A 72,089-nucleotide genomic window follows, 5' to 3' on the forward strand; every position below is an offset into this window, starting at 1 on the left:
TGTAGACATTTTTAAGGCATTACTATCAACATTCATAATTATTAAAAAAAAAATTCCAAAAAAAAAAAATTTTTTTTTTTTTAAAGTTATTGATTATGTCACCTGATCAATATTTATGATTGGCATATGTAAGAAATCAATAATTATCTCACTAGGGCCTCCATTATATGTAAGAATATTTAATAATAAATATCTTGCGCTCGTACTTATGTCAGAATATTTATACTGCTCTGAATATAGCAGTGTATTTATTTATGGTTAATAAGCAAAGATCTGTGAAAAAGGAGAGTCTTCACCTATTGCCATAAATCAATGTCGTGAATTCTTTTTAATTGATTAATTTCTTTTTAAAAGCATATACCAATCTTAGTGAGTACAGTCTACAGTATGGAATATATATAAAAATATTTATTCTCAAGACATGCAAACACAATATATGATCAAACAAGAAGTGACACAAAAATAACTCTACATAAAAATACTAACTTCAAATAATCAATGCAATGTGATGTTTAGCTCAATAATGAAAGTGAAACTAAAACAAAGTGAAAGTAAAATCAAAACAAAATGAAAGCAAGATTACCATTTCTTCCCAGGTATAGCATAAGCCATAAATTAATATTCTATATAAACAGACTACAATGGTCTGCGCAATGCATAGCCCAAAAGTCATTCCACTGCAGATGAAATGAGAATAAGCCATGCAAAACGGAAGACTTAAAATTGCAAATAATGCACTGAATCTGATATTAATAAAAATGTATAAAGACAAAAATCAGCCTTTTAGAGAAAAATATACCATGGCTTATACGGCTGGGATTGTAATCTCATTACCCTTAAATATGCAATATAAAACATATAAGGAAAGAATAAACAATTGTTGAATAAAATCAAATAACATAGCAAGGCATAATTACCACACTTAAGATAGCCGCTAGCTTCAAATCATTACCAGAGTCCTAAGATGGATGCCTTTCTTAAGATGGTGGATTCCCTTCAAGTTTCAGATGAATGATGGACCAGGGAGTATGTCTGGATGAGTCTTTCAAAAAATGTAATAGCGTGTGTGGTGTAAGTGTGAGGTGTGTTGTCAGTAGTGTAATGTGATGTGTCCTCTCTCATCTGGGTTGGTCTTTTATATGGTAAGAACAAAGAGCTATAAAAATTACCATAAGTAAAACCCAGAGGGATGAAACATTATCCCAATTGGTTGGGATATTCTATACCTAAACTAGTGAGGTCAGAGACACACCCCTTTTGATAATTAACCCCATACTTGGATAATAAAGTTAAATGATGATTTCTCTATATGCAAGATTAATCATATAACACATATAAAACTTTGTCTAGACTCCCAGCACATACATAAATGTCCACCTGTATCTCCATAATTCACCTGGGCAAGTAATGCCATTCCAATAATTATATTATTTAACACAATATCATATTTTTATATGGAAATCTGAAATTATCTCAAGACTGCACCTGGTATTTTGTCTCCAGAGGGCAGTGTTGTACCGTTCATTAGATTTTGTATTCAACTTAATTACCACCATGTCCTTATCTGATGACCTCTCTGACCTCTGGCTAGTGAATAGCCATTACTTCTTTGAATTGTGACATAGGGCTGTCAGACATAGTCTAGGTTTGGGAATATTTACGACACAAACTTCTCTGAAATGAGGTAATTAGTGGCGAGATACATCTGTCCTACACTTAAAACATAATGTATTCTAAGAAAGATTACTATTGTAAGAATATAAACCCAAAATGTGATATAACATTCCTAAATATATATGTATATGCCTTACATAATATAATGACATAATTATGGCTAATATCTTCTCACATATGATAATGTATCTATAAAAACTTATATGGTTCATCTTTAAATGTCTGCTAGAATATACTGGGGTATTGTTCATTGTTATATACTTATAGACAAACTGAGATATCCCCCCTTAACATAGCGTCAGACTGACTAAGTTTTATCTGATCGAGATGTCAAAAGAAATCTTATTTATGACAAAAGAAAATAGAAATGTCTGCTGAAAGTATAGGACCCTATTGTTGAAATTCTATGCTCTCTTGTAAGCTTGTACGAGACATTTTGTTTAACAAATATATATGAACTTTGTTTGACCTTAGAAACAACGTGGAAGCCTTTCAGAATCTCTTATGCATTATATGAATACATGGCTTTTAAAATCACTTTTCTTTTTACCTATTATTATTTTAATCAACCCCCAATAACCCTGACAGCTTCTTTGACACCCGACACTCACTGCCTGTTGGGTGAGGTGTTTCGGGTCTCGGACAAGAAGGGTATGATCTCACAGGTTTATGTCCTTCTGTTGGAATCCGTGCAGGACCCCTCTTCCCTCCCTGCTCATGCGGGGTGGGAGGGGGGATCTTGGACCCATAGATGGGCAGACGTGGGATCTTTGCCTCTCATCGATTTTGGATCACCTCCAGGGTGCCGAGCAGGGGCCAGTGGATAACACAGGTCAATGCCTCTTTAATCAGGGAAAAGCCATACCAGCATCGAAATGCTCACAAGAAATTTGCCTCGTTATGGCAACCTTGGTTGGATGACCCGGCCTTGGCTCCCCCCAGTTGGTTATGGATCGGCTGCTCATTGGATAGGGTAGCATTTCTTGAGAAGGTCTAGCGTGCAGAGTCCTCCCATCCTTTCCCTTCCTTTCCCCCCTCCCCCCTCCCTTTAAGTTTTCTGCCACTGTTTTCCTTTTTTCCCTTCCCTTCTCCTTTGCACTTAGTACTTCAGGTGGGTTTTTGCTTCTTTACGGAGGTGTGTGCTATATTGCTAGATGTTCATGGTCCTATTACTATTGGGAGGGAATAACTGTATGTTTTTTTTTATCCTTCTCTTATGCACATGGGCACATGCTCAGGTTTGTTTACTTGGCTGTAATTTTCACCTGAATGCAATGGTTTATGGATGACGTTTTCCTGTACTGTTGCTGTTATATCTTTTATATATTTGTATTTTTCCAAACACTGGTTCTGTAACTGATTATGTCTACCGTTCATGTTATTTATTCAATGTACTGTTTATACTCAATAAATATTAAAAAAAATTTCAGACCTTTGGTGATTAAATGCAAAAAAATAAATGCTTTTTAGACACTTGGAGACCAAAATAGAGTCATTTTGACCCAAACAAATGTTTCAGGCGGTTGGTTACCAAATGCAATTATCTTGTCCAAAACCGGCTTTTTAAGACTCTAATAGACGAAAATACAGTCATTTTGACTAAATTTTTATTTCAGACCTTTGGTGACCAAATGCAGTTATTTTGACTAAAAAGGGCCTTTTAGACACATGGAGACCAAAATAGAGTCATTTTGACCAAAAAATATTTTCAGATCACTGGTAACGAAATGCAATTATCTTGTCTAAAACCGGCTTTTTAAGACTCTAAAAGACAAAAATACAGTCATTTTGGCTAAAAAAGTTTTTCAGACCTTTGGTGACCAAACGTAGTTATTTTGACTAAAAAGGGCTTTTTAGACACTTGGAGACCTAAATAGAGTCATTTTTACCAAAAACATTTTTTCAGGCCATTGGTTACCAAATGTAGTTTATCTTGTCTAAAAGCAGTGTTTTAAGACTCTAAAAGACAAAAATAGTAATTTTGGCTAAAAAAAGGTTTTCAGACCTTTGGTGACCAAATGTATTTATTTTGACTAAAATAGGCTTTTTAGACACTTGGAGACCAAAATAGAGTCATTTTGACCCAAACAAATGTTTCAGGCGTTTGGTTACCAAATGCAATTATCTTGTCCAAAACCGGCTTTTTAAGACTCTAATAGACGAAAATACAGTCATTTTGACTAAATTTTTATTTCAGACCTTTGGTGACCAAATGCATTTTTTTGACTAAAAAGGGCTTTTTAGACACTTGGAGACCAAAATAGAGTCATTTTGACCAAAAAAATGTTTTCAGATCACTGGTTACGAAATGCAATTATCTTGTCTAAAACCGGCTACTTAAGACTCTAAAAGACAAAAATACAGTCATTTTGGCTAAAAAAGTTTTTCAGACCTTTGGTGACCAAATGCAGTTATTTTGACTAAAAAAGGCTTTTAAGACACTTGGAGACCAAAATAGAGTCATTTTGACCCAAACAAATGTTTCAGGCGATTGGTTAACAAATGCAATTATCTTGTCCAAAACCGGCTTTTTAAGACTCTAATAGACGAAAATACAATCATTTTGACTAAATTTTTTTTTCAGACCTTTGGTGACCAAATGCAGTTATTTTGACTAAAAGGGTCTTTTTAGACACTTGGAGACCAAAATAGAGTCATTTTGACCAAAAAAATGTTTTCAGATCACTGGTAACGAAATTCAATTATCTTGTCTAAAACCGGCTTTTTTTCTTTTAGAGTCTTTTTGTCTTTTAGAGTCTTAAAAAGCCGGTTTTAGACAAGATAATTGCATTTCGTTACCAGTGATCTGAAAACATTTTTTTGGGTCAAAATGACTCTATTTTTGTCTCCAAGTGTCTAAAAAGCCTTTTTTAGTCAGAATAACTGCATTTGATCACCAAAGATCTGGAAAAAATGTTTTAGTCAAAATGACTGTATTTTCGGCTTTTAGAGTCTTAAAACGCCGGTTTTAGACCAGATAACTGCATTTGGTAGGGAAATCCGCACAGGCCGGCCTGATCCAAGATGGCGGTGCCTCGCAGCGTGCAGCACAGAAGGCAACATATCTGGAGGCTGCTCAAAAGCTTTTTGCTAAGCCTGCTGCCCGGGACCCCCATACTCTATCTGAGGACCATCGATCCAGCTCACCGGGGTCGCATGCAGACACGGATGACACTGTTCCCTTTGGGGATCTCTCCCGCCAGATTGCTGATTGGGAGGCAGCAGATGCAGACCAGGCCCCGAGGCAATCATCTCCTACCCCGGACACAGAACCCTCGTTGCGGGACATTATGGCTGCGGTTACCACCGGTACCACCTCAATTACGGCCCTGACAGTGGAGTTAAAGGGGGTCAAGGCTGAGATATCGTTCATGAGACATGATATGCAGAAATTGAGGGAGAGGACAGCGGCAGTGGAAGGCAGGGTCAGCTCCCTGGAGGATGACATGGCGCCTTTGCAAAGGAAAGTGAAACATACTGCCCTGCTCTCAGCCCAGCAAGCTGCTCGTCTGGATGACTTGGAGAATAGGATGAGACGGAGTAATATCAGAGAAATTGGGATCCCTGAGCGGGCGGAAGGTAAAGATCCTGTGGCTTTCATTGAACAATGGCTGCTCTCTACTTTTGGGCAAGAATCCTTTACTTCCATGTTTTCGGTGGAATGTGCTCATAGGGTGCCTATGCGACCTCTTCCTCCTGGAGCCCCCCCCCCCCCGCGCACTTTCATCTTCAAATTCCTCAATTACTAAAGCTAGGGGAATGTAGGGGAGGCTAAAGATTGACAACTCAAGGATCTCCCTGTTCCCCGATTACTCTGTGGTGGTGCAGAAACAGCGTGCGAAATTCGTAGAGGTCAAGAGGAGATTGCGGGACATGAATGTTCAATACGCTATGCTGTACCCTTCCAGGCTCTGGGTGGTGGCCCGGGATGAGGTGTTGTTCTTTGACAAGCCTTCTGCTGCTGTTCAATGGCTGGATGCTAATGGTGGGGCCCTGCGGGCGGCCACTTCCCCCAGGCAAGAAGACCTTTGAGGATCGTTTCTACTTTTTGGAACTTTTGTACTCTTTTCGGCCGGTCATGGATCCTTTCGGTTCTCCTGCCTATACCTGGCACTTGATGTTACACACACTTTTCCTGTTATGATGGGAGCTCTTCTGCTGCACTAATGGTTGCTACCTCTCACATGGTTGCTAATTTTGAGGAGACTACACTGGCATCGGTGGTCCCTCTTCGGTTTCCCCCCCTTGGTCGTGACTGGACATGCCCTATTGACTCGTCCCTTCCCCCACACGTGGCAGACGTGTATTGCCTTTTTGTTCCCCCCTTTTTGCCTTTTTTCTGGTCCTGGACTTTGGTTCGATTTTTGCTTTTCCTGCATGTACTTTGTCGCTCTACTGCTATTATTTTACCCTATGCTGTGGATGTTCCTATCGACTGTTCTCTATGCTGGGGCTGCACCGGTACTGTGTGGGCTGGGCGACTACTCCTGTTGCTCTCTCTATATAGCTGGGCTGTGCTGATGGGGTGTAGTGGGTTCACCCTTTCTGGGTGCCCTCTTTCACCTCCCTGGCCGGGTTGCCTGATGCTCCGTGTATGGCTACATTTTGACTATGGCTGATAATATTTGTGTGATGTCCTGGAATGTGCGGGGCCTCAGCAACCCGGTAAAGAGGACGGCGGTGCTCCGCACCATCAAACGCCTGCAGGCAGATGTGGTTTGCCTGCAGGAGACCCATATGTCTCCTTCCACTTCCCCGTGTCTAGCTCCTAGCATATTTAGTCACCAGTTCCACTCTGTTTACTCCACTTATTCGAGAGGGGTGTGTATTTTGATTAAGAAGGGGGTACGGTTTCTATGCTCAAAGTCTGTGATTGACCCTGAGGGCCGGTTTGTTTTATCCTGCCAACTAGCAAGCCTTAGGTGTGTACTTGTGCCCCCCCCCCGTATTCTGCAGGGGTACTTAAACTTATCGTGCCACATATTGCTCAACTTCCTGATGTGCCCCTGCTGATGTTGGGGGACTTTACTGCCTGGGATAGGTTTTCCTCTCACTCCGGTGGACCTATGCTGGCCGGGGGGGCTACGCCCCTTGCTCGGTTGGTGGGTGAACTCGGACTGACAGATGTCTGGAGGATGGGCCACCCTAAGGTACGAAAGTTTTCGTGCTTCTCGGCGTCACACTCGGGATTGTCTAGGATAGATCTGCCTCTGGTGGTCGTGGCGGGGAAATCCCTTTGGAAACTCAATGCATTCTGGCTGACGCTCTTTCCTAGTTCTGATCCCCTGCCACCCAAACTAACGTCCTTTTTTGCTGACAATTTGGAATCCGCAGAGGTGGGGGTGGTGTGGGATGGGGCTAAGGCATTCATGGGAGGTCAGTTTATACGTACGGTTAATGCCATTAAAACGGACACCAGGCAATGGGAGAATACTGTGTTGGACGCAGTGACTAGAGCGGAGGAAACTTATGTTAGGGACCCGTCAGATGATACTCAGAGGTCGTGGCTGGCTGCCCAATCTATGGCCAAGTCGGTCTCGATTCAAAAGGCTGCAAACAAGCGCTTATTCTTGCAGCAGAGGTATTTTGAGAAGGGAGAAAACACGGGTCATATGTTGGCCATGCTGGTTCGCTCGCAGCAGTAGGTGTCCCCAATGCCTTGGAAGATTTGATTTCCCAGGCCATTCAAATCGACCGGTGGCTACGGGAGCGCAGAGCAGAACGATCTCTGCAGCCGTTCAGACCAGCCTGGACGCTACCACGAGTTGCTCATCTGACTCGCCTCACCCTGTCCTTGTACACCTTGAAGCGGGGTTCTCCAATATGGGGACTCGGTTACCCACACTCGCCTTGATTCGCATGGTGTGGCGCTGTGTCAAGGGGATGTTGCAGATCACGGGTTACCTTCCTCAGACTCCGATTTGGCATAATCGCAACTTTTCGGAACTGTTTCGTCTAGAGGGCGCGGAGATGTGGGAGGTAAGTATGTAGTATTTGGAGGCTGAAGGTACATTAGGCATTCACAGGATACAGAAGTAAGTGTCGGCCTGTATAGTCCCCAAAAACTAGCCCACATGGGTTTAACTGACAGCTAAGATCGTAGTATTCTGTGGCTGAAGGTATATTAGGCATTCACAGGATACAGAAGTAAGTGTCAGCCTGTATAGGCCCCAAAAATTAGCTCACATGGGTTTAACTGACAGCAAAGAACGTACTGTATTTGATGGCTGGAGGTACATTAGGCATTCACAGTATACAGAAGTGTTGGCCTGTATAGGCCCCAAAAATTAGCTCACATGGGTTTAACTGACAGCAGAGAACGTAGTATTTGATGGCTGGAGGTACATTAGGCATTCACACAGTATACAGAAGTAAGTGTCGGCCTGTATAGGCCCCAAAAATTAGCTCACATGGGTTTACCTGACTGGTAAGAACGTAATATTCTGTGGCTAAAGGTACATTAGGCATTCACAGGATACAGAAGTAAGTGTCGGCCATAAAAGGCACCAGAAATTAGCCCACATGGGTATACCTGACACTTACCTTCAGCCACAGAATACTTCATTCTTAGCTGTCAGTTAAACCCTTGTGGGCTAATTTTTGGGGCCTATACAGGCCAACACTTACTTCTGGATGGGAGACCGCCTGGGATTACCAGGTGCTGTAGGATTTTGGCTTTTCCTTTATTCGTTGGCATTATTTTTGTTTCTCCTGAGGTACCATCTTGCCATTACCAAGTTCAAAGGGGTCAAGGATGGCAGTGGTGATAGCCTACGACCACATCACCCTGAACGTGTCTGATCTCAGAAACTAAGCAGTGTCGGGCCTGGTTAGTACCTGGATGGGAGACCGCCTGGGAAAACCAGGTGCTGTAGGCTTTTGGCTTTTCCTTTATTCGTTGGCTTTCTTTTTGTTTCTCATGAGGTGCCATCTTGCCATCTTGCCATGGCCAAGTTCAAAGGGGTCGAGGGTGGCCGTTGTGTGATCGCCTATGGCCACATCACCCTGAACGAGCCCGATCGCGTCTGATCTTGGAAGCTAAGCAGGGTCGGGCCTGTTTAGTACCTGGATGGGAGACTGCCTGTGAATACCAGGTGCTGAAGGCTTTTGGCTTTTCCTTTATTCGTTGGCTTTATTTTTGTTTCTCCTGAGGTGCCATCTTGCCATGGCCAAGTTCAAAGGAGTCGAGGGTGGCAGTGGTAATCGCCTATGGCCACATCACCCTTAACACGCCCGATCTCATCTGATCTCAGAAGCTAAGCAGGGTCGGGCCTGGTTTGTACCTGGATGCGAGACCGCCTGGGAATACAGGGTGCTGTAGCATTTTGGCTTTTCCTTTATTCGTTGGCTTTCTTTTTGTTTCTCCTGAGGTGCCATCTTGCCATGAGCAAGTTCAAAGGGGTCGAGGGTGGCAGCGACAATCGCCTATGGCCACATCACCCTGAACGCGCCCGATCTCGTCTGATTTTGGAAGCTAAGCATTGTCGGGCCTGGTTAGTACCTGGATGGGAGACCGCCTGGGAATATCAGGTGCTCTAGGCTTTTGGCTTTTGGCTTTTCCTTTATTCGTTGGCTTTCTTTTTGTTTCTCCTGAGTTGCCATCTTGCCATGTGCAAGTTCAAAGGGGTCGAGGGTGGCAGTGATAATCGCCTATGGCCACATCACCCTGAACGCGCCTGATCTCGGAAGATAAGCAGGGTCGGGCCTGGTTAGTAGGGATGATCGAACTTTTGAAAAGTTTGGTTCGACCAGAAGACCCGAATTTCCCGAAAGTTCGGTTCAGATTCCAGAACCCCATTGAAATCAATGGGACCCGAACTTCGGTAATTAAAAAACACAATTTTGAAGCCCTAAAACCCAATAAATGCCCCTAAAAAGTGCCTAGGGTTCTGGGTCATGCCCCAGGGACTATTAATCACACAAAAAAAGTTCTTAAAAATTGTCGTTTTTGATAGAGAGCCAATTATTGAAAAAATTATTGGGAAAAAAAAAAGATTTCTTTGGATTTTGTGTCTGTGGGGTCTAAAAGGTGTACCTGTGATGTTTCAGCTCTGTAGCATGTTCAGAACCACAATTATAGCATGCCAAACCTTCAAAAATGACTTTTTTGCTCAACCGTTCCTTTCTTTTGCTCCTAATCAACTGCCCAGCCAATGTGTATGATGGGGACATAATGCAGTGCACTGGAAACAAGATTAGAGTTTTTTTTTTAAAAAGGTGCTGTCTCTTTAAATGTGCATATAATTAACGGGTGTATTTTCACAATGTCAGGACCCAGACTTGAACCTGGGACCTCCAGTGTGTCTGCCAATGACTCTACTTGCTGAGCCACCTGGAATGCTGGTCAGCTCCTTGGACAAATCCTTGAATGACCCTGCTGTGAAACTTTATTGCCTTGAACTTTGAACCCTTTGCTCCTCCCATGAACTTCCTGTTTTAAGCCATGTCTTTGCACTTCCTGGTTGGCAGAATATTGAGCCTTCAACAGCCGATATTTCGCTTGTCTCTCCTGCTACCATCCGTATCTTTGCTACCATCCATTATCGACACTTGGCTTGTTCCTCGACTATGCTTTTGCCTAATCCCGACCTGCAACTACTTGTTACCGACCTTTGGCTATTCCTAGACTACGCTTCTGCTTGATCCTGACCTGCTGTATCTGCTACTGGACCCTGGCTTGCTCACCTCCTGGTGGGGCAATCCTGAGGACCGCGACCTGGTACTAACACGCAGCAAAATCAATCTCCACCATCGAGGGAGTCAAACTAGGCCTTGCAGATTGCCGCATGTCTTCCTCCTCCTCCTCCACCTCAAAGCCTGCAAAAGTTCCCGAAGAATCGTCCTCCTCCTCTTCCACCCCTGGATCCTGCTCGGGCCTCTGGGAGCTAGGCATAATGGGGTCAGGATTCTCAGGATAAAGGGGGCCTTGAGAGGCAAGGAAGTCCTCCTCTTCCTCCTGCTGCTCTGCCTCCAGTGCCCTGTCCATAATGCCACGCAGAGTGTGCTCCAACAAAAACAGTACCGGTAGGGTGTCACTGATGCATGCGCTGTCCCGGCTGACCATCCTTGTGGACTCCTCAAATGCCGAGAGGACAGCACATGCATCCTTAATCAAAAGCCACTGCCGTGGTGAAAAGAAGCCCAGGCGCGCTGAGCCAGTGCTGGTGCTGTACGCGCAGAGATATTCATTGAGGGCCCTCTGCTGCATGTACAGGTGCTGCAGCATAGCCAAGGTGGAGTTCCAGCGGGTGGGCATGTCACAGACGAGGCGGTGTACCGGCAGGTGAAACTCGCGCTGCACTTCGGCCAAACGTGCAGTGGCACTGTACAACTGCCTGAAGTGATTGCACACCCTTCTTGCCATCCTTAGCACATCCTGCATTCCCGGTTATGAGTTCAAAAACCACTGTACCACGAGATTCAGGACATGCGCCAGGCATAGCACATGGGTCAACTTTCCCTGACGAAGGGCGGCCAGGAGTTTTGACCCATTATCGGTAACCACCATCCCTGGCTGCAGCTGGCGTGGTGTCAACCACCTCTGGGCCTGTGCCTGCAGAGCCCCAAGAATCTCAGGGGCAGTATGCTGCCTGTCCCCTAGACACACAAGCTGCAGCACTGCGTGACACCTTTTGGCCTGAGACATACAATAGCCCTTTGAACGCTTACGTTGTACCTCATCATATTCAAAGGACCGTTCTGCAGAGGAGGGCATGGAGGAGGATGAGTAGGAGGAGGAGCAGAAGGGGGTAGAAGTGATCGATCTACCCGGATCAGCGACCCCACCAGCTGTTTGCAGACGTGGGGGCAACCTGGCTGCAGCACCGAGCTCTGGCTACAATCCCTTCCGCTGGCAAGCAGTGTCACCCAATGAGCAGTGACAGAAATGTACCGTCCCTGCCCATGTTTGCTTGACCAAGTGTCAGCCGTCAGGTGTATCTTACGGCTGACTGACGTGGCCAGAGACGACACTACATTGCCTTCCACATGTTGGTATAGGGATGGCAGGGCCTTACGGGCAAAGTAATGCCGACTTGGCACCTGCCACTGTGGAACTGCACATTTTGCAAAGTCACGGAAGGGAGCAGACTCTACCAGGTTAAATGGTAACAGTTGCAGAGCCAGTAGTTTTGCCAAATTACTGTTTAGATGCTGGGTATGTGGGTGGCGGGGAGTATACATTTGTTTTCGTTCCAGCATGCGTGGAATCGAAATTTGGCGTCTAGATGTTACAGCTGGTGGTGTGCTGGAGGTAGATGCGACACTGCCTGCTATATCATCATCCCTGTCAATGGAGGCTGCCAACAGGTGACGAGTGACTATAGCAGGGCCAGGAACAGACTGATGTGCAGGTGGAGCACGAGGAGCAGCGCGAGGAGGACTAGGAGGCCGACTGACCGATCTTTGGCCCTTTTGTGGGTTCTTCAAATGCTCCTGCCAACAGGCCAAGTGGTGGGTTGTCAAATGCCTGTTTAGGCAGCTTGTACCCAGGTGGTTGACATTTTTGCCACGTTTTATACCCTTCTGACAAATCTTGCAGATCGCAACTGTTCGGTCTGCATGGGATGTCTCAAAAAAGGCCCATCAAGAAGAGGTGTGTATAGTGGCCCGGGAGACAACAGGTGCGGCCTTAGATGAAGCGGGCTGTCTGCTCTCCCCTCTTGCTTGCTCTGCCTCCTTCTCAACCTCAGACCCAACATCAGACTCCATAAATTACTGAGCATCAGGCTGGAGTAGATGGCCGACACTGTGGTCAAACAGCTCAGCTGACTCCTCTGCCATGTCTGAAGTTGGGTCTAAGGGAGGACGTGAGGTGGACATGGATTCATCTCTATTTGTTCTGCCAACTGCAGAAGACTGACCACTTTTCTCTGCCTGGGTCACTGTAGTTGCAGATGATGCCGATGATGAGGGTTTGGTAATATAGTCCACCACCTCCTGTACGTACTGTGGACGTATAGCTTGGCCACTGCCGGAGAACAATGCAAATGGTGGCCTGGCTGAGGACTGACCACCACGTCCACCCCTGCCTCTAGACACCCTAGAAGCTGTGCCCCTTTCCGCAGCAGGGCCACGTATGCCTTTTCTTGGTCTACCTGGCATATTTGTCACTGAGGCGTTGGCAACTCTGTGCGGTTAAAAACGCACACTGCTATGCGACCCACAGTTGTCGCTGAATACAGCACAGCAGATGCGTGTCACGCACAGTTGCAAAGCCTTTTGCACAGTGGACCTAACGCTTTCAAGAACAGGCGTTAAGTTGTCACTGAGGCAATGTATTTTGCTGACTAGCAAGCACGTATACCTGCTGTAGATATATCAGCACTGTGGAACGTGCTCACTACACAGAACCCTCACACTTTCACTTTCACTTTCCCTACAGAAACTAGATTATTACATCTAACTACTGTGGTACAAAGTTCCCTAACTACACTAGATATCCCTTTCCTCATTTCTAACTCAAAAAACCAGCACAATCGCTGTATTTCTAACTACACTGACTGGCTGTAAGCTGAATGCAATTCTGCTATATGGAGCTTTAGAAGCAATCGCCTATGCAGAAAACATAGTGTAGCAAAGCAGGAGTAAGAGAAATGCTTCCACTCTCTTCAACAGACTCTGTATCACTGTGCTAGGGGTTAGGCGGGGCTATCTTATATACTGTGGGGCGTATTCACTTCTGATTGGAACCTGGTCTCCGTAGTCACTCCAATCACGTTCCCAGAAGACTCCTGCCCCCTCGTTGGCTTTTGCTGATGTTTCTGGGCCAATCACGTTCTTTTAAAGCCCAGTTCCTGTACCAGTGCATTTTGGGCGGTTCTGGTGGCCGAATTCCGAACTTTTACCGCAAAAAGTTTGGAATTCGGCCGAATTTCGAACACCCAATGTTCGGGTCGAACCGATGGTCGACCCGAACCGTTCGATCATCCCTACGGGTTAGTACCTGGATGGGAGACCACCTGGGAATACCAGGTGCTGTAGGCTTTTGGCTTTTCCTTTATTCGTTGGCCTTTTTTTTGTTTCTCCTGAGGTGCCATCTTGCCATGGCCAAGTTCAAAGGGGTCGATGGTGGCAGTGGTGATTGCCTATGGCCACATCACCCTGAACATGCCCAATCCTGTCTGATCTCGGAAGCTAAGCAGGGTCGGGCCTGGTTAGTACCTGGATGGGAGACCAGCTGGGAATACCAGGTGCTGTAGGCTTTTGGCTTTTCCTTTATTCGTTGGCTTTCAAGATAACAGCATGTGGTAACCAATAGCCTGAAAAAATGTTTTTGGTCAAAATGACTATTTTCGTCTTTTAGAGTCTTAAAACGCTTGTTTTAGACAAGATAACTGCATTTAGTAAACCAATGGCCTGAAAAAAATTTTTGGGGGTCAAAATGACTCTATTTTTGTCTCCAAGTGTCTTAAAAGCCTTTTTTAGTCAGAATAACTGCATTTGATCACCAAAGATCTGGAAAAAATGTTTTAGCCAAAATGACAGTATTTTCGGCTTTTAGAGTCTTAAAACGCCGGTTTTAGACCAGATTTGGTAAACCAATGGCCTGAAAAAAATTTTTGGGTCAAAGTTAAATTATTTTGGTCTCCAAGTGTCTAAAAAGCATTTTTTTAGTCAAAATAACTACATTTGGTCACCAAAGGTCTGACTTTTTTTTGTCAAAATTTTCATCTTTTCGTCTTTTAGAGTCTTAAACAGCCGCTTTTTAGACAAGATAACTGCATGTGGTAACCAATAGCCTGACAAAAATTTTTTTGGGTCAAAATGACTCTATTTTGGTTTTCAAGTGTCTAAAAAGCCTACAAGCCTTTTAAGACTCTAAAAGACAAAAATACAGTCATTTTGACTAAATTTTTTTTCAGGGGGGCGTGGCCGAGCTGCGGGTGTGAGCGGACGTGCATGCTGTGAGCTCCGCTGTTGATCCTGGTAGTTATCCTGTGTAACTCCTTATCCTGCTCCGATTTCTACCGTCACTCGGTGCCCTGTGTTCCCTAGAGTGCGGTGATCACCCGGTGAGTCCTCCATCTTCTCTCCGTGATGTCTAAGAAGGGTAAAGAGGGAAATCCGCACAGGCCGGCCCGATCCAAGATGGCGGCGCCTCGCAGCGTGCAGCACAGAAGGCAACATATCTGGAGGCTGCTCAAAAGCTTTTTGCTAAGCCTGCTGCCCGGGACCCCCAAACTCTATCTGAGGACCATCGATCCGGCTCACCGGGGTCGCATGCAGACACGGATGACACTGTTCCCTTTGGGGATCTCTCCCGCCAGATTGCTGATTGGGAGGCAGCAGATGCAGACCAGGCCCCGAGGCAATCATCTCCTACCCCGGACACAGAACCCACGTTGCGGGACATTATGGCTGCGGTTACCACCTGTACCACATCAATTACGGCCCTGACAGCCTGAGTTAAAGGGGGTCAAGGCTGAGATATCGTTCATGAGACATGATATGCAGAAATTGAGGGAGAGGACAGCGGCAGTGGAAGGCAGGGTCAGCTCCCTGGAGGATGACATGGCGCCTTTGCAAAGGAAAGTGAAACATACTGCCCTGCTCTCAGCCCAGCAAGCTGCTCGTCTGGATGACTTGGAGAATAGGATGAGACGGAGTAATATCAGAGCAATTGGGATCCCTGAGCGGGCGGAAGGTAAAGATCCTGTGGCTTTCATTGAACAATGGCTGCTCTCTACTTTTGGGCAAGAATCCTTTACTTCCATGTTTTCGGTGGAACGTGCTCATAGGGTGCCTATGCGACCTCTTCCTCCTGGAGCCCCCCCCCCCGCGCACTTTCATCTTCAAATTCCTCAATTACTAAAGCCAGGGGAATGCAGGGGAGGCTCAAGATTGACAACTCAAGGATCTCCCTGTTCCCCGATTACTCTGTGGTGGTGCAGAAACAGCGTACGAAATTCGTAGAGGTCAAGAGGAGATTGCGGGACTTGAATGTTCAATACGCTATGCTGTACCCTTCCAGGCTCTGGGTGGTGGCCCGGGATGAGGTGTTGTTCTTTGACAAGCCTTCTGCTGCTGTTCAATGGCTGGATGCTAATAGTGGGGCCCTGCGGGCGGCCACTTCCCCCAGGCGAGAAGACCTTTGAGGATCGTTTCTACTTTTTGGAACTTTTGTACTCTTTTCGGCCGGTCATGGATCCTTTCGGTTCTCCTGCCTATACCTGGCACTTGATGTTACACACACTTTTCCTGTTATGATGGGAGCTCTTCTGCTGCACTAATGGTTGCTACCTCTCACATGGTTGCTAATTTTGAGGAGACTACACTGGCATCGGTGGTCCCTCTTCGGTTTCCCCCCCTTGGTCGTGACTGGACATGCCCTATTGACTCGTCCCTTCCCCCACACGTGGCAGACGTGTATTGCCTTTTTGTTCCCCCCTTTTTGCCTTTTTTCTGGTCCTGGACTCGATTTTTGCTTTTCCTGCATGTACTTTGTCGCTCTACTGCTATTATTTTACCCTATGCTGTGGATGTTCCTATTGACTGTTCTCTATGCTGGGGCTGCACCGGTACTGTGTGGGCTGGGCGACTACTCCTGTTGCTCTCTCTATATAGCTGGGCTGTGCTGGTGGGGTGTAGTGGGTTCACCCTTTCTGGGTGCCCTCTTTCACCTCCCTGGCTGGGTTGCCTGACGCTCCGTGTATGGCTACATTTTGACTATGGCTGATAATATTTGTGTGATGTCCTGGAATGTGCGGGGCCTCAGCAACCCGGTAAAGAGGACGGCGGTGCTCCGCACCATCAAACGCCTGCAGGCAGATGTGGTTTGCCTGCAGGAGACCCATATGTCTCCTTCCACTTCCCCGTGTCTAGCTCCTAGCGTATTTAGTCACCAGTTCCACTCTGTTTACTCCACTTATTCGAGAGGGGTGTGTATTTTGATTAAGAAGGGGGTACGGTTTCTATGCTCAAAGTCTGTGATTGACCCTGAGGGCCGGTTTGTTTTATCCTGCCAACTAGCAAGCCTTAGGTGTGTACTTGTGCCCCCCCCCGTATTCTGCAGGGGTACTTAAACTTATCGTGCCACATATTGCTCAACTTCCTGATGTGCCCCTGCTGATGTTGGGGGACTTTACTGCCAGGGATAGGTTTTCCTCTCACTCCGGTGGACCTATGCTGGCCGGGGGGGCTACGCGCCTTGCTCGGTTGGTGGGTGAACTCGGACTGACAGATGTCTGGTGGATGGGCCACCGTAAGGTACGAAAGTTTTCGTGCTTCTCGGCGTCACACTCGGGATTGTCTAGGATAGATCTGCCTCTGGTGGTCGTGGCGGGGAAATCCCTTTGGAAACTCAATGCATTCTGGCTGACGCTCTTTCCTAGTTCTGATCCCCTGCCACCCAAACTAACGTCCTTTTTTGCTGACAATTTGGAATCCGCAGAGGTGGGGGTGGTGTGGGATGGGGCTAAGGCATTCATGGGAGGTCAGTTTATACGTACGGTTAATGCCATTAAAACGGACACCAGGCAATGGGAGAATACTGTGTTGGACGCAGTGACTAGAGCGGAGGAAACTTATGTTAGGGACCCGTCAGATGATACTCAGAGGTCGTGGCTGGCTGCCCAATCTATGGCCAAGTCGGTCTCGATTCAAAAGGCTGCAAACAAGCGCTTATTCTTGCAGCAGAGGTATTTTGAGAAGGGAGAAAACACGGGTCATATGTTGGCCATGCTGGTTCGCTCGCAGCAGTAGGTGTCCCCAATGCCTTGGAAGATTTGATTTCCCAGGCCATTCAAATCGACCGGTGGCTACGGGAGCGCAGAGCAGAACGATCTCTGCAGCCGTTCAGACCAGCCTGGACGCTACCACGAGTTGCTCATCTGACTCGCCTCACCCTGTCCTTGTACACCTTGAAGCGGGGTTCTCCAATATGGGGACTCGGTTACCCACACTCGCCTTGATTCGCATGGTGTGGCGCTGTGTCAAGGGGATGTTGCAGATCACGGGTTACCTTCCTCAGACTCCGATTTGGCATAATCGCAACTTTTCGGAACTGTTTCGTCTAGAGGGCGCGGAGATGTGGGAGGTAAGTATGTAGTATTTGGAGGCTGAAGGTACATTAGGCATTCACAGGATACAGAAGTAAGTGTCGGCCTGTATAGTCCCCAAAAACTAGCCCACATGGGTTTAACTGACAGCTAAGATCGTAGTATTCTGTGGCTGAAGGTATATTAGGCATTCACAGGATACAGAAGTAAGTGTCAGCCTGTATAGGCCCCAAAAATTAGCTCACATGGGTTTAACTGACAGCAAAGAACGTACTGTATTTGATGGCTGGAGGTACATTAGGCATTCACAGTATACAGAAGTGTTGGCCTGTATAGGCCCCAAAAATTAGCTCACATGGGTTTAACTGACAGCAGAGAACGTAGTATTTGATGGCTGGAGGTACATTAGGCATTCACACAGTATACAGAAGTAAGTGTCGGCCTGTATAGGCCCCAAAAATTAGCTCACATGGGTTTACCTGACTGGTAAGAACGTAATATTCTGTGGCTAAAGGTACATTAGGCATTCACAGGATACAGAAGTAAGTGTCGGCCATAAAAGGCACCAGAAATTAGCCCACATGGGTATACCTGACACTTACCTTCAGCCACAGAATACTTCATTCTTAGCTGTCAGTTAAACCCATGTGGGCTAATTTTTGGGGCCTATACAGGCCAACACTTACTTCTGGATGGGAGACCGCCTGGGATTACCAGGTGCTGTAGGATTTTGGCTTTTCCTTTATTCGTTGGCATTATTTTTGTTTCTCCTGAGGTACCATCTTGCCATTACCAAGTTCAAAGGGGTCAAGGATGGCAGTGGTGATAGCCTACGACCACATCACCCTGAACGTGTCTGATCTCAGAAACTAAGCAGTGTCGGGCCTGGTTAGTACCTGGATGGGAGACCGCCTGGGAAAACCAGGTGCTGTAGGCTTTTGGCTTTTCCTTTATTCGTTGGCTTTCTTTTTGTTTCTCATGAGGTGCCATCTTGCCATCTTGCCATGGCCAAGTTCAAAGGGGTCGAGGGTGGCCGTTGTGTGATCGCCTATGGCCACATCACCCTGAACGAGCCCGATCGCGTCTGATCTTGGAAGCTAAGCAGGGTCGGGCCTGTTTAGTACCTGGATGGGAGACTGCCTGTGAATACCAGGTGCTGAAGGCTTTTGGCTTTTCCTTTATTCGTTGGCTTTATTTTTGTTTCTCCTGAGGTGCCATCTTGCCATGGCCAAGTTCAAAGGAGTCGAGGGTGGCAGTGGTAATCGCCTATGGCCACATCACCCTTAACACGCCCGATCTCATCTGATCTCAGAAGCTAAGCAGGGTCGGGCCTGGTTTGTACCTGGATGCGAGACCGCCTGGGAATACAGGGTGCTGTAGCATTTTGGCTTTTCCTTTATTCGTTGGCTTTCTTTTTGTTTCTCCTGAGGTGCCATCTTGCCATGAGCAAGTTCAAAGGGGTCGAGGGTGGCAGCGACAATCGCCTATGGCCACATCACCCTGAACGCGCCCGATCTCGTCTGATTTTGGAAGCTAAGCATTGTCGGGCCTGGTTAGTACCTGGATGGGAGACCGCCTGGGAATATCAGGTGCTCTAGGCTTTTGGCTTTTCCTTTATTCGTTGGCTTTCTTTTTGTTTCTCCTGAGTTGCCATCTTGCCATGTGCAAGTTCAAAGGGGTCGAGGGTGGCAGTGATAATCGCCTATGGCCACATCACCCTGAACGCGCCTGATCTCGGAAGATAAGCAGGGTCGGGCCTGGTTAGTAGGGATGATCGAACTTTTGAAAAGTTTGGTTCGACCAGAAGACCCGAATTTCCCGAAAGTTCGGTTCAGATTCCAGAACCCCATTGAAATCAATGGGACCCGAACTTCGGTAATTAAAAAACACAATTTTGAAGCCCTAAAACCCAATAAATGCCCCTAAAAAGTGCCTAGGGTTCTGGGTCATGCCCCAGGGACTATTAATCACACAAAAAAAGTTCTTAAAAATTGTCGTTTTTGATAGAGAGCCAATTATTGAAAAAATTATTGGGAAAAAAAAAAGATTTCTTTGGATTTTGTGTCTGTGGGGTCTAAAAGGTGTACCTGTGATGTTTCAGCTCTGTAGCATGTTCAGAACCACAATTATAGCATGCCAAACCTTCAAAAATGACTTTTTTGCTCAACCGTTCCTTTCTTTTGCTCCTAATCAACTGCCCAGCCAATGTGTATGATGGGGACATAATGCAGTGCACTGGAAACAAGATTAGAGTTTTTTTTTTAAAAAGGTGCTGTCTCTTTAAATGTGCATATAATTAACGGGTGTATTTTCACAATGTCAGGACCCAGACTTGAACCTGGGACCTCCAGTGTGTCTGCCAATGACTCTACTTGCTGAGCCACCTGGAATGCTGGACAGCTCCTTGGACAAATCCTTGAATGACCCTGCTGTGAAACTTTATTGCCTTGAACTTTGAACCCTTTGCTCCTCCCATGAACTTCCTGTTTTAAGCCATGTCTTTGCACTTCCTGGTTGGCAGAATATTGAGCCTTCAACAGCCGATATTTCGCTTGTCTCTCCTGCTACCATCCGTATCTTTGCTACCATCCATTATCGACACTTGGCTTGTTCCTCGACTATGCTTTTGCCTAATCCCGACCTGCAACTACTTGTTACCGACCTTTGGCTATTCCTAGACTACGCTTCTGCTTGATCCTGACCTGCTGTATCTGCTACTGGACCCTGGCTTGCTCACCTCCTGGTGGGGCAATCCTGAGGACCGCGACCTGGTACTAACACGCAGCAAAATCAATCTCCACCATCGAGGGAGTCAAACTAGGCCTTGCAGATTGCCGCATGTCTTCCTCCTCCTCCTCCACCTCAAAGCCTGCAAAAGTTCCCGAAGAATCGTCCTCCTCCTCTTCCACCCCTGGATCCTGCTCGGGCCTCTGGGAGCTAGGCATAATGGGGTCAGGATTCTCAGGATAAAGGGGGCCTTGAGAGGCAAGGAAGTCCTCCTCTTCCTCCTGCTGCTCTGCCTCCAGTGCCCTGTCCATAATGCCACGCAGAGTGTGCTCCAACAAAAACAGTACCGGTAGGGTGTCACTGATGCATGCGCTGTCCCGGCTGACCATCCTTGTGGACTCCTCAAATGCCGAGAGGACAGCACATGCATCCTTAATCAAAAGCCACTGCCGTGGTGAAAAGAAGCCCAGGCGCGCTGAGCCAGTGCTGGTGCTGTACGCGCAGAGATATTCATTGAGGGCCCTCTGCTGCATGTACAGGTGCTGCAGCATAGCCAAGGTGGAGTTCCAGCGGGTGGGCATGTCACAGACGAGGCGGTGTACCGGCAGGTGAAACTCGCGCTGCACTTCGGCCAAACGTGCAGTGGCACTGTACAACTGCCTGAAGTGATTGCACACCCTTCTTGCCATCCTTAGCACATCCTGCATTCCCGGTTATGAGTTCAAAAACCGCTGTACCACGAGATTCAGGACATGCGCCAGGCATAGCACATGGGTCAACTTTCCCTGACGAAGGGCGGCCAGGAGTTTTGACCCATTATCGGTAACCACCATCCCTGGCTGCAGCTGGCGTGGTGTCAACCACCTCTGGGCCTGTGCCTGCAGAGCCCCAAGAATCTCAGGGGCAGTATGCTGCCTGTCCCCTAGACACACAAGCTGCAGCACTGCGTGACACCTTTTGGCCTGAGACATACAATAGCCCTTTGAACGCTTACGTTGTACCTCATCATATTCAAAGGACCGTTCTGCAGAGGAGGGCATGGAGGAGGATGAGTAGGAGGAGGAGCAGAAGGGGGTAGAAGTGATCGATCTACCCGGATCAGCGACCCCACCAGCTGTTTGCAGACGTGGGGGCAACCTGGCTGCAGCACCGAGCTCTGGCTACAATCCCTTCCGCTGGCAAGCAGTGTCACCCAATGAGCAGTGACAGAAATGTACCGTCCCTGCCCATGTTTGCTTGACCAAGTGTCAGCCGTCAGGTGTATCTTACGGCTGACTGACGTGGCCAGGGACGACACTACATTGCCTTCCACATGTTGGTATAGGGATGGCAGGGCCTTACGGGCAAAGTAATGCCGACTTGGCACCTGCCACTGTGGAACTGCACATTTTGCAAAGTCACGGAAGGGAGCAGACTCTACCAGGTTAAATGGTAACAGTTGCAGAGCCAGTAGTTTTGCCAAATTACTGTTTAGATGCTGGGTATGTGGGTGGCGGGGAGTATACATTTGTTTTCGTTCCAGCATGCGTGGAATCGAAATTTGGCGTCTAGATGTTACAGCTGGTGGTGTGCTGGAGGTAGATGCGACACTGCCTGCTATATCATCATCCCTGTCAATGGAGGCTGCCAACAGGTGACGAGTGACTATAGCAGGGCCAGGAACAGACTGATGTGCAGGTGGAGCACGAGGAGCAGCGCGAGGAGGACTAGGAGGCCGACTGACCGATCTTTGGCCCTTTTGTGGGTTCTTCAAATGCTCCTGCCAACAGGCCAAGTGGTGGGTTGTCAAATGCCTGTTTAGGCAGCTTGTACCCAGGTGGTTGACATTTTTGCCACGTTTTATACCCTTCTGACAAATCTTGCAGATCGCAACTGTTCGGTCTGCATGGGATGTCTCAAAAAAGGCCCATCAAGAAGAGGTGTGTATAGTGGCCCGGGAGACAACAGGTGCGGCCTTAGATGGAGCGGGCTGTCTGCTCTCCCCTCTTGCTTGCTCTGCCTCCTTCTCAACCTCAGACCCAACATCAGACTCCATAAATTACTGAGCATCAGGTTGGAGTAGATGGCCGACACTGTGGTCAAACAGCTCAGCTGACTCCTCTGCCATGTCTGAAGTTGGGTCTAAGGGAGGACGTGAGGTGGACATGGATTCATCTCTATTTGTTCTGCCAACTGCAGAAGACTGACCACTTTTCTCTGCCTGGGTCACTGTAGTTGCAGATGATGCCGATGATGAGGGTTTGGTAATATAGTCCACCACCTCCTGTACGTACTGTGGACGTATAGCTTGGCCACTGCCGGAGAACAATGCAAATGGTGGCCTGGCTGAGGACTGACCACCACGTCCACCCCTGCCTCTAGACACCCTAGAAGCTGTGCCCCTTTCCGCAGCAGGGCCACGTATGCCTTTTCTTGGTCTACCTGGCATATTTGTCACTGAGGCGTTGGCAACTCTGTGCGGTTAAAAACGCACACTGCTATGCGACCCACAGTTGTCGCTGAATACAGCACAGCAGATGCGTGTCACGCACAGTTGCAAAGCCTTTTGCACAGTGGACCTAACGCTTTCAAGAACAGGCGTTAAGTTGTCACTGAGGCAATGTATTTTGCTGACTAGCAAGCACGTATACCTGCTGTAGATATATCAGCACTGTGGAACGTGCTCACTACACAGAACCCTCACACTTTCACTTTCACTTTCCCTACAGAAACTAGATTATTACATCTAACTACTGTGGTACAAAGTTCCCTAACTACACTAGATATCCCTTTCCTCATTTCTAACTCAAAAAACCAGCACAATCGCTGTATTTCTAACTACACTGACTGGCTGTAAGCTGAATGCAATTCTGCTATATGGAGCTTTAGAAGCAATCGCCTATGCAGAAAACATAGTGTAGCAAAGCAGGAGTAAGAGAAATGCTTCCACTCTCTTCAACAGACTCTGTATCACTGTGCTAGGGGTTAGGCGGGGCTATCTTATATACTGTGGGGCGTATTCACTTCTGATTGGAACCTGGTCTCCGTAGTCACTCCAATCACGTTCCCAGAAGACTCCTGCCCCCTCGTTGGCTTTTGCTGATGTTTCTGGGCCAATCACGTTCTTTTAAAGCCCAGTTCCTGTACCAGTGCATTTTGGGCGGTTCTGGTGGCCGAATTCCGAACTTTTACCGCAAAAAGTTCGGAATTCGGCCGAATTTCGAACACCCAATGTTCGGGTCGAACCGATGGTCGACCCGAACCGTTCGATCATCCCTACGGGTTAGTACCTGGATGGGAGACCACCTGGGAATACCAGGTGCTGTAGGCTTTTGGCTTTTCCTTTATTCGTTGGCCTTTTTTTTGTTTCTCCTGAGGTGCCATCTTGCCATGGCCAAGTTCAAAGGGGTCGATGGTGGCAGTGGTGATTGCCTATGGCCACATCACCCTGAACATGCCCAATCCTGTCTGATCTCGGAAGCTAAGCAGGGTCGGGCCTGGTTAGTACCTGGATGGGAGACCAGCTGGGAATACCAGGTGCTGTAGGCTTTTGGCTTTTCCTTTATTCGTTGGCTTTCAAGATAACAGCATGTGGTAACCAATAGCCTGAAAAAATGTTTTTGGTCAAAATGACTATTTTCGTCTTTTAGAGTCTTAAAACGCTTGTTTTAGACAAGATAACTGCATTTAGTAAACCAATGGCCTGAAAAAATTTTTTGGGGGTCAAAATGACTCTATTTTTGTCTCCAAGTGTCTTAAAAGCCTTTTTTAGTCAGAATAACTGCATTTGATCACCAAAGATCTGGAAAAAATGTTTTAGCCAAAATGACAGTATTTTCGGCTTTTAGAGTCTTAAAACGCCGGTTTTAGACCAGATTTGGTAAACCAATGGCCTGAAAAAAATTTTTGGGTCAAAGTTAAATTATTTTGGTCTCCAAGTGTCTAAAAATCATTTTTTTAGTCAAAATAACTACATTTGGTCACCAAAGGTCTGACTTTTTTTTGTCAAAATTTTCATCTTTTCGTCTTTTAGAGTCTTAAACAGCCGCTTTTTAGACAAGATAACTGCATGTGGTAACCAATAGCCTGACAAAAATTTTTTTGGGTCAAAATGACTCTATTTTGGTTTTCAAGTGTCTAAAAAGCCTACAAGCCTTTTAAGACTCTAAAAGACAAAAATACAGTCATTTTGACTAAATTTTTTTTCAGGGGGGCGTGGCCGAGCTGCGGGTGTGAGCGGACGTGCATGCTGTGAGCTCCGCTGTTGATCCTGGTAGTTATCCTGTGTAACTCCTTATCCTGCTCCGATTTCTACCGTCACTCGGTGCCCTGTGTTCCCTAGAGTGCGGTGATCACCCGGTGAGTCCTCCATCTTCTCTCCGTGATGTCTAAGAAGGGTAAAGAGGGAAATCCGCACAGGCCGGCCCGATCCAAGATGGCGGCGCCTCGCAGCGTGCAGCACAGAAGGCAACATATCTGGAGGCTGCTCAAAAGCTTTTTGCTAAGCCTGCTGCCCGGGACCCCCAAACTCTATCTGAGGACCATCGATCCGGCTCACCAGGGTCGCATGCAGACACGGATGACACTGTTCCCTTTGGGGATCTCTCCCGCCAGATTGCTGATTGGGAGGCAGCAGATGCAGACCAGGCCCCGAGGCAATCATCTCCTACCCCGGACACAGAACCCACGTTGCGGGACATTATGGCTGCGGTTACCACCTGTACCACATCAATTACGGCCCTGACAGCCTGAGTTAAAGGGGGTCAAGGCTGAGATATCGTTCATGAGACATGATATGCAGAAATTGAGGGAGAGGACAGCGGCAGTGGAAGGCAGGGTCAGCTCCCTGGAGGATGACATGGCGCCTTTGCAAAGGAAAGTGAAACATACTGCCCTGCTCTCAGCCCAGCAAGCTGCTCGTCTGGATGACTTGGAGAATAGGATGAGACGGAGTAATATCAGAGCAATTGGGATCCCTGAGCGGGCGGAAGGTAAAGATCCTGTGGCTTTCATTGAACAATGGCTGCTCTCTACTTTTGGGCAAGAATCCTTTACTTCCATGTTTTCGGTGGAACGTGCTCATAGGGTGCCTATGCGACCTCTTCCTCCTGGAGCCCCCCCCCCCGCGCACTTTCATCTTCAAATTCCTCAATTACTAAAGCCAGGGGAATGCAGGGGAGGCTCAAGATTGACAACTCAAGGATCTCCCTGTTCCCCGATTACTCTGTGGTGGTGCAGAAACAGCGTACGAAATTCGTAGAGGTCAAGAGGAGATTGCGGGACTTGAATGTTCAATACGCTATGCTGTACCCTTCCAGGCTCTGGGTGGTGGCCCGGGATGAGGTGTTGTTCTTTGACAAGCCTTCTGCTGCTGTTCAATGGCTGGATGCTAATAGTGGGGCCCTGCGGGCGGCCACTTCCCCCAGGCGAGAAGACCTTTGAGGATCGTTTCTACTTTTTGGAACTTTTGTACTCTTTTCGGCCGGTCATGGATCCTTTCGGTTCTCCTGCCTATACCTGGCACTTGATGTTACACACACTTTTCCTGTTATGATGGGAGCTCTTCTGCTGCACTAATGGTTGCTACCTCTCACATGGTTGCTAATTTTGAGGAGACTACACTGGCATCGGTGGTCCCTCTTCGGTTTCCCCCCCTTGGTCGTGACTGGACATGCCCTATTGACTCGTCCCTTCCCCCACACGTGGCAGACGTGTATTGCCTTTTTGTTCCCCCCTTTTTGCCTTTTTTCTGGTCCTGGACTCGATTTTTGCTTTTCCTGCATGTACTTTGTCGCTCTACTGCTATTATTTTACCCTATGCTGTGGATGTTCCTATTGACTGTTCTCTATGCTGGGGCTGCACCGGTACTGTGTGGGCTGGGCGACTACTCCTGTTGCTCTCTCTATATAGCTGGGCTGTGCTGGTGGGGTGTAGTGGGTTCACCCTTTCTGGGTGCCCTCTTTCACCTCCCTGGCTGGGTTGCCTGACGCTCCGTGTATGGCTACATTTTGACTATGGCTGATAATATTTGTGTGATGTCCTGGAATGTGCGGGGCCTCAGCAACCCGGTAAAGAGGACGGCGGTGCTCCGCACCATCAAACGCCTGCAGGCAGATGTGGTTTGCCTGCAGGAGACCCATATGTCTCCTTCCACTTCCCCGTGTCTAGCTCCTAGCGTATTTAGTCACCAGTTCCACTCTGTTTACTCCACTTATTCGAGAGGGGTGTGTATTTTGATTAAGAAGGGGGTACGGTTTCTATGCTCAAAGTCTGTGATTGACCCTGAGGGCCGGTTTGTTTTATCCTGCCAACTAGCAAGCCTTAGGTGTGTACTTGTGCCCCCCCCCGTATTCTGCAGGGGTACTTAAACTTATCGTGCCACATATTGCTCAACTTCCTGATGTGCCCCTGCTGATGTTGGGGGACTTTACTGCCAGGGATAGGTTTTCCTCTCACTCCGGTGGACCTATGCTGGCCGGGGGGGCTACGCCCCTTGCTCGGTTGGTGGGTGAACTCGGACTGACAGATGTCTGGTGGATGGGCCACCGTAAGGTACGAAAGTTTTCGTGCTTCTCGGCGTCACACTCGGGATTGTCTAGGATAGATCTGGGGCTGGGTAATGGTTCGCTACTGCCTCTGGTGGTCGTGGCGGGGAAATCCCTTTGGAAACTCAATGCATTCTGGCTGACGCTCTTTCCTAGTTCTGATCCCCTGCCACCCAAACTAACGTCCTTTTTTGCTGACAATTTGGAATCCGCAGAGGTGGGGGTGGTGTGGGATGCGGCTAAGGCATTCATGGGAGGTCAGTTTATACGTACGGTTAATGCCATTATAACGGACGCCAGGCAATGGGAGAATACTGTGTTGGACGCAGTGACTAGAGCGGAGGAAACTTATGTTAGGGACCCGTCAGATGATACTCAGAGGTCGTGGCTGGCTGCCCAATCTATGGCCAAGTCGGTCTTGATTCAAAAGGCTGAAAACAAGCGCTTATTCTTGCAGCAGAGGTATTTTGAGAAGGGAGAAAACACGGGTCATATGTTGGCCATGCTGGTTCGCTCGCAGCAGCCTGCGGCATTTATACCCCAGATTAAGGATCCTCAGGGGGTGCTCTGGCATGCCACAGCTGACATACGGAGAGTACTTGGGAAGTTTTATGCTGATCTTTACTCCTCTAAGATCTCGGCTGGCTCACGAGAAATTGCCGATTTTTTTGGCTTCCTGCGATTTGCCTTCTCTGTCTGCCTGGGACGTGGCTGTGCTTGGGGCCCCCCTTACGGAAAATGAACTTTATGCGGCCTTGAAATCTACTAAGCATGGTAAATCTCCGGGGGCTGATGGTATCCCGTCGGAGGTTTACAGCCGATACGCTGAACAGTTGGTGCCCGTGCTGCTGCGGGTATATAACAAAGCCTTCCGTATTGGCCGCTGTTAGGAATGCTTCCTGAGCACACTGATGTGCTGTCATGAATCTGCAATCTAAAGGGTTAACCTAGAGCATACTAATTGCAGTAATTGCAAACAGGCTGCCTTATTTAAACAGCTCAGAAGCACTGTGTCTTTGCTGACTTGTCTGCAGCTCTTCCTGTGTTCCTGAAGCCTGCTTCCTGTTACCTGTTTGATATCCGTTTTGACCTTTGGCTTGTTCCTGACCTTGTTGACCTGCTGCCCGTCCTGACCCCCGGCTTGTTTGACCATTCTCTCGGATCTCCCTTGTCTGCTTATCTGCCTTCGGATCATGACCGGCTTCTCCCTTGGTGGGGCGACCCTGAGGACTGCGACCTGGTATCCACACGCAGCAAAATCCATCCTCCCCACTAGAGGCTCTGGCGAAAACCGGTGGATACTTAGATTCTGCACCTCAGGTTAGCCTGTGTCACTTACCTTGGGGGTTCCCGTCTAAGCTCCGCCCTCTGGCACACGTGGGGCCTTCCTCTGCCATCAGGCTACCACTTGTATCCCTAACAGTACAAGTCAGCCATGACGGAGCCTGCAAGAGAAGCCTCACCGTTGGAAGAGATCTGCCAACACCTCGCAGCCCTATCTCAAACCGTAAAGTCGCTTCAAGACGGCTACACACAGCTAGAGGAAAGGCTGCTCTCTACGACACTTCAGGGGGATCCTCCTGTATTATCTAATTCCTCTCCTGCTGCAGCACTCTCTGCACCTGCTTCTGGCCCTACCGTAGTGATGCTGCCACCAGAACCTCGAGTTCCTGCTCCCGAAAAATATTCCGGGGATCGCGGTAAATTCCGCGCCGTTCGCAACGCCTGCCAGCTGTATTTCTCCCTGCAACCTCGAACCTTTTCTTTGGAGACCACCAAGGTGGGGTTTGTTATCTCCCTGCTCCTAGGCGAACCCCAGTCCTGGGTTCATCGGCTCCTTGAAGAGGGCAGCCCCCATTAAACTCCTTACGGTAATTTTTTGAGGCCATGGCACAGCTCTATGATGACCCGCAGCGATCCTCCACCGCAGAAGCAGCAGGGTCGCAGGCCCGTAGAACACTACGTCACTGACTTCCGCCGCCTCAGTTCCGATACGTCCTGGAACGAAGCAGCACTCCGGTATCAGTTCCGTCTCGGCTTGTCAGAAGGACTGAAGGACGAGCTGGCGCGGGTAGGTGTCCCCAACGCCTTGGAAGATTTGATTTCCCAGGCCATTCAAATCGACCGGTGGCTACGGGAGCGCAGAGCAGAACGATCTCCGCAGCAGTTCAGACCAGCCTGGACGCTACCACGAGTTGCTCATCCTGCATACTTTTCTTCTGCTGGGTCAGCTCTTACCAACCCCGCTCCCGCTGGATACGCCTGAACCTATACAACTTGGGATCATACGGCCTGCTTTGTCCCCGGAGGAGAGACGCCGTCGCCAGTTGGGTAACCTGTGCCTGTATTGCGGTGAAGCTGGACACTATGTGCGCTCCTGCCCGGCTAAATACCATAAGTTCATGCCGGCCTCACCATCTGTTGCCAGTTCCTGGATGTTATCACATCCTCCTTATTTCCCATTATCCTGGGATTACCGTGGTTGCAAGCACATAACCCGCAAGTCAATTGGATCACAGGCACCATCCAGTTCCCATCTCTTTACTGCAAGAATTCCTGTCTACCCGCTCCTCCTGAATTCCCCAAGACTCTGTTCTGTCTTGAATCCGAACCTGATGTATGTTCTGTGGTGCCCAAAGCATACCATGATTTCCTGGACGTATTCAGCAAACGGGGGGATGAGACCTTGCCCCCCCACCGTCCATATGGCTGCCCCATCGACTTGCTCCCAGGAGCCGAAATCCCGTTCGGCCGGATTTACCCACTTTCTGAACGTGAGCTGGACGTCTTAAAGGACTATGTAGATGAAAGTCTGAAGAAGGGGTTCATCCGTCCCTCTACCTCTCCCCCAGGGGCAGGTATCTTCTTCGTAGAGAAGAAGAATCACACCCTCCGACCCTGCATCGATTATAGGGATTTAAATAAAGTTATTATTAAAAACCGTTTTCCCCTTCCTCTAGTCCCCAAACTCTTTCAGAGACTCAGATCTGCCATCCTGTTTACTAAGCTGGATCTTCGTGGGGCATAAAATTTGGTGCGCATCCGAGAGGGCGACGAATGGAAGACTGCTTTCCGCACTAGATTCGGACATTTCGAATACCTGGTAATGCCATTTGGCCTTTGTAATGCTCCTGCCACGTTCCAACACTTTGTGAACGACATCTTCAGGGATTGGTTGGATATCTTCATCATCATCGTATACTTGGATGACATCCTAATCTTCTCAACATCCCTAGAGCAGCATCGCGAGCATGTTCGAAATGTCCTCGGTTGCCTTCGCCAGCATGGTCTCTACGCCAAGGCACTTGGAGACCAAAAATAGAGTCATTTTGACCAAAAACATGATTTCAGGCCATTGGTTACCAAATGCAATTATCTTGTCCAAAACCGGCTTTTTAAGACTCTAATAGACGAGAATACAGTCATTTTGACTAAATTTTTTTTACAGACCTTTGGTGACCAAATGCAGTTATTTTGACTAAAAAAGGCTTTTAAGACACTTGGAGACCAAAATAGAGTCATTTTGACCCAAACAAATGTTTCAGGCGATTGGTTACCAAATGCAATTATCTTGTCAAAAACCGTTCTTTTTAAGACTCTAATAGACAAAAATACAATCATTTAAACTACATTTTTTTTAAACCTTTGGCATACAGAGCCAAACCAAGTTGAGGCTGTACTTGATTGCCGGAAAAGAGGTAACCAGCTTCAGTTCCTTATTAAATAGAAGGGTTATGAAATGCAGTTATCTTCTCTAAAAGCGGTGTTTTAAGTGTTTAAATGCAGTTATCTTGTCTAAAAGACAAAAATACAGTCATTTTGGCTAAAAAAATGTTTTCAGACCTTTGGTGACCAAAAGCATTTATTGTGACTAAAATAGGCTTTTTAGACACTTGGAGACGAAAATAGAGTTATTTTGACCCAAACTAATGTTTTCAGATCACTGGTAACGAAATGCAATTATCTTGTCTAAAAGCGGCTTTATAAATATTTTGGTCTCCAAGTGTCTAAAAAGCCACTTTTAGTCAAAATAACTGCATTTGGTCACCAAAGGTCTGAAAAAAAATGTAGTCAAAATGATTGTATTTTCGTCTATTAAAGTCTTAAAAAGCCGGTTTTGGACAAGATAATTGCATTTGGTAACCAATCGCCTAAAACATTTGTTTGGGTCAAAATGACTCTATTTTGGTCTCCAAGTGTCTAAAAAGCCTTTTTAGTCACCAAAGGTCTGGAAACCTTTTTTAGCCAAAAAGACTGTATTTTTGTCTTTTAGAGTCTCAAAACGCCGCTTTTAGACAAGATAACTGCACCTGGTAACCAATCGCCTGAAACATGTTTTTCGTCAAAATGACTCTTTTTTTGGTCTCCAAGTGTCTAATAAAGCCTATTTTAGTCAAAATAAATGCATTTGGTCACCAAAGGTCTGAAAACCTTCCTTAGCCAAAATGACTGTATTTTCGTCTATTAAAGTCTTAAAAAGCCGGTTTTGGACAAGATAATTGCATTTGGTAACCAATGGCCTGAAATCATGTTTTTGGTCAAAATGACTCTATTTTTGGTCTCCAAGTGCCTTGGCGTAGAGACCATGCTGGCGAAGGCAACCAAGGACATTTCGAACATGCTCGCAATGCTGCTCTAGGGATGTTGAGAAGATTAGGATGTCATCCAAGTATACGATGATGATGAAGATATCCAACCAATCCCTGAAGATGTCGTTCACAAAGTGTTGGAACGTGGCAGGAGCATTACAAAGGCCAAATGGCATTACCAGGTATTCGAAATGTCCGAATCTAGTGCGGAAAGCAGTCTTCCATTCGTCGCCCTCTCGGATGCGCACCAAATTGTATGCCCCACGAAGATCCAGCTTAGTAAACAGGATGGCAGATCTGAGTCTCTGAAAGAGTTTGGGGACTAGAGGAAGGGGATAACGGTTTTTAATAATAACTTTATTTAAATCCCTATAATCGATGCAGGGTCGGAGGGTGTGATTCTTCTTCTCTACGAAGAAGATACCTGCCCCTGCGGGAGAGGTAGAGGGACAGATGAACCCCTTCTTCAGACTTTCGTCTACATAGTCCTTTAAGACGTCCAGCTCACGTTCAGAAAGTGGGTAGATCCGGCCGAACGGGATTTCGGCTCCTGGGAGCAAGTCGATGGGGCAGTCATATGGACGGTGGGGGGGCAAGGTCTCATCCCCCCGTTTGCTGAATACGTCCAGGAAATCATGGTATGCTTTGGGCACCACAGAACATACATCAGGTTCGGATTCAAGACAGAACAGAGTCTTGGGGAATTCAGGAGGAGCGGGTAGACAGGAATTCTTGCAGTAAAGAGATGGGAACTGGATGGTGCCTGTGATCCAATTGACTTGCAGGTTATGTGCTTGCAACCACGGTAATCCCAGGATAATGGGAAATAAGGAGGATGTGATAACATCCAGGAACTGGCAACAGATGGTGAGGCCGGCATGAACTTATGGTATTTTGCCGGGCAGGAGCGCACATAGTGTCCAGCTTCACCGCAATACAGGCACAGGTTACCCAACTGGCGACGGCGTCTCTCCTCCGGGGACAAAGCAGGCCGTATGATCCCAAGTTGTATAGGTTCAGGCGTATCCAGCGGGAGCGGGGTTGGTAAGAGCTGACCCAGCAGAAGAAAAGTATGCAGGATGAGCAACTCGTGGTAGCGTCCAGGCTGGTCTGAACTGCTGCGGAGATCGTTCTGCTCTGCGCTCCCGTAGCCACCGGTCGATTTGAATGGCCTGGGAAATCAAATCTTCCAAGGCGTTGGGGACACCTACCCGCGCCAGCTCGTCCTTCAGTCCTTCTGACAAGCCGAGACGGAACTGATACCGGAGTGCTGCTTCGTTCCAGGACGTATCGGAACTGAGGCGGCGCAAGTCAGTGACGTAGTGTTCTACGGGCCTGCGACCCTGCTGCTTCTGCGGTGGAGGATCGCTGCGGGTCATCATAGAGCTGTGCCATGGCCTCAAAAAATGACCGTAAGGAGTTTAATGGGGGCTGCCCTCTTCAAGGAGCCGATGAACCCAGGACTGGGGTTCGCCTAGGAGCAGGGAGATAACAAACCCCACCTTGGTGGTCTCCAAAGAAAAGGTTCGAGATTGCAGGAAGAAATACAGCTGGCAGGCGTTGCGAAAGGTGCGGAATTTACCGCGATCCCCGGAATATTTTTCCGGAGCAGGAACTCGAGGTTCTGGTGGCAGCATCACTATTGTAGGGCCAGAAGCAGGTGCAGAGAGTGCTGCAGCAGGAGAGGAAGCAGATAATACAGGAGGATCCCCCTGAAGTGTCGTAGAGCGCAGCCGTTCCTCTAGCTGTGTGTAGCCGTCTTGAAGCGACTTTACGGTTTGAGACAGGGCTGCGAGGTGTTGGCAGATCTCTTCCAATGGTGAGGCTTCTCTTGCAGGCTCTGTCATGGCTGACTTGTACTGTTAGGGATACAAGTGGTAGCCTGATGGCAGAGGAAGGCCCCACGTGTGCCAAAGGGCGGAGCTTAGATGGGAACCTCCAAGGTAAGTGACACAGGCTAACCTGAGGTGCGGAATCTAAGTATCCACCGGTTTTCGCCAGAGCCTCTAGTGGGGAGGATGGATTTTGCTGCGTGTGGATACCAGGTCGCAGTCCTCAGGGTCGCCCCACCAAGGGAGAAGCCGGTCATGATCCGAAGGCAGATAAGCAGACAAGGGAGATCCGAGAGAATGGTCAAACAAGCCGGGGGTCAGGACGGGCAGCAGGTCAACAAGGTCAGGAACAAGCCAAAGGTCAAAACGGATATCAAACAGGTAACAGGAAGCAGGCTTCAGGAACACAGGAAGAGCTGCAGACAAGTCAGCAAAGACACAGTGCTTCTGAGCTGTTTAAATAAGGCAGCCTGTTTGCCAATTACTGCAATTAGTCTGCTCTAGGTTAACCCTTTAGATTGCAGATACATGACAACACATCAGTGTGCTCAGGAAACATTCCGAACAGCGGCCAATACGGAAGGCTTCATTATATACCTGCAGCAGCACGGGCACCAACTGTTCAGCGTATCGGCTATAAACCTCCGACGGGATACCATCAGCCCCCGAAGATTTACCAGGCTTAGTAGATTTCAAGGCCGCATAAAGTTCGTTTTCCGTAAGGGGGGCCCCAAGCACAGTCCCAGGCAGACAGAGAAGGCAAATCGCAGGAAGCCAAAAAAATCGGCAATTTCTCGTGAGTCAGCCGAGATCTTAGAGGAGTAAAGATCAGCAAAAAACTTCCCAAGTACTCTCCGTATGTCAGCCGTGGCGTGCCAAAGCACCCCCTGAGGATCCTTAATCTGGGGTATAAATGCCGCAGGCTGCTGCGAGCGAACCAGCATGGCCAACATATGACCCGTGTTTTCTCCCTTCTTAAAATACCTCTGCTGCAAGAAGAAGCGCTTGTTTTCAGCCTTTTGAATCTAGACCGACTTGGCCATAGATTGGGCAGCCAGCCACGACCTCTGAGTATCATCTGACACCGGTCCCTAACATAAGTTTCCTCCGCTCTAGTCACTGCGTCCAACAACACAGTATTCTCCCATTGCCTGGTGTCCGTTTTAACGGCATTAACCGTACGCATAAACTGACCTCCCATGGTTAACCTAGAGCAGACTAATTGCAGTAATTGGCAAAGAGGCTGCCTTATTTAAAGTAAGTGTCGGCCTGTATAGGCCCCAAAAATTACCTCACATGGGTTTAACTGACACCAAAGAACGTAGTGTATTTGATGGCTGGAGGTACATCAGGCATTGACAGTATACAGAAGTAAGTGTTGGCCTGTTTAGGCCCCAAAACGTAGCTCACATAACGCGTAGGAGGAGCCTGAGACCATGGAGGGGACGCGGCGGCCATTTTTTCGGCAGGAATCGAGCCTCGAGGACACCCTAATTTACACACGCCATACAAACTACAGCCAAATGTGAGTTTGAGAATTGCGTCCAATAAAGTTGTTTAATGGTACTACACTATGGCACTTGTTTCCCTCTTTACATGTTATAACTATCTGTGAGGAAGTGGACGTGATCAGAGAGTGCGGGATTTGCCAGTGGAGGTTGAAATATGCTGTTTTTGATCTCTTTCATGGGGGTCAAATCATTGTGGTAAGAGGCCAACCTTTACCTTTGGTGGTGGTACTTCCTGCACGGGGATATCGGTGTTTGGAGTTTCCTTAGGAGCACCTTAACTTACTTCTGTATACTGTGTGAATGCCTAATGTACCTCCAGCCACCAAATACTACGTTCTTAGTTGTCAGGTAAACTGATGTGGGCTAATTCTTGGGGCCTTTTATGGCCGACACTTACTTCTTTATCCTGTTAATGCCTAATGTACCTTCAGCCACAGAATACTAGGTTCTTAGCTGTCAGGTAAACCCATTTGGGCTAATTTTTGGGGCCTTTTATGGCCGACACTTACTTCTTTATCCTGTAATTGCCTAATGTACCTTCAGCCACAGAATACTACGTTCTTAGCTGTCAGGTAAACCCATGTTGGCTAATTTTTGGGGCCTTTTATGGCCGACACTTACTTCTTTATCCTGTAAATGCCTAATGTACCTTCAGCCACAGAATACTACTTTCTTAGCTGTCAATTTTTGTCTTTTAGAGCCTTAAAAAGCTGGTTTTAGACAAGATTTTAGACATTTGGCTCCAATGGCCTGAAAAAATTTTTTGGTTAAAATAACTCTATGTTGGTCTTCAAGTGTCTAAAAAGCCTTTTTTAGTCAAAATAACTGCATTTGGTCACCAAAGGTCTGAAATTTTTTTTAGTCAAAATGACTGTATTTTTGTCTTTTAGAGTCTTAAAAAGCCAGTTTTAGACAAGATAACTGCATTTTGCTCTCCAATGGCCTGAAATTTATTTTGGTCAAAATGACTATTTTGGTCTCCAAGTGTCTAAAAATCCTTTTTTAGTCAAAATAACGGCATTTGGTCACCAAAGGTCTGAACATTTTTTTAGTCAAAATGACTGTATTTTTGTCTTTTAGAGCCTTAAAAAGCCGGTTTTAGACAAGATTTGTCTAAAACTGGCCATTTGGGCTCCAATGGCCTGAAAAGAAATTTTTGGTCAAAATTACTCTATTTTTGGTCTCCAAGTGTCTTAAAATCCCTTTTTAGTCAAAATAACTGCATTTGGTCACCAAATGTCAGAAAAAAAATTTAGTCAAAATTACTATATTTTTGTCTTTTAGAGCCTTAAAAAGCCGGTTTTAGACAAGATTTTAGACATTTGGCTCCAATGGCCTGAAAAAAATGTTTTGGTCAAAATGACTCTATTTTGGTCTCCAAGTGTCTAAAAACCTTTTGTTAGTCAAAATAACGGCATTTGGTCACCAAAGGTCTGAATTTTTTTTTAGTCAAAATGACTATATTTTTGTCTTTTAGAGCCTTAAAAAGCCGGTTTTAGACTTTATTTGTCTAAAACCGGCCATTTGGGCTCCAATGACCTGAAAATTTTTTGGTCAAAATTACTCTATTTTGGTCTCCAAGTGTCTAAAAAGCCTTTTTAAATCAGAGTCTGCAGAGTCGGCGAAACATGTTGGACCTGGGTGACCCCACTACTCTAGGATATGGTTCATAATTTTATGTATCACATATTTTCTATATTGACTGTCTTTTGATGCCTTTGCATCAGTGTCTTTTTTAACAATTTTGTACACATGTATTAATAAAATCATTATATTTTAAATTGGTCTTCTATTTATCTATTCATGCCAAGTAACTCCTGCCTACAATGTCCCAGGTTGGGTGTTTCCTCAGAATACACAGTTCCCTGCGGGGCTCATTTAGGGTCTGGTGTATTGGAACACCAATACCACTTGATACACTTTTTTCTCATATGTCCTTAGGGATGTGGCAGGACCTTTCTTGGCTTACTGGCATTTAGGGTCGGCACATAACATTTTCTACTTACTTCTGCATCCTGTGAATGCCTAATGTACCTTTAGCCACAGAATACTACGTTCTTAGCAGTCAGGTAAACCCATGGGAGCTAATTTTTGGGGCCTATACATGCCGACACTTACTTCTGTATACTGTGTGAATGCCTGCTGTACCTCTAGCCATCCAATAATACATTCTGTGCTGTCAGTTAAACCCATGTGAGCTACGTTTTGGGGCCTAAACAGGCCAACACTTACTTCTGTATACTGTCAATGCCTGATGTACCTCCAGCCATCAAATACACTACGTTCTTTGGTGTCAGTTAAACCCATGTGAGGTAATTTTTGGGGCCTATACAGGCCGACACTTACTTCTGTATCCTGTGAATGCCTCATTTATTGGTGAGGGTTTTTCCTACCAAGGGATGCTCCGGCCTTCCCAGCTCAGTGCGAATCCCATGAATTTTATTCCTTCCCATTATTAAACCAGTTCACTAAAGGGGAAGAGGTGGTAAAAAAAATCGCAAAAAGCATATTTTGATTGGTTTGCGCAAAAGTTATCGCGTTTACTAACAAAGGGAAAGATTTTTGTCATTTTTGTTGTTTTTTTTTAATGCGTAATGGCGGCGATCTGCGATTTTCTTTGTGGTACTGCAAAATTGCGGCAGACAGATCGGACCCTTGACTGACATTTTTGACACTTTTGGGGTTACCAGTGACATTTCTACAGTAATCAGTGCTATACATATGCACTGTTACTGTAAAATTACACTGGCAGTGAAGGGGTTAACTTTTTTTGAGAGGGAGGGGCTGTGTGTGTCCCTAGGGGCGTGATTCTAACTGTGATTGGCTGTGGCTTGAGCTGTAGGAACAGTGATCAACGGTCCTACATAGTAGAACCGTATGATCACTGTTTCTACACAGGGGAGAATGACAGGTGGCTTGTTTACATCAGCCGCCTGACTTTCTCCCTCTGCAGCGACGATCTCCGAGTGACCGGCGGACATCGGGTCCACCGGTCACACGCGCGGGGTGGTCCGTGACCACGCGGGAGCGGGAGCGCGCCTCCGGGGGCGCGCGCTCGCTCCCTAGACCCTCACAGGCTAGTGACGTAGATCAACGTCACTTTGCCCGTGAGGGGCTGACTGCCAACGTAAATAGTCGTGCGGCAGTCGGCAAGTGGTTAAGGCTCTAAAAGACAAAAATACACTCACTTTGACTTAATTTTTTTTAGACCTTTGGTGACGAAATTCAGTTATTTTGACTAAAAAAAGGCTTTTTAGACACTTGGAGACCAAAATTGAGTCATTTTGACCAAAAAAAATGTTTCAGGCCATTGGAGCCCAAATGGCCGGTTTTAGACAACTCTAAAAAACAAAAATACAGTCATTTTGACTAAAAAAAATTTCAGACCTTTGGTGACCAAATTTTGACTTAAAAAGGCTTTTTAGACACTTGGAGACAAAAATAGAGTCATTTTGACCAAAACATTTTTTTCAGGCCATTGGAGCCCAAATGGCCGGTTTTAGACAATTCGTGTCTAAACCCCGGCTTTTTAAGGCTCTAAAAGACAAAAATACAGTCATTTTGACAAAAAAAATTTTCAGACCTTTATTGACCAAATGCAGTTATTTTGACTAAAATATCTTTTTGGACACTTGGAGACCAAAATACAGTCATTTTGACACAAAATTTTTTTCAGACCATTGGAGACAAAATGCAGTAATCTTGTCTAAAACCGGATTTTTAAGACTCTAAAAGACAAAAATTGGGTAATTTTAAATAAAAAAAATTTCAGACCTTTGGTGACCAAATGCAGTTATTTTGACTAAAAAAAGGCTTTTTTAGACACTTGGAGACCAAAATAGAGTCATTTTGACCAAAAAAATGTTTCAGGCCATTGGAGAGCAAAATGCAGTTATCTTGTCTAAAACCGGCTTTTTAAGACTCTAAAATACAAAAATACAGCCCTTTTGACTAAAAGTTTTTTTTCATTCACAGAATACAGAAGTGTCGGCCGTAAAATGAAATGCAGGTGAGGAGAAAGACCAGCGCTATGGATTCTCAGAGACTTTATTGCATAAAAATAGGTTGCAGCCACCAACCAACCCCTAAAACATTAGGGGTCAAGTATCATATGGGGGGAAGGTAGTTGGAAACGGCGCTACCTTTTATATATAAAGTAAAACCAACAGTGTATCCAGACCGTGGGGTAACTTTTAAGATATGTGCAAAATAAAGTGCCAGTGCAAAGAATATGTGTCGGCCGTAAAAGGCCCCAAAAATTAGCCCACATGGGTTTACCTAACAGCTAAGAACGTAGTATTTGGTGGCTGAAGGTACATTAGGCATTCACAGGAAACAGAAGTAAGTGTCGGCCATAAAAGGCCCTAAAAATTAGCCCACATGGGTTTACCTAACAACTAACAAAGTAGTATTTAGTGGCTGAAGGTCTATTAGGCATTCACAGGGTACAGAAGTAAGTGTCTGTATAGGCCCCAAAAATTAGCCCACATGGGTTTAATTGATAGTTAAGAATGTAGTATTCTGTGGCTGAAGGTACATTAGGCATTCACGGGATACAGAAGTAAGTGTCGGCCGTAAAAGGCCCCAAATATTAGCCCACATCAGTTTACCTGACAACTAAGAATGTAGTATTTGGTGGCTGGAGGTACATTAGGCATTCACACAGTATACAGAAGTAAGTGTCGGCCTGTATAGGCCCCAAAAAATAGCTCACATGGGTTTAACTGACAGCAAAGAACATAGCATTTGATGGCTAGAGGTACATTAGGCATTCACACAGTATACAGAAGTAAGTGTCGGCATGTATAGGCCCCAAAAATTAGCTCACATGGGTTTACCTGACAGTTAAGAATGTAGTATTTGGTGGCTGAAGGTACATTAGGCATTCACAGGATACAGAAGTATCTGTCGGTCTGTATAGTCCCCAAAAATTAGCCCACATGGGTCTTACTGACAGCTAAGAACGTAGTATTCTGTGGCTGAAGGTACATTAGGCATTCACACAGTATACAGAAGTAAGTGTCAGAATGTATAGGCCCCAAAAATTAGCTCACATGGGTTTACCTGACAGCTTAAGAACGTAGTATTTGGTGGCTGAAGGTACATTAGGCATTCACAGGAAACAGAAGTAAGTGTCGGCCATAAAAGGCCCTAAAAATAAGCCCACATGGGTTTACCTAACAACTAAGAACGTAGTATTTGGTGGCTGAAGGTATATTAGGCATTCACAGGGTACAGAAGTAAGTGTCTGTATAGGCCCCAAAAATTAGCCCACATGAGTTTAATTGATAGTTAAGAATGTAGTATTCTGTGGCTGAAGGTACATTAGGCATTCACGGGATACAGAATTAAGTGTCGGCCGTAAAAGGCCCCAAATATTAGCCCACATCAGTTTACTAAGAACGTAGTATTTGGTGGCTGGAGGTACATTAGGCATTCACACAGTATACAGAAGTAAGTGTCGGCCTGTATAGGCCCCAAAAAATAGCTCACATGGGTTTAACTGACAGCAAAGAACATAGCATTTGATGGCTAGAGGTACATTAGGCATTCACACAGTATACAGAAGTAAGTGTCGGCATGTATAGGCCCCAAAAATTAGCTCACATGGGTTTACCTGACAGTTAAGAATGTAGTATTTGGTGGCTGAAGGTCCATTAGGCATTCACAGGATACAGAAGTATCTGTCGGCCTGTATAGTCCCCAAAAATTAGCCCACATGGGTTTAACTGACAGCTAAGATCATAGTATTCTGTGGCTGAAGGTACATTAGGCATTCACAGGATACAGAAGTAAGTGTCAGCCTGTATAGGCCCCAAAAATTAGCTCACATGGGTTTAACTGACAGCAAAGAATGTACTGTATTATATGGCTGGAGGTACATTAGGCATTCACAGTATACAGAAGTGTCGGCCTGTATAGGCCCCAAAAATTAGCTCATATGGGTTTAACTGACAGCAAAGAACCTAGTGTATTTGATGGCTGGAGGTACATTAGGCATTTCCAGTATACAGAAGTAAGTGTCAGCCTGTTTAGGCCCCAAAAATTAGCTCACATGGGTTTAACTGACAGCAAAGAACGTATTATTGGATGGCTAGAGGTAAATCAGGCATTCACACAGTATACAGAAGTAAGTGTCGGCCTGTATAGGCCCCAAAAATTAGCTCACATGTGTTTAACTGACAGCAGAGAACGTAGTATTTGATGGCTGGAGGTACATTAGGCATTCACACAGTATACAGAAGTAAGTGTCGGCCTCTATAGGCCCCAAAAATTAGCTCACATGGGTTTACCTGACTGCTAAGAACATAGTATTCTGTGGCTAAAGGTACATTAGGCATTCACAGGATACAGAAGTAAGTGTCGGCCATAAAAGGCACCAGAAATGAGCCCACATGGGTATACCTGACACTTACCTTCAGCCACAGAATACTTCGTTCTTAGCTGTCAGTTAAACCCATGTGGGCTAATTTTTGGGGCCTATACAGGCCAACACTTACTTCTGGATGGGAGACCGACTGGGATTACCAGGTGCTGTAGGATTTTGGCTTTTCCTTTATTCGTTGGCTTTCTTTTTGTTTCTCCTGAGGTGCCATCTTGCCATTGCCAAATTCAAAGGGGTTGAGGGTTGCAGTTGTGATCTCCTACGGCCACATCACCCTGAACGCGCCCCATCTCGTCTGATCTCGGAAGCTAAGTAGGGTCGGGCCTGGTTAGTACCTGGACGGGAGACCATAGGGGAATACCAGGTGCTGTAGGCTTTTGGCTTTTCCTTTATTCGTTGGCTTTCTTTTTGTTTCTCATGAGGTGCCATCTTGCCATGGCCAAGTTCAAAGGGGTCGAGGGTGGCCGGTTTGATTGCCTATGGCCACATCACCCTGAACGAGCCCGATCGCGTCTGATCTTGGAAGCTAAGCAGGGTCGGCCTGGTTAGTACCTGTATCGGACACTGCCTGTGAATACCAGGTCCTGTAGGCTTTTGGCTTTTCCTTTATTCGTTGGCTTTATTTTTGTTTCTCCTGAGGTGCCATCTTGCCATGGCCAAGTTCAAAGGGGTCGAGGGTGGCAGTGGTGATTGTCTACGGCCACATCACCCTGAACACGCCTGATCTCATCTGATCTCGGAAGCTAAGCAGGGTCGGGCCTGGTTAGTACCTGGATGGGAAACCGCCTGGGACTACCAGGTGCTGTAGGCTTTTGGCTTTTCCTTTATTCGTTGGCTTTCTTTTTGTTTCTCCTGAGGTGCCATCTTGCCATGAGCAAAGTTCACAGGGATCGAGGGTGGCAGTGACAATCGCCTATGGCCACATCACCCTGAACGAGCCCGATCTCGTCTGATTTTGGAAGCTAAGCAGCGTCGGGCCTGGTTAGTACCTGGATGGGAGACCGCCTGGGAATATCAGGTGCTGTAGGCTTTTGGCTTTTCCTTTATTCGTTGGCTTTCTTTTTGTTTCTCCTGAGTTGCCATCTTGCCATGGGCAAGTTCAAAGGGGTCGAGGGTGGCAGTGATAATCGCCTATGGCCACATCACCCTGAATGCGCCTGATCTCGTCTGATCTTGGAAGATAAGCAGGGTCGGGCCTGGTTAGTAGGGATGATCGAACTTTTGAAAAGTTTGGTTCGACCAGAAGACCCGAATTTCCCGAAAGTTCGGTTCAGATTCCAGAACCCCATTGAAATCAATGGGACCCGAACTTCGGTAATTAAAAAACACAATTTTGAAGCCCTAAAACCCAATAAATGCCCCTAAAAAGTGCCTAGGGTTCTGGGTCATGCCCCAGGGACTATTAATCACACAAAAAAAGTTCTTAAAAATTGTCGTTTTTGATAGAGAGACAATTATTGAAAAAATTATTGGGAAAAAAAAAAAAGATTTCTTTGGATTTTGTGTCTGTGGGGTCTAAAAGGTGTACCTGTGACGTTTCAGCTCTGTAGCATGTCCAGAACCAGAATTATAGCATGCCAAACCTTCAAAAATGACTTTTTTGCTCAACCGTTCCTTTCTTTTGCTCCTAATCAACTGCACAGCCAATGTGTATGATGGGGACATAATGCAGTGCACTGGGAACAAAATTAGAGTTTTTTTTTTAAAAAGGTGCTGTCTCTTTAAATGTGCATATAACTAACGGGTGTATTTTCACAATGTCAGGACCCAGACTTGAACCTGGGACCTCCAGTGTGTCTGCCATACTTGCTGAGCCACCTGGAATGCTGGGCAGCTCCTTGGACAAATCCTTGAATGACCCTGCTGTGAATCTTTATTGCCTTGAACTTTGAACCCTTTGCTCCTCCCATGAACTTCCTGTTTTAAGCCATGTCTTTGCACTTCCTGGTTGGCAGAATATTGTGCCTTCAACAGCCGATATCTCGCTTGTCTCTCCTGCTGCCATCCGTATCTTTGCTACCATCCATTATCGACACTTGGCTTGTTCCTCGACTATGCTTTTGCCTAATCCCGACCTACTTGTTACCGACCTTTGGCTATTCCTAGACTACGCTTCTGCTTTATCCTGACCTGCTGTATCTGCTACTGGACCCTGGCTTGCTCACCTCCTGGTGGGGCGATCCTGAGGACCGCGACCTGGTACTAACACGCAGCAAAATCCATCTCCACCATCGAGGGAGTCAAACTAGGCCTTGCAGATTGCCGCATGTCTTCCTCCTCCTCCTCCTCAAAGCCTGCAAAAGTTCCGGAAGAATCGTCCTCCTCCTCTTCCACCCCTGGATACTGCTCAGGCCTCTGGGAGCTAGGCATAATGGGGTCAGGATTCTCAGGATAAAGGGGGCCTTGAGAGGCAAGGAAGTCCTCCTCTTCCTCCTGCTGCTCTGCCTCCAGTGCCCTGTCCATAATGCCACGCAGAGTGTGCTCCAACAAAAAGAGTACCGGTAGGGTGTCACTGATGCATGCGCTGTCCCGGCTGACCATCCTTGTGGACTCCTCAAATGCCGAGAGGACAGCACATGCATCCTTAATCAAAAGCCACTGCCATGGTGAAAAGAAGCCCAGGCGCGCTGAGCCAGTGCTGGTGCTGTACTCGCAGAGATATTCATTGAGGGCCCTCTGCTGCATGTACAGGCGCTGCAGCATAGCCAAGGTGGAGTTCCAGCGGGTGGGCATGTCACAGACGAGGCGGTGTACCGGCAGGTGAAACTCGCGCTGCACTTCGGCCAAACGTGCAGTGGCACTGTACGACCGCCTGAAGTGATTGCACACCCTTCTTGCCATCCTTAGCACATCCTGCATTCCCGGGTATGAGTTCAAAAACCGCTGTACCACGAGATTCAGGACATGCGCCAGGCATAGCACATGGGTCAACTTTCCCTGAAGAAGGGCGGCCAGGAGGTTTGACCCATTATCGGTAACCACCATCCCTGGCTGCAGCTGGCGTGGTGTCAACCACCTCTGGGCCTGTGCATGTAGAGCCCCAAGAATCTCAGGGGCAGTATGCTGCCTGTCCCCTAGACACACAAGCTGCAGCACTGCGTGACACCTTTTGGCCTGAGACATAGAATAGCCCTTTGAACGCTTACGTAGTACCTCATCATATTCAAAGGACCATTCTGCAGAGGAGGGCATGGAGGAGGATGAGTAGGAGGAGGAGCAGAAGGGGGTAGAAGTGATTGATCTACCCGGATCAGCGACACCACCAGCTGTTTGCAGACGTGGGGGCAACCTGGCTGCAGCACCGAGCTCTGGCTACAATCCCTTCCGCTGGCAAGCAGTGTCACCCAATGAGCAGTGACAGAAATGTACCGTCCCTGCCCATGTTTGCTTGACCAAGTGTCAGCCGTCAGGTGTATCTTACGGCTGACTGACGTGGCCAGGGACGACACTACATTGCCTTCCACATGTTGGTATAGGGATGGCAGGGCCTTACGGCAAAGTAATGCCAACTTGGCACCTGCCACTGTGGAACTGCACATTTTGCAAAGTCACGGAAGGGAGCAGACTCTACCAGGTTAAATGGTAACAGTTGCAGAGCCAGTAGTTTTGCCAAACTACTGTTTAGATGCTGGGTATGTGGGTGGCGGGGAGTATACATTTGTTTTCGTTCCAGCATGTGTGGAATCGAAATTTGGCGTCTAGATGTTACAGCTGGTGGTGTGCTGGAGGTAGATGCGACACTGCCTGCTATATCATCATCCCTGTCAATGGAGGCTGCCAACAGGTGACGAGTGACTATAGCAGGGCCAGGAACAGACTGATGTGCAGGTGGAGCATGAGGAGCAGCGCGAGGAGGACTAGGAGGCCGACTGACCGATCTTTGGCCCTGTTGTGGGTTCTTCAATTGCTCCTGCCAACAGGCCAAGTGGTGGGTTGTCAAATGCCTGTTTAGGCAGCTTGTACCCAGGTGGTTGACATTTTTGCCACGTTTTATACCCTTCTGACAAATCTTGCAGATCTCAACTGTTCGGTCTGCATGGGATGTCTCAGAAAAGGCCCATCAAGAAGAGGTGTGTATAGTGGCCCGGGAGACAACAGGTGCGGCCTTAGATGGAGCGGGCCGTCTGCTCTCCCCTCTTGCTTGCTCTGCCTCCTCCTCAACCTCAGACCCAACATCAGACTCTATAAAGGACTGAGCATCAGGCGTGGCCCGGGAGACAACAGGTGCGGCCTTAGTTGGAGCGGGCTGTCTGCTCTCCCCTCTTGCTTGCTCTACCTCCTCCTCAACCTCAGACCCAACATCGGACTCCATAAAGGACTGAGCATCAGGCTGGAGTAGATGGCCGACACTGTGGTCAAACAGCTCAGCTGACTCCTCTGCCATGTCTGAAGTTGGGTCTAAGGGAGGACGTGAGGTGGACATGGACTCATCTCTATTTGTTCTGCCAACTGCAGAAGACTGACCACTTTCTCTACCTGGGTCACTGTTGTTGCAGATGATGCCGATGATGAGGGTTTGGTAATATAGTCCACCACCTCCTGTACGTACTGTGGATGTATAGCTTGGCCACTGCCGGAGAACAATGCAAATGGTGGCCTGGCTGAGGACTGACCACCACGTCCACCCCTGCCTCTAGACACCCTAGAAGCTGTGCCCCTTTCTGCAGCAGGGCTACGTATGCCTTTTCTTGGTCTACCTGGCATATTTGTCACTGAGGCGTTGGCAACTCTGTGCGGTGAAAAACGCACACTGCTATGCGACCCACAGTTGTCGCTGAATACAGCACAGCAGATGCGTGTCACGCACAGTGGACCTAACGCTTTCAAGAACAGGCGTTAAGTTGTCACTGAGGCAATGTATTTTGCTGACTAGCAAGCACGTATACCTGCTGTAGATATATCAGCACTGTGGAACGTGCTCACTACACAGAACCCTCACACTTTCACTTTCCCTACAGAAACTTGATTATTACATCTAACTACTGTGGTTACAAAGTTCCCTAACTACACTAGATATGCCTTTCCTCACACATGAGTTTACCTGACAGCTAAGTATGTAGTATTTGGAGGCTGAAGGTACATTAGGCATTCACAGGATTCAGAAATAAGTGTCGGCCTGTATAGTCCCCAAAAATTAGCCCACATGGGTTTAACTGACACCTACTAACGTAGTATTCTGTGGCTGAAGGTACATTAGGCATTCACAGGATACAGAAGTAAGTGTCAGCCTGTATAGGCCCCAAAAATTAGCTCACATGGGTTTAACTGACAGCAAAGAACGTACTGTATTTGATGGCTGGAGGTACATTAGGCATTCACAGTATACAGAAGTGTCGGCCTGTATAGGCCCAAAAATTAGCTCACATGGGTTTAACTGACAGCAAAGAACGTAGTGTATTTGATGGCTGGAGGTACATTAGATATTTCCAGTATACAGAAGTAAGTGTCGGCCTTTATTGACCCCAAAAATTAGCTCACATAGGTTTAACTGACAGCAGGCCCGACCCTGCTTAGCTTCCGAGATCAGACAGGATCGGGCGTGTTCAGGGTGATGTGGCCGTAGGCAATCACCACTGCCACCATCGACACCTTTGAACTTGGCCATGGCAAGATGGCACCTCAGGAGAAACAAAAAAAAGGCCAACGAATAAAGGAAAAGCCAAAAGCCTACAGCACCTGGTATTCCCAGGTGGTCTCCCATCCAGGTACTAACCCGTAGGGATGATCGAACGGTTCGGGTCGACCATCGGTTCGACCCGAACATTGGGTGTTCGAAATTCGGCCGAATTCCGAACTTTTTGCGGTAAAAGTTCGGAATTCGGCCACCAGAACCGCCCAAAATGCACTGGTACAGGAACTGGGCTTTAAAAGAACGTGATTGGCCCAGAAACATCAGCAAAAGCCAATGAGGGGGCAGGAGTCTTCTGGGAACGAGATTGGAGTGACTACGGAGACCAGGTTCCAATCAGAAGTGAATACGCCCCACAGTATATAAGATAGCCCCGCCTAACCCCTAGCACAGTGATACAGAGTCTGTTGAAGAGAGTGGAAGCATTTCTCTTACTCCTGCTTTGCTACACTATGTTTTCTGCATAGGCGATTGCTTCTAAAGCTCCATATAGCAGAATTGCATTCAGCTTACAGCCAGTCAGTGTAGTTAGAAATACAGCGATTGTGCTGGTTTTTTGAGTTAGAAATGAGGAAAGGGATATCTAGTGTAGTTAGGGAACTTTGTACCACAGTAGTTAGATGTAATAATCTAGTTTCTGTAGGGAAAGTGAAAGTGAAAGTGTGAGGGTTCTGTGTAGTGAGCACGTTCCACAGTGCTGATATATCTACAGCAGGTATACGTGCTTGCTAGTCAGCAAAATACATTGCCTCAGTGACAACTTAACGCCTGTTCTTGAAAGCGTTAGGTCCACTGTGCAAAAGGCTTTGCAACTGTGCGTGACACGCATCTGCTGTGCTGTATTCAGCGACAACTGTGGGTCGCATAGCAGTGTACGTTTTTCACCGCACAGAGTTGCCAACGCCTCAGTGACAAATATGCCAGGTAGACCAAGAAAAGGCATACGTGGCCCTGCTGCGGAAAGGGGCACAGCTTCTAGGGTGTCTAGAGGCAGGGGTGGACGTGGTGGTCAGTCCTCAGCCAGGCCACCATTTGCATTGTTCTCCGGCAGTGGCCAAGCTATACGTCCACAGTACGTACAGGAGGTGGTGGACTATATTACCAAACCCTCATCATCGGCATCATCTGCAACTACAGTGACCCAGGCAGAGAAAAGTGGTCAGTCTTCTGCAGTTGGCAGAACAAATAGAGATGAATCCATGTCCACCTCACGTCCTCCCTTAGACCCAACTTCAGACATGGCAGAGGAGTCAGCTGAGCTGTTTGACCACAGTGTCGGCCATCTACTCCAGCCTGATGCTCAGTAATTTATGGAGTCTGATGTTGGGTCTGAGGTTGAGAAGGAGGCAGAGCAAGCAAGAGGGGAGAGCAGACAGCCCGCTCCATCTAAGGCCGCACCTGTTGTCTCCCGGGCCACGCCTGATGCTCAGTCCTTTATAGAGTCTGATGTTGGGTCTGAGGTTGAGGAGGAGGCAGAGCAAGCAAGAGGGGAGAGCAGACGGCCCGCTCCATCTAAGGCCGCACCTGTTGTCTCCCGGGCCACTATACACACCTCTTCTTGATGGGCCTTTTTTGAGACATCCCATGCAGACCGAACAGTTGCGATCTGCAAGATTTGTCAGAAGGGTATAAAAAGTGGCAAAAATGTCAACCACCTGGGTACAAGCTGCCTAAACAGGCATTTGACAACCCACCACTTGGCCTGTTGGCAGGAGCATTTGAAGAACCCACAAAAGGGCCAAAGATCGGTCAGTCGGCCTCCTAGTCCTCCTCGCGCTGCTCCTCGTGCTCCACCTGCACATCAGTCTGTTCCTGGCCCTGCTATAGTCACTCGTCACCTGTTGGCAGCCTCCATTGACAGGGATGATGATATAGCAGGCAGTGTCGCATCTACCTCCAGCACACCACCAGCTGTAACATCTAGACGCCAAATTTCGATTCCACGCATGCTGGAACGAAAACAAATGTATACTCCCCGCCACCCACATACCCAGCATCTAAACAGTAATTTGGCAAAACTACTGGCTCTGCAACTGTTACCATTTAACCTGGTAGAGTCTGCTCCCTTCCGTGACTTTGCAAAATGTGCAGTTCCACAGTGGCAGGTGCCAAGTCGGCATTACTTTGCCCGTAAGGCCCTGCCATCCCTATACCAACATGTGGAAGGCAATGTAGTGTCGTCCCTGGCCACGTCAGTCAGCCGTAAGATACACCTGACGGCTGACACTTGGTCAAGCAAACATGCCTATCAAAGTATACAGTATACATATCCAGTATACAGAAGTAAGTGTCGGCCTTTATTGACCCCAAAAATTAGCTCACATAGGTTTAACTGACAGCAAGGAACGTAGTATTTAAAGGATGGAAGTACATTAGGCATTCACAGGATACAAAACATTTTTTTAGGCCATTGGTTACCAAATGTAGTTTATCTTGTCTAAAAGCAGTGTTTTAAGACTCTAAAAGACAAAAATAGTCATTTTGACTAAATTTAACTAATGTTTTTCAGACCTTTGGTGACCAAATGCATTTATTTTGACTAAAATAGTCTTTTTAGACACTTGGAGACCAAAATAGAGTCATTTTGACCCAAACAAATGTTTCAGGCGATTGGTTACCAAATGCAATTATCATGTCCAAAACCGGCTTTTTAAGACTCTAATAGACGAAAATACAGTCATTTTGACTAAATTTTTATTTCAGACCTTTGGTGACCAAATGCAGTTTTTTTTACTAAAAAGGGCTTTTTAGACACTTGGAGACCAAAATAGAGTCATTTTGACCAAAAAAATGTTTTCAGATCACTGGTTACGAAATGCAATTATCTTGTCTAAAACCGGCTTTTTAAGACTATAAAAGACAAAAATACAGTCATTTTGGCTAAAAAAAGGTTTTCAGACCTTTGGTGAACAAATGCATTTATTTTGACTAAAATAGGCTTTTTAGACACTTGGAGACCAAAATAGTCATTTTGACCCAAACAAATGTTTCAGGCGATTGGTTACCAAATGCAATTATCTTGTCCAAAACCGGCTTTTTAAGACTCTAATAGACGAAAATACAATCATTTTTGACCAAATACAGTTATTTTGACTAAAAGGGGCTTTTTAGACACACTTGGAGACCAAAATAGAGTCACTTTGACCAAAAAAATGTTTTCAGATCACTGCATACGAAATGCGATTATCTTGTCTAAAACCGGCTTTTTAAGACTCTAAAAGACTAAAATACAGTCATTTTGGCTAAAAAAGTTTTTCAGACCTTTGGTGACCAAACGTAGTTATTTTGACTAAAAAGGGCTTTTTGGACACTTGGAGACCTAAATAGAGTCATTTTGACCAAAAACATTTTTTCAGGCCATTGGTTACCAAATGCAATTATCTTGTCCAAAACCGGCTTTTTAAGACTCTATTAGACGAAAATACAATCATTTTGACTAAATTTTTTTTTTCAAACCTTCGGTGACCAAATGCAGTTATTTTGTTTAAAAAGGGATTTTTAGACACATGGAGACCAAAATAGAGTCATTTTGACCAAAAAAATGTTTTCAGATCACTGGTAACGAAATGCAATTATCTTGTCTAAAAGCAGTGTTTTAAGACTCTAAAAGACAAAAATACAGTCATTTTGGCTAAAAAAGTTTTTCAGACCTTTGGTGACCAAATGCAGTTATTTTGACTAAAAAAGGCTTTTTAGACACTTGGAGACCAAAATAGAATCATTTTGACCAAAAAATGTTTTCAGATCACTGCATACGAAATGCAATTATCTTGTCTAAAACCGGATTTTTAAGACTCTAATAGACAAACATACAGTCATTATGGCTAAATAAAGGTTTTCAGAACTTTGGTGAAAAAATGCATTTATTTTGACTAAAATAAGCTTTTTAGACACTTGGAGATCAAAATAGAGTCATTTTGACCAAAAAATGTTTTTAGATCACTGGTAACAAAATGCAATTAACTTGTCTAAAACAAGCTTTTTAAGACTAATAGACAAAAACACAGTCATTTTGGCTAAAAAAAAGTTTTTCAGACCTTGTGTGACCAAACAAAGTTATTTTGACTAAAAAGGGCTTTTAAGACACTTGGAGACCTAAATAGAGTCATTTTGACCAAAAACATTTTTTCAGGCCATTGGTTACCAAGAGTACTTTACTTTGTCTAAAAGCGGTGTTTTAAGACTCTAAAATACAAAAATATAGTCATTTTGGCTTAAAAAGGTTTTCAGACCTTTGGTGAACAAATGTAGTTATTTTCACCAAAGGTCTGAAAAAAAAATGTAGTCAAAATTATTGTATTTTCGTCTATTAGAGTCTTAAAAAGCCGGTTTTTGACAAGATAATTGCATTTGGTAACCAATCGCCTGAAACATTTGTTTGGCTCAAAATGACTCTATTTAGGTCTCCAAGTGTCCAAAAAGCCCTTTTTAGTCAAAATAACTACGTTTGGTCACCAAAGGTCTGAAAAACTTTTTTAGCCAAAATGACTGTATTTTTGTCTTTAAGAGTCTTAAAAAGCCGGTTTTAGACAAGATAATTGCATTTCGTTAAAAGTGATCTGGAAACATTTTTTTGATCAAAATGACTCTGTTTTGGTCTCCATGTGTCTAAAAATCCCTTTTTAGTCAAAATAACTGCATTTGGTCAGCGAAGGTCTGAAAAAAGAATTTAGTCAAAATAATTGTATTTTCGTCTATTAGAGTCTTAAAAAGCCGGTTTTGGACAAGATAATTGCATTTGGTAACCAATCGCCTGAAACATTTGTTTGGGTCAAAATGACTCTATTTTGGTCTTCAAGTGTCTAAAAAGCCTTTATTAGTCAAAATAACTGCATTTGGTCACCAAAGGTCTGAAATAAAAAATTAGTCAAAATGACTGTATTTTTGTCTTTTAGAGTCTTAAAAAGCCGGTTTTAGACAAGATAATTGCATTTCGTATGCAGTGATCTGAAAACATTTTTTGATCAAAATGATTCTATTTTGGTCTCCAAGTGTCTAAAAAGCCTTTTTTGGTCAAAATAACTGCATTTGGTCACCAAAGGTCTGAAAAACTTTTTTAGCCAAAATGACTGTATTTTTGTCTTTTAGAGTCTTAAAACACTGCTTTTAGACAAGATAAACTACATTTGGTAACAAATGGCCTGAAAAAATGTTTTTGGTCAAAATGACTCTATTTAGGTCTCCAAGTGTCCAAAAAGCCCTTTTTAGTCAAAATAACTACGTTTGGTCACCAAAGGTCTGAAAAACTTTTTTTAGCCAAAATGACTGTATTTTTGTATTTTAGAGTCTTAAAAAGCCGGTTTTAGACAAGATAATTGCATTTCGTTAAAAGTGATCTGGAAACATTTTTTTGATCAAAATGACTCTGTTTTGGTCTCCATGTGTCTAAAAATCCCTTTTTAGTCAAAATAACTGCATTTGGTCAGCGAAGGTCTGAAAAAAGAATTTAGTCAAAATAATTGTATTTTCGTCTATTAGAGTCTTAAAAAGCCGGTTTTGGACAAGATAATTGCATTTGGTAACCAATCGCCTGAAACATTTGTTTGGGTCTAAATGACTCTATTTTGGTCTCCAAGTGTCTAAAAAGCCTTTTTTTGTCAAAATAACTGCATTTGGTCACCAAAGGTCTGAAAAACTTTTTTAGCCAAAATGACTGTATTTCTGTCTTTTAGAGTCTTAAAAAGCCGGTTTTAGACAAGATAATTGCATTTCATTACCAGTGATCTGAAAACATTTTTTTGGTCAAAATGACTCTATTTTGGTCTCCATGTGTCTAAAAATCCCTTTTTAGTCAAAATATCTGCATTTGGTCACCGAAGGTCTGAAAAACAAATTTAGTCAAAATAATTGTATTTTCGTCTAATTAGAGTCTTAAAAAGCCGGTTTTGGACAAGATAATTGCATTTCGTTACCAGTGATCTTAAAACATCTTTTTGGTCAAAATGACTCTATTTAGGTCTCCAAGTGTCTAAAAAGCCTTTTTTAGTCAAAATAACTATATTTGGTCACCAAAGGTCTGAAATAAAAAATTAGTCAACATGACTGAATTTTCGTGTATTAGAGTCTTAAAAAGCCGGTTTTTGACAAGATAATTGCATTTGGTAACCAATTGCCTGAAACATTTGTTTGGGTCAAAACGACTCTATTTAGGTCTCCAAGTGTCTAAAAACCCTATTTTAGTCAAAATAAATGCATTTGTTCACCAAAGGTCTGAAAACCTTTTTTAGCCAAAATGACTATATTTTTGTATTTTAGAGTCTTAAAACACCGCTTTTAGACAAGGTAAAGTACTCTTGGTAAGCAATGGCCTGAAAAAATGTTTTTGGTCAAAATGACTCTATTTAGCTCTCCAAGTGTCTAAAAAGCCCTTTTTAGTCAAAATAACTACGTTTGGTCACCAAAGGTCTGAAAAACTTTTTTAGCCAAAATGACTGTATTTTTGTCTTTTAGAGTCTTAAAAAGCCGGTTTTCGACAAGATAATTGCATTTCGTTACCAGTGATCTGAAAACATTTTTTTTGGTCAAAATGACTCTATTTTAGTCTCCAAGTGTCTAAAAAGACCCTTTTGGTCAAAATATCTGTATTTGGTCACCAAAGGTTTTAAAAAAAAATGTAGTTTAAATGATTGTATTTTCGTCTATTAGAGTCTTAAAAAGCCGGTTGTTGACAAGATAATTGCATTTGGTAACCAATCGCCTGAAACATTTGTTTGGGTCAAAATGACTTTTTTGGTCTCCAAGTGTCTAAAAAGCCTATTTTAGTCAAAATAACTGCATTTGGTCACCAAAGGTCTGTGAAAAACTTTTTTAGCCATGATTGCATTTTTTTTTTTAGAGTCTTAAAAAGCCGGTTTTAGACAAGATAATTGCAATTGGTAACCAAAGGTCTGAAAACCTTTTTTTGGGCAAAATGACTGTATTTTTGTCTTTTAGAGTCTTAAAAAGCCGGTTTTAGACAAGATAATTGCATTTCGTTACCAGTGATCTGAAAACATTTTTTTGGTCAAAATGACTCTATTTTGGTCTCCAAGTGTCTAAAAAGCCTTTTTTAGTTAAAATAAATGCATTTGTTCACCAAAGGTTTGAAAAACTTTTTTAGCCAAAATGACTATATTTTTGTATTTTAGAGTCTTAAAAAGCGTGTTTTAGACAAGATAATTGCATTTCGTTACCAGTGATCTGAAAACATTTTTTTGGTCAAAATGACTCTATTTTGGTCTCCATGTGTCTAAAAATCCCTTTTTAGTCAAAATAACTGCATTTGGTCAGCGAAGGTCTGAAAAAAAATTTAGTCAAAATAATTGTATTTTCGTCTATTAGAGTCTTAAAAAGCCGGTTTTGGACAAGATAATTGCATTTGGTAACCAATCGCCTGAAACATTTGTTTGTGTCAAAATGACTCTATTTTGGTCTCCAAGTGTCTAAAAAGCCTTTTTTAGTCAAAATAACTGCATTTGGTCACCAAAGTTCTGAAAAACTTTTTCAGCCAAAATGACTGTATTTTTGTCTTTTAGAGTCTTAAAATGCCGGTTTTAGACAAGATAATTGCATTTCGTAACCAGTGATCTGAAAACATTTTTTTGGTCAAAATGACTCTATTTTGGTCTCCATGTGTCTAAAAAGCCCTTTTTAGTCAAAATAACTATATTTGGTCACCAAAGGTCTGAAATAAAAAAATTAGTCAAAATGACGGTATTTTCGTCTATTAGAGTCTTAAAAAGCCGGTTTTTGACAAGATAATTGCATTTGGTAACCAATCGCCTGAAACATTTGTTTGGGTCAAAATGACTCTATTTTGGTCTCCAAGTGTCTAAAAAGCTTTTTTTAGTCAAAATAACTGCGTTTGGTCACCAAAGGTCTGAAAAACTTTTTTAGCCAAAATGACTGTATTTTTGTCTTTTAGAGTCTTAAAAAGCCGGTTTTAGACAAGATAATTGCATTTCGTTACCAGTGATCTGAAAACATTTTTTTGGTCAAAATGACTCTATTTTGGTCTCCATGTGTCTTAAAATCCCTTTTTAGTCAAAATAACTGCATTTGGTCAGCGAAGGTCTGAAAAAAAAATTTTAGTCAAAATAATTGTATTTTCGTCTATTAGAGTCTTAAAAAGCCGGTTTTGGACAAGATAATTGCATTTGGTAACCAATCGCCTGAAACATTTGTTTGGGTCAAAATGACTCTATTTTGGTCTCCAAGTGTCTAAAAAGCCTTTTTTAGTCAAAATAGCTGCATTTGGTCACCAAAGTTCTGAAAAACTTTTTTAGCCAAAATGACTGTATTTTTGTCTTTTAGAGTCTTAAAAAGCCGGTTTTAGACAAGATAATTGCATTTCGTAACCAGTGATCTGAAAACATTTTTTTGGTCAAAATGACTCTATTTTGGTCTCCAAGTGTCTAAAAATCCCTTTTTAGTCAAAATAACTGCATTTGGTAAGCGAAGGTCTGAAAAAAAAATGTAGTCAAAATAATTGTATTTTCGTCTATTAGAGTCTTAAAAAGCCGGTTTTGGACAAGATAATTGCATTTGGTAACCAATCGCCTGAAACAATTGTTTGGGTCAAAATGACTCTATTTTGGTCTCCAAGTTTCTAAAAAGCCTTTTTAGTCAAAATAACTGCATTTGGTCACCAAAGGTCTGAAAAACTTTTTTAGCCAAAATGACTGTATTTTTGTCTTTTAGAGTCTTAAAAAGCCGGCTTTAGACAAGATAATTGCATTTCGTAACCAGTGATCTGAAAACATTTTTTTGGTCAAAATGACTCTATTTTGGTCTCCATGTGTCTAAAAATCCCTTTTTAGTCAAAATAACTGCATTTGGTCACCGAAGGTCTGAAAAAAATTTAGTCAAAATGATTGTATTTTCGTCTATTAGAGTCTTAAAAAGCCGGTTTTGGACAAGATAATTGCATTTGGTAACCAATCGCCTGAAACATTTGTTTAGGTCAAAATGACTCTATATTGGTCTCCAAGTGTCTAAAAAGCCTTTTTTAGTCAAAATAACTGCATTTGGTCACCAAAGGTCTGAAAAACTTTTTTTGGCAAAATAACTGTATTTTTGTCTTTTAGAGTCTTAAAAAGCCGGTTTTAGACAAGATAATTGCATTTCGTATGCAGTGATCTTAAAACATTTTTTTGGTCAAAATGATTCTATTTTGGTCTCCAAGTGTCTAAAAAGCCTTTTTTAGTCAAAATAACTGCATTTGGTCACCAAAGGTCTGAAAAAAAAATGTAGTCAAAGTGATTGTATTTTCGTCTGTTAGAGTCTTAAAAAGCCGGTTTTGGACAAGATAATTGTATTTGGTAACTAAATCGCCTGAAACATTTGTTTGGGTTCAAACTGACTCTATTTTGGTTTCAGAGTGTCTAAAAGCCTATTTTAGTCAAAATAAATGCATTTGTTCACCAAAGGTCTGAAAACCTTTTTTAAGCCAAAATGACTGTATTTTTGTCTTTTAGAGTCTTAAAAAGCCGGTTTTAGACAAGATAATTGCACTTCGTATGCAGTGATCTGAAAACATTTTTTTGGTCAAAATGACTCTAGTTTGGTCTCCAAGTGTCTAAAAAGCTTTTTTAGTCAAAATAACTGCATTTGGTCACCAAAGGTCTGAAAAAAAAAATGTAGTCAAAATGATTGTATTTTCGTCTGTTAGAGTCTTAAAAAGCTGGTTTTGGACAAGATAATTGTATTTGGTAACTAAATCGCCTGAAACATTTATTTGGGTTCAAACTGACTCTATTTTGGTTTCCAAGTGTCTTAAAGCCTATTTTAGTCAAAATAAATGTATTTGGTCACCAAAGGTCTGAAAAAAATTTAGTCAAAATGATTATATTTTCGTCTTTTAGAGTCTTAAAAAGCCGGTTTTGGACAAGATAATTGCATTTGTTAACCAATCGCCTGAAACATTTGTTTGGGTCAAAATGACTCTATTTTGGTCTCCAAGTGTCTAAAAAGCCTTTTTTTAGTCAAAATAACTGCATTTGGTCACCAAAGGTCTGAAAAACTTTTTTAGCCAAAATGACTGTATTTTTGTCTTTTAGAGTCTTAAAAAGCCGGTTTTAGACAAGATAATTGCATTTCGTAACCAGTGATCTGAAAACATTTTTTTGTTCAAAATGACTCTATTTAGGTCTCCAAGTGTCTAAAAAGCCCTTTTTAGTCAAAATAACTACATTTGGTCACCAAAGGTCTGAAATAAAAATTTAGTCAAAATGACTGTATTTTCGTCTACTAGAGTCTTATGGCGCTTTTCCACTGAATAGAACCGTACCGGCTCGGCACGCTTTTGTGCTTTTCCACTGCGGTACCGCATGGTATAGGGTCGGAACGGTTCGGTACGGTACGGTATAGGTTTGCTTTTCCACTGCATGGAACCGAATGGTACGGTACGGTACGGCTCTGAAAAAACAGTACCTACTCGATTGTGGTTCCAACAGGTACCAAACTGGTACCATATCCCACAATCTTTTGCATGCAGTCACTACTAGCCACTGATTGGTCAGAGAATCACACCCACCCCGTTGTTATCCCACCCACTTAACTTTAGTACTACTTTAGTGGAAAAGCAAACCTATACCGTACCGTACCGAACCGTTCCGACACTATACCATGCGGTACCGCAGTGGAAAAGCAAACCGGGCCAAGCAGGGCCGAGTAGAGCTGAGCCGGTACTAGCCGGTACTTGCAGTGGAAAAGTGCCAATAAAAAGCCGGTCTTGGACAAGATAATTGCATTTGGTAACCAACCGCCTGAACCATTTGTTTGGGTCAAAATGACTCTATTTTGGTCTCCAAGTGTCTAAAAAGCATTTTTTTTTTGCATTTAATCACCAAAGGTCTGAATTTTTTTTTAATATTTATTGAGTATAAACAGTACACTGAATAAATAACATGAACGGTAGACATAATCAGTTACAGAACCAGTGTTCGGAAAAATACAAATATATAAAGGATATAACAGCAACAGTACAGGAAAACGTCATCCATAAACCATTGCATTCAGGTGAAAATTACAGCCAAGTAAACAAACCTGAGCATGTGCCCCTGTGCATAAGAGAAGGATAAATAAAAACATACAGTTATTCCCTCCCAATAGTAATAGGACCATGAACATCTAGCAATATAGCACACACCTCCGTAAAGTAGCAAAAACCCACCTGAAGTACTAAGTGCAAAGGAGAAGGGAAGGAAAAAAAGGAAAACAGTGACAGAAAATTTAAAGGTTGGGGGGAGGGGGAAAGGAAGGGAGGACTCTGCACGCTAGACCTTCTCAAGAAATGCTACCCTATCCAATGAGCAGCCGATCCATAACCAAATGGGGGGAGCCAAGGCCGGGTCATCCAACCAAGGTTGCCATAACGAGGCAAATTTCTTGTGAGCATTTCGATGCTGGTATGGCTTTTCCCTGATTAAAGAGGCATTGACCTGTGTTATCCACTGGCCACTGCTCGGCACCCTGGAGGCGATCCAAAATCGATGATTGATGAGAGGCAAAGATTCCACGTCTGCCCATCTATGGGTCCAAGATCCTCCCTCCCAGGAGGGAAGAGGGGGTCCTGCATGGATCCCAACAGAAGGACATAAACCTGTGAGATCATACCCTTCTTGTCCGAGACCCAAAACACCTCACCCAACAGGCAGTGAGTGTCGGGTGTCAAAGAAGCCAAGCTTGCCTGGGCCATCATCGCGTGTCTCAATTGTAGGTAGCGAAAGAAACAGTGCCTAGGAACATCAAACTCCCTCTGTAAGTCTTGAATATATTTCAGTACCCCAGCTCTGAACAATTGTGGTATAAAATATACACCATGGGCCTCCCACATCTCCGCGCCCTCTAGACGAAACAGTTCCGAAAAGTTGCGATTATGCCAAATCGGAGTCTGAGGAAGGTAACCCGTGATCTGCAACATCCCCTTGACACAGCGCCACACCATGCGAATCAAGGCGAGTGTGGGTAACCGAGTCCCCATATTGGAGAACCCCGCTTCAAGGTGTACAAGGACAGGGTGAGGCGAATCAGTAGGGACCCAATAGGAACGAATGGATCCAAAAGACCCCAGCCCCCCATATGCTGAACCTGGAAGGCTAGAAAATATACTCTGGGGTTGGGGACTGCCAAGCCACCACTATCCTTGCACATCTGAAGGGTAGCCAATTTAATCCTAGCCACTTTTTAGCACCAGATCAGTTCTCGGAACTGGGAGTCAATCCTATAGAACCATTTCCTGGGTATCCAGATTGGGGAGTTGTGCAAGACATAAAGAAGTTGAGGAGCCCACACCATCTTAATTAGATTGACTCGCCCAGCCACCGACAAGGGAACTTTGCAGCAGAGGTACGAGGTTCAGTGTGATATACTGGGTAGGATCAGGAGACACCTGGATCCCCAAATATTTGAAGCAGTCAACCACTCGCACTGTGGATGCACAGTCCGGAAGAGGCTGAGTTATGGGATCAAGGGGCATTAAAACTGATTTATCCCAATTTATGGAAAATCCCGACAGGGACCCAAAATAGTCAATAAGGGACATTACCGCCCGCAAGGATTCCCCTGTATCACCTAGGTAGAGCAGTGTGTCATCCGCATAGAGTGAGATAACGTCTGCATGGGAGCCCCTTCTGAACCCCACTATGTCAGGGGAGGACCGAATCCGCGCCGCTAAGGTCTCCAGTGCCATGGCAAACAGCAATGGAGATAGTGGGCAGCCCTGTCTAGTCCCCCTGTGCAAACAGAATGGTCCAGAAAGCTCCCCTTTCACCCTCAGTCTGGCCGTGGGGGCAGCGTACAGTACCCGCACCCAGTTCAGAAAGTTCTCTCCCACACCAATGCGTTTGAGAACTTCCCATAGGTACACCCATTCAACACTATCGAATGCCTTAGCGGCATCTAGCGAAAAGACTGCCCGGTTCCTAGGGTTGTCTACTGGGATCTGAAGGTTCAGAAATAGTCGGCGGAGATTAAGTGCCGTCGATTTGGTCAGGATAAACCCCGATTGATCCCTATGGACAACCCCCTGGACAACAGAGGACAGCCTAGTGGCCAGTATCTTAGCTAGAATTTTAACATCCGTTGTGAGTAGAGATATGGGCCTTTAGGAATCCGCCAAAAGCGGATCCTTGCCGGGCTTCAGCAGGAAAACAACTATAGCTTCGGACATAGAGGCAGGAAGGTGGCTGTTAGGGATACAAGAGGTAGCCTGAAGGCAGAGGAAGGCCCCACGTGTGCCAGAGGGCGGAGCTTAGACGGGAACCCCCAAGGTAAGTGACACAGGCTAACCTGAGGTGCGGAATCTAAGTATCCACCGGTTTTCGCCAGAGCCTCTAGTGGGGAGGATGGATTTTGCTGCGTGTGGATACCAGGTCGCAGTCCTCAGGGTCGCCCCACCAAGGGAGAAGCCGGTCATGATCCGAAGGCAGATAAGCAGACAAGGGAGATCCTAGAGAATGGTCAAACAAGCCGGGGGTCAGGACGGGCAGCAGGTCAACAAGGTCAGGAACAAGCCAAAGGTCAAAACGGATATCAAACAGGTAACAGGAAGCAGGCTTCAGGAACACAGGAAGAGCTGCAGACAAGTCAGCAAAGACACAGTGCTTCTGAGCTGTTTAAATAAGGCAGCCTGTTTGCAATTACTGCAATTAGTCTGCTCTAGGTTAACCCTTTAGATTGCAGATTCATGACAGCACATCAGTGTGCTCAGGAAGCATTCATAACAGCGGCCAATACGGAAGGTTTCATTATATACCCGCAGCAGCACGGGCACCAACTGTTCAGCGTATCGGCTGTAAACCTCCGACGGGATACCATCAGACCCCGGAGATTTACCAGGCTTAGTAGATTTCAAGGCCGCATAAAGTTCATTTTCCGTAAGGGGGGCCCCAAGCACAGCCACGTCCCAGGCAGACAGAGAAGGCAAATCGCAGGAAGCCAAAAAAATCGGCAATTTCTCGTGAGTCAGCCGAGATCTTAGAGGAGTAAAGATCAGCATAAAACTTCCCAAGTACTCTCCGTATGTCAGCTGTGGCGTGCCAGAGCACCCCCTGAGGATCCTTAATCTGGGGTATAAATGCCGCAGGCTGCTGCGAGCGAACCAGCATGGCCAACATATGACCCGTGTTTTCTCCCTTCTCAAAATACCTCTGCTGCAAGAATAAGCGCTTGTTTTCAGCCTTTTGAATCAAGACCGACTTGGCCATAGATTGGGCAGCCAGCCACGACCTCTGAGTATCATCTGACGGGTCCCTAACATAAGTTTCCTCCGCTCTAGTCACTGCGTCCAACACAGTATTCTCCCATTGCCTGGAGTCCGTTTTAATGGCATTAACCGTACGTATAAACTGACCTCCCATGAATGCCTTAGCCGCATCCCACACCACCCCCACCTCTGCGGATTCCAAATTGTCAGCAAAAATGGACGTTAGTTTGGGTGGCAGGGGATCAGAACTAGGAAAGAGCGTCAGCCAGAATGCACTGAGTTTCCAAAGGGATTTCCCCACCACGACCACCAGAGGCAGTAGCGAACCATTACCCAGCCCCAGATCTATCCTAGACAATCCCGAGTGTGACGCCGAGAAGCACGAAAACTTTCGTACCTTACGGTGGCCCATCCACCAGACATCTGTCAGTCCGAGTTCACCCACCAACCGAGCAAGGAGCGTAGCCCCCCGGCCAGCATAGGTCCACCGGAGTGAGAGGAAAACCTATCCCAGGCAGTAAAGTCCCCCAACATCAGCAGGGGCACATCAGGAAGTTGAGCAATATGTGGCACGATAAGTTTAAGTACCCCTGCAGAATACGGGGGGGGGGGGGCACAAGTACACACCTAAGGCTTGCTAGTTGGCAGGATAAAACAAACCGGCCCTCAGGGTCAATCACAGACTTTGAGCATAGAAACCGTACCCCCTTCTTAATCAAAATACACACCCCTCTCGAATAAGTGGAGTAAACAGAGTGGAACTGGTGACTAAATACACTAGGAGCTAGACACGGGGAAGTGGAAGGAGACATATGGGTCTCCTGCAGGCAAACTACATCTGCCTGCAGGCGTTTGATGGTGCGGAGCACCGCCGTCCTCTTTACCAGGTTGCTGAGACCCCGCACATTCCAGGACATCACACAAATATTATCAGCCATAGTCAAAATGTAGCCATACACGGAGCGTCAGGCAACCCAGCCAGGGAGGTGAAAGAGGGCACCCAGAAAGGGTGAACCCACTACACCCCATCAGCACAGCCCAGCTATATAGAGAGAGCAACAGGAGTAGTCGCCCAGCCCACACAGTACCGGTGCAGCCCCAGCATAGAGAACAGTCAATAGGAACATCCACAGCATAGGGTAAAATAATAGCAGTAGAGCGACAAAGTACATGCAGGAAAAGCAAAAATCGAGTCCAGGACCAGAAAAAAGGCAAAAAGGGGGGAACAAAAAGGCAATACACGTCTGCCACGTGTGGGGGAAGGGACGAGTCAATAGGGCATGTCCAGTCACGACCAAGGGGGGGAAACCGAAGAGGGACCACCGATGCCAGTGTAGTCTCCTCAAAATTAGCAACCATGTGAGAGGTAGCAACCATTAGTGCAGCAGAAGAGCTCCCATCATAACAGGAAAAGTGTGTGTACCATCAAGTGCCAGGTATAGGCAGGAGAACCGAAAGGATCCATGACCGGCCGAAAAGAGTACAAAAGTTCCAAAAAGTAGAAACGATCCTCAAAGGTCTTCTCGCCTGGGGGAAGTGGCCGCCCGCAGGGCCCCACCATTAGCATCCAGCCATTGAACAGCAGCAGAAGGCTTGTCAAAGAACAACACCTCATCCCGGGCCACCACCCAGAGCCTGGAAGGGTACAGCATAGCGTATTGAACATTCAAGTCCCGCAATCTCCTCTTGACCTCTACGAATTTCGCACGCTGTTTCTGCACCACCACAGAGTAATCGGGGAACAGGGAGATCCCTGAGTTGTCAATCTTGAGCCTCCCCTGCATTCCCCTGGCTTTAGTAATTGAGGAATTTGAAGATGAAAGTGCGCGGGGGGGGGGGGGGCTCCAGGAGGAAGAGGTCGCATAGGCACCCTATGAGCACGTTCCACCGAAGACATGGAAGTAAAGGATTCTTGCCCAAAAGTAGAGAGCAGCCATTGTTCAATGAAAGCCACAGGATCTTTACCTTCCGCCCGCTCAGGGATCCCAATTGCTCTGATATTACTCCGTCTCATCCTATTCTCCGAGTCATCCAGATGAGCAGCTTGCTGGGCTGAGAGCAGGGCAGTATGTTTCACTTTCCTTTACAAAGGCGCCATGACATCACTGCTGCCCCCTTTAATCTACCTCTGTATTGTGTCTTCCGTGAAGACAGCTATGGAGTTCATCTTTCCGTCTCCTACACTATTCTTTTCTCCTTTCCACTCTTTTCCCCTCCCTCCCTACCCTCCCCCCTTCCCTCACTCATACTATCAGACAAACATCCACTCACAAAAAAAAAAAACATTTTTTATAAATTTTTTCTCCTCCCCCCTCCCCCTCTCCTCCCTCAACCAGGGCCTTCAAAACGCTGAACCTTTGTAGTCTAGTCCCCCAAGCTCATATTTTAGGGTGCTAAGTGGAGGAGTTGTTTCCCCTCATCCGAGGTCGTAAATAAGTTCCAGATACCCCATATCGCCTTATATTGTTCGTATTTGTTTTGTGAGGAAAGTACTAAATCCTCCATTTTATTTATATGCTCTAATTTCCGTGCCCATTCAGATACTGAGGGGGGATTTGTCCTCCTCCAGTATTGCGGTATGCATGCTCTTGCAGCATTCATCATATGAGGTAATATCGATCTTTCATATTTCTTCCTTGATAGCCCCGATATCTGCAAGAGGCAAAAGGCTGCATCTCCCTCAATTCTATAATCCGTTATTTTCTGAATTATACCCCCTACTTCGACCAGTATTTCTTTATATCTGGGCAATTCCAGAAAATATGGTACAACGTACCCTCTCCCTCCCCACATCTCCAGCACCTATCAGATTCCTGGGGATACCACTTATGTAATTTATCTGGTGTATTATACCATCTGGTTAAGATCTTATAATTTGTTTCCTGAATTTTAGTGCACTTTGTTGGCCCGAATGTTAACCTAGATATTCTCTGTACCTGTGCTATTGTTATATCCCTATTTAAATCTGATTTCCACTTTACCACCCAATTTAATTTTGGTTGTTCTATTGGGGTATTCATCATTTTTATATAGCATAGAGAGGACACGTCCACTACTCTCCCCCTTCTCACATAGCCTCTCAAAGTTTGTCAACGGTTTCACAAATTTCTCCGGCCTTGGGAGCGACTCCAAGAAATGTCGTATCTGGAGCGCCTCCCAAAGGGGGAGGCCAAATGGTCCGTTCCTATCTGTTAAATTAGGGATCGAGGGCCAGCTCCTCTGATTCGCAAAAGTTTTTACACTTACTTGTCCGGATTCTCGTAGTTTTTTGAAATACTGTCTATCCAGTCCTGGGGTAAAGTTTGGGTTCCCCAATATAGGATATAGAGGGAAATCTATTGTTGTTAACTTTTGCCTCAGGGATTGCTGATTACCTATCTTTATAGTATTTCCTATCAACGGGTGTGTTTTTAATGTCTTAGGGAGACTCTGATAGCACCATAACAGTCTGTGCCTGTTCTATTTGAACCCAAATTTTCATTTCCGAATGGTGCCACCAATCTATTATTCTATTTAGCTGTATGGCATGATAGTATCTACGTAGATCTGGGATCGCAAGTCCTCCCATATGCTTAGGCAAAGTTAAGCTATTACGAGCTATGCGTGGCTTCTTCTTGGCCCAGATATATCTAGTAAACATTCCATGTATGGTTTTAAAGAAGCTATTCGCTATTTTGATAGGCAGAGCTCGCATCAAATATAAATATTTTGGTAAGATGTTCATTTTTATTAGGTTCCCCCTCCCAAACCAAGACTGGAGTCCCCCCTCCCATTGGTCAAGAAGTCTCCTTGTCTCCTTGACCAGAGGGAGCAAATTCAGGTCGACTAACCTTGACAGGTCTGCTGATATATATGTCCCTAAATATTTCACTGCCACTTTCACCCAGATAAAGCCAAAGTTACTTTTTAGTCTCTTCATTTTTACTTCCGAGACCCCTATTCCCAGCGCTTCCGATTTCCCATAATTTATTTTGAGATTCGACATGTCCCCATACTGTTTAAATTCCTTTAGGAGCACAGGTAGTGAGATGTCTGGCTCTGTCAAGGAAAATAACAGATCATCTGCATAGGCTGCGATTTTATATTGCTCTTTGCCCTGGGAAACTCCTCTTATATCTGGATTCATGCGGATTTTACATAAGAAAGGTTCCAGTACTAGAGCGAAGAGCAATGGGGAAAGTGGACATCCTTGTCTTGTGCCGTTCTTTATATAAAAAGGTTCTGAGAGTACCCCATTAACCTTCACCCTCGCTGTCGGATTTGAATAGACTTTGGTGATTCTTTCCCTCATTACTTCTCCTACTCCTATATATCTGAGCACTGACTGCATAAAGGCCCACTCAACTCTATCGAAAGCCTTTTCTGCGTCGGTGCTCAGTATAACACAGGGGGTCCTTGCTTTATTAACTATGTGGATTAAATTGAGGACTCTCGTAGTATTGTCTTTCGCTTCTCTTGCCATCATGAATCCTACTTGATCTAAATGAATTTCCCTCGAAAGGATCCTCGACATTCTAGTAGCTAATATTTTCGTGAAGATTTTTAAATCTGTATTTAACAGGGAGATAGGCCTATAACTTCCGCAATTTGCTGGGTCCTTACCCTCCTTCAGAATCAGCGTCAAGTAGGCTGCCAAAGTATCTCTGGCAAACATCCCCTCTGGACCTCTCTCATTAAATAGTCTTTCCATGTATGGTCCCAAAATTGGGGACAATACATGGAAGTACTGTGGTGTTAATCCATCCGGTCCTGGTGCTTTGCCTATCTTCATGTTTTTTATAGTCTATTGTATTTCCTCTAACGAGATTTGTTTTTCCAGATCCTCTCGTTCTTCTTCCGATAGTTTAGGGAGACCTGTTTGTATCAAATACTCATCCATCTCTTTCTGTGTTTTCCCTGTCTCCGGTAAATTATACAACAGAGAATAAAAATTCCTAAACTCATCAGAAATTTGTTTCGGTATCAGCTTCTTACTACCCTCTGATGTTACAATCTGTGGGATATAAGATCTTAATTTTTGGTTCTGAATAGATCTTGCTAAGGTCTTTCCACATTTGTTTCCTGATTCATAGGATACCTTTCTCGATATTTGTATTGCAGCCTTAGCTCTATATTGGAGTAGATCTGATATTTGTTTTCTTACGATAACTAGTTCCTCTAGTGTCTTATTTACCTTTTTCTGTTTATGCTCCATTTCTAATATTTTAAGTTTCTCTAAAAATGTTGTTAATTGTTTATTTCTTTCTTTCTTTATTCTTGCTCCATGCTTAATCAGAACTCCTCTTATCACTGATTCATGGGCTTCCCACAATATTCCTATAGAGCATCCTGGCTGATCGTTAACATCGAAATAGTCCCTAAGCTTCTTCTGTACCTCCACCCTCACCTCTTCTATCTGCAAAAGACTCTCGTTTAATTTCCAAGATCTCTGTTTTATTGAATTAATTGTTGTGACACTATAAATCTTTGAGATCATTGCGTGATCTGACCATGTTATGTTGTCTATATCAGTGCATTTAACCGCTTGGAGATGAGTGTGGGGGACCAGAAAGAAATCTATTCTCGAATAACTCCCATGTGGACTTGAATAAAATGTAAATTCCCTTTCCATCGGGTGTTGAATACGCCATACATCTATCATTTGTTCCTTGTATAGAGTCCTCAGCATCCGTCTGCAAGCCATTGCAGAAATGGTCGATTTAGACCTAGAGGTATCGACCGTTGGAGACAGAGGCATATTAAAATAGCCTCCTAGCAATAATTGCCCTTGTGTAAATTTTCTAAGCGTGTTTAGTGTTTTAGCTACAAACCTATCCTGATGTTTATTAGGAGCGTATAAAGTGGCCAAGGTTAACTGGGTTTCCCCTATCTTTCCCTTTAAGAACAAGAATCTGCCATTATCATCGCTTAACTTCTCCTCCAACAGCCATGGAGTTTTCCTATCTATTAGTATCGATACCCCTCGAGATTTTGTTTGCATATTAGTCGCGTGGTGTATATATATGGGAATGCATTATTTTTCAAGTACGGGAGTTTATCTGACTTAAAATGAGTCTCCTGGATAAATGCTATATTTGCCTTTACCCGTTTGAGCTCTGACAGAAGTATCCGCCTTTTTTCCGGTACATTCAAGCCCTTCACATTAAGGGAGACAATCTTGATATCCTCCATTAACTACTCTCAGGGACCTAAGAGGCAGGGGGGAAGCGAACAGAGGAGGAAAAGGACGAGAGGGAGAAAAAAAAAACACACACAAAAAACCCCAAAGAAAACAAACAAGAGCAAACTCACTCTTTATTACACACTCACACTTACCAAACCCCTCTTTCACTCGCCTGTGTCCCAATCCCAGTTGGGACGAGTAAAACTCTGTCCCAATAGGGTTCCCAGGTCATATTTAAATCCTTCCAACACACGGCATCTTACTGCCACTAGTGTGTTCTTAATTTTTTGGGGATAAAATACCCAAAGCGGTCTCCCAAGCTCCTGCTCCTCCCTCCCCTCTCCCTTTCCACCTACATCCATCTTGCCATTATTTCTCCCCTCTCCCCCCTCCCCTCTCCCCCCCCTCAATGCCCCATACCCTCCTCCCCCTCCCCGGGGGCCCCTCCTTTCATTCTCCTATTCCAAAACCTCCCCTCTGTCTCCCTTCCAGGCATCTAATTTCAATAGAGTTTTAAACCCCCAGTATTCCAGAGCCTTGCTTTCTTAGCTTAATCTCTAATTATAAGTCAACCGCTCATCTTAAGTCTCTTATTTTAATCCCAACATGAGGGTTTACACAACTTTGACATAAGTCTGGGGAGAAACGAAGAAAGAGGGGGAAAAGAGAGAAAAAAAGAGAAAAAAATTCTATATCAACCCCCCCCCATGTTTGTGCTGTGAGTAAAATATCACCCAGTTTTCTAAAAAAAAAAAAATCCAATTAATTCTAAGTCAACCATCGACCCCCCCCCCTCTTATTTGTGCTATGAGTGAAATACCACCCAATTTTTCCAAACAAACAAAAAAAATATTTCCCCTTTTTTCTCCCCCCTCCCCCCCTTCCCTCCTCCCTAAGAGACATGTTTATTGGTGAGGGTTTTTCCTACCAAGGGATGCTCCGGCCTTCCCAGCTCAGTGCGAATCCCATGAATTTTATTCCTTCCCATTATTAAACCAGTTCACTAAAGGGGAAGAGGTGGAGAAGAACACAGGGAGAGGAGGAAAAAGAAGGAGAAGAGAGAAACGAAAAAGGGGAGAAACCTTTTTTAAGGCAAATCATCCTATAGACATCATACATTTCTTTACCCTTCCCTTCCCTCCCTCTTCCCCCTTCCTTCCCACTATTTAACCAGAGTCCTCCTGTCTCGTACTCGATACAAGCACCTACATTTTAGGTCCTTATTTTCAATAATCTACTAATAAAACCCCTCCCCCAAAAAAAAAAAAAAAACCCAAAGTGCAGAACTCAATTTCTTCTTCAACTCCAATAGTGTCCAAAAAAAAATTCCCCCTTTCCCTTTTTCTTCCTTTTTTTTTTCCCCTCCACCCATCCAAGTGTAGACGAGGGTGTTAAATCACCCAGTTCTATAAAACCCAGATATCCCTTGTTTGTGCTATACATAATACGAGGATGTAACCCATCCAATTTTAATATGAAAACCAAAAAAAACAAAAAAACAAATTCACTTTCTTTTTTTTTTTTTTCCCAAAATGCAGGTGAACCTAAATTCCTACTCAACTATCCGGGGAACGATTTCTCCCCTCCAGCTTCCCTCCTCCCACCCCCTTACCCCTGCTCATATAGGGCCCCTAGGCCCACTACCTGTTACTCTACCCAACCAGTTTGGAACTTCTATGGCCTCCACTTCTAAAAAATCAAACAAAGCTTCTCTTTCTTGATAACTGCGTAGAGTGACGAAACGTCCCTCTCTACAGAAAGTCACTGTAAATGGGAAGCCCCATCTATAGGTGCACCCTTTTTTCCTCGCCAACTCCAGAATAGGTTTCAGGATGGCCCTTCTCTGCAGTGTCTCTCTTAATATATCCAAAAAAATCAAAATGTCCATATCCTCCAACTTCCACTCCCTGGAAACCCGGGCTTTTTGCAAAATCAGATCCTTCTGAGTATAATAATGCAATTTACAGATAACGTCCCTTGGTTTCTCCTGGGGCTTTTTCTGCGGGCTCTGGATCCTATGTATCCTATCAAGCTCTATTTTGCCTGGATAACTTTCCCCCAGAATATTTTTGAATAGGGTATTTACGGAATCTTCCAGTTGTGGGCCATTCAAGGACTCCAATAGTCCCCAAATCCTTAAGTTATTGCGCCTATTCCGGTTTTCCATATCCTCAAGTTGTAGTTGCATTCTAAATTCTCTTTCCTCCTGAAGTTCTTTCCTTTTTTCCAACTTTACTAATCGTTCTTTTATCATGGATATTTCTACCTCTTCATCTCGTACCTTAGTAGCTAGTGTTTGAACTTCTTTTTTAATCAGCTGTATTTCCTTTCTGTGAGTCTCGTCTACTCGTCCAACTAACTGTTCCATGTCCCGTTTTGTTGGGAGGGAGCTTATCATGGCTCTAAACTCAGCCATTTGTATATCCCATTGGGGCCCTAGCGAGACTACTGAGTCACTTTTCTGTCTTAATCATGTATTTGGAGTGACTTCCGCGTCTCCCATCTGCAGGGGGGATGTTGTTCTAGAGTCTGTAACACCACTAGAGTCCCATTCTGTAGTGGTATCACCCATTTCTGCTGTTCTATTGGTTTCTGTTGTTTTCTGGTTAGCAGATAAGAACTTTCTTATTTCCCCCTCTGATTTTCCTGGATTTTTCACTGTACACTTTTCCTCCCAAGAACTAGACGACACATAGGCTGGGAGTCAACTCAGAATGCATTGTTTATTGAAAACACAAGAGATCTACACTTCTCCAAAACCCCCTCCCTCTTCGAGTCATTCCACACAAACACACATCCCATAATATGCTTACAAGGCAGACAGAAACAATAGGACAATGGAATGCAGGTATTCACAATAACAAACCGCACCCCACTAGCAGGGGTCTAAGAAACACTGCTGCCATATTCTAGCAATCTGCAATATTTCTTTATATATTTCCTCAGGGACACTGTTCAGTAATATTATGGCCATTCTTTCAACACAAGCCACACTCTCAGTGTCCATTCTGCTACAGCCTTGGAATACCAGGTGCTGTAGGCTTTTCCATTATTCATTGGCTTTCTTTTTGTTTCTCCTGAGGTGCCATCTTGGCATGGCCAAGTTCAAAGGGGTCGAGGGTGACAGTGGTGATCGCCTACGGCCACATAACCCTGAATGCGCCCAATCTCGTCTGATCTCAGAAGCTAAGCAGGGTTGGGCCCGGTTAGAAAATGGATGGGAGACCGCCTGGGAATACCAGGTGCTGTTGGTTTTTGGCTTTTCCTTTATTTGTTGGCTTTCTTTTTGTTTCTTCTGAGGTGCCATCTTGCCATGGCAAAGTTCAAAGGGGTCGAGGGTGGCAGTGGTGACCGCCTACGGCCATGTCACACTGAAAGCGCCCGATCTCGTCTGATCTCGGAAGCTAAGCAGGGTCGGGCCTGGTTAGTACCTTGATGGGAGACTGCCTGGGAATACCAGGTGCTCTAGGCTTTTGGCTTTTCCTTTATTTGTTGGCTTTCTTTTTGTTTCTCCTAAAGGTGCCATCTTGCCATGGCCAAGTTCAAAGGGGTCGAGGGTGGCAGTGGTGATCCCATACGGCCACATTACCCTGAGAGCGCCCGATTTCGTCTGATCTTGGATGCTAAGCAGGGTCGGGCCTGGTTAGTACCTGGATGGGAAACCGCCTGGGAATACCAGGTGCTGTAGGCTTTTGGCTTTTCCTTTATTCGTTGGCTTTCTTTTTGTTTCTCCTGAGGTGCCATCTTGCCATGGCCAAGTTCAAAGGGGTCGAGGGTGGCAGTGGTGATCCCCTATGGCCACATTACCCTGAGCGTGCCCGATTTCGTCTGATCTTGGATGCTAAGCAGGGTCGGGCCTGGTTAGTACCTGGATGGGAGACCGCCTGGGAATACCAGGTGCTGTAGGCTTTTGGCTTTTCCTTTATTCGTTGGCTTTCTTTTTGTTTCTCCTGAGGTGCCATGTTGCCATGGCCAAGTTCAAAAGGGTCGAGGGTGGAAGTGGTGATCGTCTACGGCCACATCACCCTGAAAACGCCCAATCTGGTCTGATCTCAGAAGCTAAGCAGGGTCGGGCCTGGTTAGTACCTGGATGGGAGACCGCCTGTGTAGCGGAGCAGTAGTTTAATCTACATTGGCTCTGCTGGTAGATAGGAAAACAGGTAATAATCCAACTAGGCAGGTACAGCATGCAACAATCCATGTAGCCTTATACAATCCTTCCCCCCCAAGAACTAGACAACACATAATCTGGGAGTCAACTCAGAATGCCTTGTTTATTGAAAACACAAGAGATCTACACTCTGCCAAAACCCCCTCCCTCTTCGAGTCATTCCACACAAACGCACATCCCATAATATGCTTACAAGGCAGACAGGAACAATAGGACAATGGAATGCAGGTATTCACAATAACAAACCCCACCCCACTAGCAGGGGTCTATGAAACACTGCTGCCATATTCTAGCAATCTGCAATATTTCTTTATATATTTCCTCAGGGACACTGTTCAGTAATATTATGGCCATTCTTTCAACACAAGCCACACTCTCAGTGTCCATTCCGCTACAGCCTGGGAATACCAGGTGCTGTAGGCTTTTCCATTATTCGTTGGCTTTCTTTTTGTTTCTCCTGAGGTGCCATCTTGTCATGGCCAAGTTCAAAGGGGTCGAGGGTGGCAGTGGTGATCGCCTACGGCCACATCACCCTGAACGTGCCCAATCTCGTCTGATCTCGGAAGCTAAGCAGGGTCGGGCCTGGTTAGTATCTGGATTGGAGACCGCCTGGGAATATCAGGTGCTATAGGCTTTTGGCTTTTCCTTTATTCGTTGGCTTTCTTTTTGTTTCTCCTGAGGTGCCATCTTGCCATGGCCA

This window comes from Pelophylax lessonae (genome assembly GCF_965119305.1).
Source record: "Pelophylax lessonae genome assembly, chromosome: 6".
Taxonomy (NCBI): domain Eukaryota; kingdom Metazoa; phylum Chordata; class Amphibia; order Anura; family Ranidae; genus Pelophylax; species Pelophylax lessonae.